General features: G+C 31.6%; 1 protein-coding gene, 2 long non-coding RNA genes and 1 pseudogene across 6 annotated transcripts; 1 reads left to right on the top strand and 3 right to left on the bottom strand.

The window, feature by feature from the left end:
• The first annotated feature begins 8004 nt into the window (after nucleotides 1-8004).
• On the top strand, nucleotides 8005-12054 carry LOC125870899 (LRR receptor-like serine/threonine-protein kinase RGI1). Its single transcript, XM_049551448.1, has 2 exons — nucleotides 8005-11001; nucleotides 11347-12054. Exons 1-2 carry the CDS (start codon nucleotides 8151-8153, stop codon nucleotides 11880-11882), a joined length of 3387 nt encoding a protein of 1128 aa, XP_049407405.1. The 5' UTR covers nucleotides 8005-8150; the 3' UTR covers nucleotides 11883-12054.
• Nucleotides 12055-16126: 4072 nt separating this feature from the next.
• Nucleotides 16127-21780, bottom strand: LOC125870902 (uncharacterized; annotated as a pseudogene). The gene is made up of 10 exons (XR_007446952.1): nucleotides 21622-21780; nucleotides 21248-21532; nucleotides 21064-21154; nucleotides 18537-18670; nucleotides 18382-18460; nucleotides 18165-18300; nucleotides 17917-18074; nucleotides 17708-17831; nucleotides 17291-17581; nucleotides 16127-16394 (listed from the first exon to the last, which is right to left on the bottom strand). The product of XR_007446952.1 is annotated as an uncharacterized LOC125870902 (transcript).
• A 1598-nt stretch (nucleotides 21781-23378) lies between these two features.
• Nucleotides 23379-27299, bottom strand: LOC125870915 (uncharacterized). 3 transcript variants are annotated; one of them, XR_007446955.1, is made up of 5 exons: nucleotides 26975-27299; nucleotides 26758-26835; nucleotides 26084-26215; nucleotides 24001-24865; nucleotides 23379-23766 (listed from the first exon to the last, which is right to left on the bottom strand). It is a non-coding gene; the product is annotated as an uncharacterized LOC125870915 (long non-coding RNA). The 3 variants fall into 3 exon arrangements; XR_007446953.1 differs by having other exon boundaries at nucleotides 24001-24849; XR_007446954.1 differs by having other exon boundaries at nucleotides 23379-23760; nucleotides 24001-24849.
• A 278-nt stretch (nucleotides 27300-27577) lies between these two features.
• Nucleotides 27578-34459, bottom strand: LOC125870917 (uncharacterized). Its single transcript, XR_007446956.1, has 3 exons — nucleotides 34393-34459; nucleotides 29740-29836; nucleotides 27578-27694 (listed from the first exon to the last, which is right to left on the bottom strand). It is a non-coding gene; the product is annotated as an uncharacterized LOC125870917 (long non-coding RNA).
• Between the last annotated feature and the right edge of the window lie 20145 nt (nucleotides 34460-54604).

The raw sequence follows: 54604 nt of genomic DNA, 5'->3' as shown, positions 1-54604 counted from the left end.
GAATTTTAAGGGTCCAATTCGCCCAGAATTTTAAGAGTTGGGCTCAAGATAATTTGAATTGGGTTCAATCTCAACCTATTCAAGCCTAACTCATTTTAAGAGAATCCTCCCAATTGAGCCCAATTCAATCTCTAATTTCAACCCGTTTTAAAACTATTTATTAAGATATGTTCCTATATTAAAGGTAAAATTATTACATATTTAACATCTTTTAGGATTTATCTATCCATTTGTTACTTTTTTTTAAAAAAAAATCTTGAGCTGAAATTCGAATGGTGATTATAAAAGTTAAATATCACTATGTTAAAATTATTGAGATTAATCGGGTCAAATTGGGTGGATCAAGACCCAACCAATTTTTAGCCCATTTAAGCCCAATGTAAACTTGGGCGGGTCAAGACCCAACCCGATTTCTATTTCAACCTAACCCGCCCATTTTGACACCCCTAGAAGCAACCCATCAGGTTCTTGTTGGGTTTGGTCGGTATCGCCCCGTTATCCTTCCACTTGGGTTTGGTCGGTATCGCCCCGTTATCCTTCCACTGCACAGAGCGGAAACTATTCGTTGCTCAGTGAAATCAGCGAGTAATCACAATTCACAACATTATGTTAGTCCTTTTGTGAACATCATATTAAACTATATAATTTGAAATTATTCAAGTGTTAAATAGTTGATTTAATTAGAATATCATTTTATGCGCTTCTTTAACAAAAAAAAAAAAAGTGGTGGTTTAATTGAAGCAACCCATTAGGCTCTTGTTGGGTTTGGCCGGTATCGACATGTTATCCTTTCACTGCACAGAGCGGAAACTATTTGTTGCTCGTGTAACCAGCGAGTAATCACAATTCACAACATTATGTTAGTCCTTTTGTGAACATCATATTAAAACTATATAATTTGAAATTACCCAAGTGTCAAATAGTTGATTTAATTCAAATATCATTTTATGTGCTTCTTTAACCTAAAAAATAACAAAAAATGGTGGTTTAATCGAAGCAACCCATCAGGCTTTTGTTGGGTTTGGCCGGCACCGGCCCGTTATCCTTCCACTGCACAGAGCGGAAACTATTCGTTGCTCTGTGAAACCAGCCTCACTCAGTCTGCTCCACTTTAAGAGCCTAGCAGTCCATTCCTTCGATTGGACCTTCTGTGGAAACTATTCGTTGCTCTGTGAAACCAGCCTCACGCAGTCTGCTCCACTTTAAGAGCCCAGCAGCCCATTCCTTCGATTGGACCACAAGGCCCAACTCTGTACTTGGACAGGGCAGGTCAGATATAAGCCCACCAGGCCCAACCTTTCTGGAATAGCCCAATATTCCACCACATTATTGCCCCCACTTGGGTTACAAGCCTAAGTTACTTAGCTCGGCGATTAATATTGTCTCATTGTTCTTTAATATATGAATGAAAATAGATGTTCCTTGACGATGTGGTAAAAAAAAATCATGAATTATTTACTCATGAGAAATAGAAAATAAATAATAAACTTCAAATTGTTGATAGAACATATATATTTAATGATGTTATGAATATCATTTATAACGAGAGGATTTTTGATCAATTTCATTAAGGAGAATTTTTATCGTCTGGAACAAACATGAAGCACGATAAAATTTTAAAAATATTCATGTAATAACTTACAAAAGTTTAGACCATTATTTAACATTTTCTCATATGACTTTCGATTTGTTCAAAATAGATCTTTCAGACATGAACGAGAAATTTCATAAATTGTAAAAGAAATAAAAAGAAAATCTTATACTAAATCGAACAATTTTTATTTTTATTTTTGAAGAAAATGAGAAATGTTTTTTTTTTCGTAGGATTAATTCGTGGCCCATTCTTTGTTTAGATTATATAATAAGGTCCAAAAATTAGCCCAAATATGTAGTTGACTGGATGATTATTCTCAAATAAAGTGTTAAAAAGAAAAAAGAAAAATGGAAGTCACATGATTTGTCATAATAATCATGTGACTTACCCCTAATCCATATATAATACTATAATTTTATTTTATTTAAAATATGCCTTTCTTTTGTTTTCCTAATAATTGAAGAAAAGAATCAATACCGCAGACCAATGTTCAAAGTGTTTTTTTTTAACAATATCTATATGAAGACTTGAGTCGAAAAAATAAAATTAATTAATTAATACTTAGCTAATTTAGTTTAGTCTAATATTTTTTATTAATGTCTATGAGTCTATCTACCTTGCACATGACAACAATTATTTTTACCCAATAGGTTTCATCACCTCTTGTTATTTTTCTCACATTCTAAAGTCTCTTCTACCCTTCTTTTGGTTAATTATTGTTAATGTTGATCATACTTTATATGAAATTTAAATTTCTAAATATTTAAGTCTTACGATTAGAAAAAATCTCTTATTTTTATCTATTAATAAGATAAGTATATATATATACGAGCCCTCTCTCTATATATCATGCCCAATCCAATTTACTTGAGTTTTACACTTATATTGACCTCCAAACCCATAAATAAAAGGGAGGAGAATCTCATTTTATGAACAATACAATTTATGAAAAATATAATGTGAGAATTGTTATAAATATATTATATTATGAATATCTCTTTTAAGTACTCTTATAGCTTTCTGAAGAAGCTTGCAAATCAAACAAACAACTTACAAGAGTTTACGGGGGCTTCATAAGTCTTAACTATATCTTTATTGCCTGGTACAATATTAACTTACAATGCTATCCTTCTAAATAAACTTTACTTTTGTGCAATAGTCCACAAAGTTCAATCGAAAAATGCATGCAAATAATATCAAACTCAAGATGCTTTATTTGAAATATGTTCTCTTATTCAACCAAGTATCAACTCAACGACCATCGAAGATAATATCAAACTCAAGATGCCCCCATTTGGAAAATGTCTAATTCAACCAACTCAGTGACCATCGAATTGATTGGTGTCTTATATTTTTATTATTATATAATAACAAAGAATATATAATACTCATTGTCCCTTTTTTATAAGCCAAAGTGTGAATGTGTATAGGGGTTTTAGTTGACACTTAGACATAGCAAAACGTGTAAAGATTCCAATAGGGAGAGTTTTAGTTTTCCAAGGCCACAAATACCCTTATTTTAGGGAAGTAGGTTCTTCTTTGCAGCGCCGTTTATCTTTATCTTTTTTGGACCTTATTGTCCAAAACCATTTCTTTATGGACCAAGAATACTATATAGTAGAAAAAATAAATCATGATAAGAATTATTTAAAAAAAAATAATACTACCTAAAAGTTATTATTTGTGAAATTTATCCTTTTCCCCTTTAGGCATACTATGTTTATGTTTGAAATACATCATTCGATTAATTCAAATTTTCATCGATAGATCAGCTAAAAGAGGTCAAGTTTATGTATGTTGAAAAAGGGTTTATTACAATGGGGAAATGAGCGGAGGTGGTCGAGGGGAGTGGTGAAAATATAATTTATACCTTTTGTGTGTAAAACTCGCATAATTAGATTTACTAAAGGAATCGAGCGTTATATATGATAAGATTATTAACAATCTCTGATAGTTATTGAATTATATAGTTTGAGGTTTAGACTTATACACGATCAGAATAATTATTTTGTACGTTTCAATTTATTATGTGAAAAAAAAATTATACACTTTTTAATTCGAAAACACTAAATCCAATACTTCTCATTTTACACGAAATTTTTTATTAACTGTATAATTATTACAAGTTCAAAAAACTTTTAGCATACAAAAGCTATGGAATAATTAAGTCCACAAACTTTTAAGTTTTATTTATTTATTTCTTAAATTGCCTATAAATTCAAATTATAACNCCCCCCCCCCCCCCCCCCCCACCCCAATTAAATAAGAAAAGACAAGTCAAATACTTATAGACAAGTTTCTAATATGAAATAAATAAACGAAAAAAGAAGAAGCATTTCATATATACTATACTTTTTAAAATAAAATATATAGTCCAACTCTAACCAATAAAATAACAAGAAAATTGCAAGGGGGGTTTGGTATGTTGAAGCAATTAGTGGACATAAAATAAAATTGGTGAGATTGTTAAGCTCACGTGAAGTACCCTCAAAATCTGGAATTTTGTTTGCCAAAAGCTATCATTATTCCTACTAAATTCCACTTACTTACAATTTTATATTTGTTCTCTTTCTATTTTTATATTTCACTAGTGATAAGTGATAACAACTCTATGCTCAGGGGATCTAGAAGGGGCGAGGATGTTCACTTGATAAAAAATTAGTATATTATATATATATATATGAGGTATTTTTTAAAATTTTAGTTATATATATAGAGAGATATTTTAAATCCGTTGAACATAAGATTAAAAGTTGACTTTGTTATTTATAGGGTTCAAAATTCAGTTTGAGCTTCCAAATTTAAATTTCAAGTACTATATTTTTATTTCCTGAATCTCCTTATTGAAAATCTGATTTCGCCATTGTCTATGACCACCTTTTTAAATTAAAAAAAACCCTAGGAAAAGTACTCGGGAAATCAATATTCTTTTTCAGGTGTGCATTTGATAAATTCACTTATGTATATAGCGTAAAACACATTAAATAAATATGGTGCAATGAACTCAATTTATAAAATATTAAAAGATAAAAATTGATCTCTAGCTTTTCTTATAAAATATCTCATGTTACATCAACTCGATCATTTTCATTCTACTTTTGTTTTTACTCTTCTCCATTTATTTTTTTCAAACGTTTTTTTTTAAAAAAAATTTCTACTTTTGATGTTCATTTTAGGAGGCTAATGGACCCTACATATATAGGTCCCACTCTTTAGATTTGATTTTCACTTTGGTCTACGTAATCACAATCAACATGTACGTGTGGGTGGATCTTATAAATTCTCTATGTCCTTTACCTAAATTTCATCTTTTTTTGGATAATCATTGTTAGCTAAATTTGAGGAAAGTATTACCAGTATTGATTGTTTTGCTCCGAGCGATAAAATTAACCTATAAAAATATGATATATTGAATCCATTAATTATTAAATTAGTTTATTCCGATAGGTTCAAATTAGCTTATCGAAGTGTTAAGAACTTAAGATAGTTTGAACTAAATGTGTTACTCAAATTAATTTTATAAAAAATATATATTGACTTTTTTTTCCTTGATAAAGTTATATTGCCAAGATGGAGAAACTTTTTGTTAGTTTTGTTTGATAATAAATAAATTAGTAGAAATTAAGTAAAATAAATTGAAACGGATGAAACATTAAATTCTAATTTGTGACTTTTGACTTATAAGTCATAAGTCAAAAGTCAATTTCAGTCGACTCTAAAAAGAAAAGTAAGCAAATAAATTAAAATAGAGGAAACATTAAAGTCTATATGGGGAGAAATGACAAGGGAAGGAAAAATAAGAAGAAAATCATTGTCAGGTGGAAAATGAAACTACCATTAATAAAATGAAAATGAAGATAGTCAATTAATTAAATTATTAAGGTTCCTTTATATTCACACATTTTTTGCTTAAAACCGAAATTAAACATAATTTTGCCAGTTTTTTTTAAAATAAATTAAAACCATAACCCAAATCAAACAAAAGAAATGTTGATTTTTTCTTTCAATATCATTTGGTTTTGATGTATGGTGAACACCAATATTGTACAATCCTTGGGAGCAACAAAATAAAATGGAATTAATTAATGGAGAATATAGTAAAAAAGAAAGATACAATAATTAGTGTCAAATAACTTTATTAAATATTCCATCCTTGTGACTCCCATAATTTAGTTTTTTTCTAACTATATATACTAATAATTTAATTGATATGACACTGCAGACTTTTAACCATAAACAATAAATAAACAAATAGGATTCCCTAATATTAATTAAACATAATTTTGAAATAGTTATGGCAAGATTTTGTTTCCTAATACATAATTAAAACACAAATTACATTGGATCTTGAAGCAAAATTTTGCTAATATCGATATATGCTCCAACGTTATGTGTGGTAAAATAAACTTAGGAATAGTACTTATTACCCCAATAACTTACAAACACATCCATGATTTTACGCGCTAATTAAGGTTTAATAAATAATTTAAATACGAGTTAGGGTAAACAAATCTTAATTTTTAATTAATTATTAGTTGATGTAATAACTTGAGAAAATAATGTATGTTATCCAAAGATGTCACGCTTATATACGCATGGTATTACATGTTTATGATTAGTTCTCATGTTCATTAAATTAAATTACGTAAACAATGGAAAAATATGAAGGAAAAAAAGTGATAATTTGTGAATTTATACAAATGCGCTATGATAAAAATAATTTTTAGCCGTAATAAATATACACAACATTAATTAATTGTCATCGAATCTAATGTCGCTATTGACTTTATAAACTTCTTTTAAATAAATTCGTAACTTATTTAAATTCAACTTAACCCATCCATTTCACTCCTCGATCTGCTATTGAATATGTAGTACGTCATAGTTCAGAAGCATGCTGACCATTTCACTAACATGTAAAAAAAATACATTATGATTAGAACATGGCATAGGTTCTTGAGTCCTAGTAATATTTTCCCACCCATTGCTTCAATTTTAAGATATTTAATCCAATAATGTTATTTTTTTACGTAAATAAAACAATAAAATTACAATGTTTTTTGTTTTTGCTCAGCAATGACATAAAGTTAATTAAATTGAAGATTTATTATAAAAATAAAATGACGAAATCAAAATTTTGAGATGACAAGAAATAATTGGGAACATGTGAAAAGCCAAGTATACACCATAATAGTGAGGGGATCGTGATAATATCAACTATCAAGCCTAGAATATCAATATAAATTATCGTGAGATGATCGAAATTTCTTCATTCTTTATTAGATATTTTTGATTCAAGATTTGATTATAAAAATGTTAAGTATGTTGAAAGCGTTACTTCAAAACATGCGTAAGACCCTATAACACACGAATACAAGTTAGTTCAACTTTAATATGAACATCGAACTCACTACTTTATCATATATAAATAAATAATGTAAAATATTACATACAAACACTTACCTGGTTTTGGAGCTAACTGCTCTCTCACTCTCGTGTTTTACTATCAAACTCCAGCTGTGTTGCCTCTTTCCCCTCTAAGCATGACTTTATTTATATGTTCACGTAAATTTAATAATTTTTGTATAGTATTTTAATAGCAATTATGAATTTAACTATTATTATCTATTAACTCATTATCATAAAATAAAGATAAGTTTTTGAGATAATTTTTTTCTTTCTTTTTTATTATTTAATATTTATAATATTGCATCCTTATATACACTTTATAATTGTTGGACTATAATGATATTTTTTTAAATTAGATTACAATTACATAATTAACATTAAAAAAACAATTTACCATCATATTTACTTCATTAATTATAATTTCCTTTTCAATTTCATAGTACTCTAAACTCTTTGTCTAAATTCTAAATCTGCGGCAGAAAGTAAAGTTATATTAAACACAAATGTATACTTATATAAAAGGAAAGATTTTCATCCAAATGGTTAAACCATAGTTAAAATCAAACAAGTAAAACGTGACGGCGTAAACAGGACCAGAGTCAGCTTATGGTCAAGTAAAATGATTTTTATCTATATATACTACATATCAAACCCTTTTTGACTTATTCATGAAAATTCTGACTCCGCCGCTAAGCGCCGCTGAGTATCCTTTTCGATTTGTTCATGAAAGTTTTGACTCCGCCACTGAACCCGCTGAGTGAGTGCTAATATATCAAGGAGGGTGGTGGGAGTTGTAGGGATCCTAGGGGAAGATGGTGGAGGTGCATAAGAGAATTGCCAATCTCAATGTATTCCTTGCTTGGTTTATTTGTTAACCATTTTTTTTGCCTTTCTTTGTTTAATTAATCTTCTCTCTTTTCACCTTTAACATGTTATTTTAATGTTATTTTAATGTTGTTGTTTTGCACTATCACCAATAGAAAAACTTCAAGTTTTTAAAACTTTGAGTTTGAGTAGAAACCAAGAAAATACACACAGAGAAAAAAAACAGAGCAAAACCCAAGAAACAAAAAAGAAGGGATTTTTACTTAGTTTTTTGATATGCAATTGCAAACCCAAGAAGAAATTTTTGGAATTTGAGGCAAAGATGTCTTCTTCTTCTTCAAATCCCAACAAAAAATACCATTTTTTTCTTTTCTTGGTTACCCTTTTCTTCACTTCTTCTTCTTCTTCTTCTTCTTCTGCTGTTACTGATGTTGTTGCACCATTTTCTAATTGGGACATTCTTGATGATACCCCATGTAAATGGTCTTTCATAAAATGCAACTTTCAAGGTTTTATTACAGAAATCAATATTCAGTCTATTCATCTTGAACTTCCTTTGCCTACAAATCTTTCTTCATATAAGTACCTGAAGAAGCTTGTTATTTCTGATGCTAACATCACTGGTACAATACCCTTTAACATTGGTGACTGTTCTTCACTTGTTACTATTGATTTGAGCTCAAATGGTCTTGTGGGTACCATTCCTTTAAGCATTGGAACCCTTGTAAACCTTCAAGATTTGATTTTGAACTCAAATCAGCTTACTGGGAGAATCCCAGTTGAGATTGGGAACTGTAGAAACTTGAAAAATCTTGTTCTTTTTGATAACAGGCTTAGTGGTGGTTTACCAAGTGAAATAGGGTTGTTGTCAAATCTTGAAGTGTTAAGAGCTGGTGGGAATAAAGATGTTACTGGTAAAATCCCAAATGAGTTTGGGGATTGTGGGAATTTGACTGTTTTAGGCTTAGCTGATACAAGAATATCTGGTTCTTTGCCTGTTTCTTTGGGTAAGCTTAAGAATCTTGAAACTTTGTCTATTTATACTACAATGTTGTCTGGTGAGATACCTTCTGATTTAGGTAACTGTACTGAGCTTGTGAACTTGTATTTGTATGAAAATAGTCTTTCTGGTTCAATCCCATCTGAGCTAGGGAACCTTAGAAAGTTAGAAAAGTTGCTTCTTTGGCAGAATAATCTTGTTGGTGTTATACCAGAAGAGATTGGGAATTGTACTAAGCTGACTATGATTGATTTGTCTTTGAACTATTTGTCTGGGAGTATACCATTATCTTTTGGTGGTCTTGTTGTGTTACAAGAACTTATGCTTAGTAACAACAATGTTTCTGGTTCAATCCCTTCTGTTCTTTCACAATGTACTAGTCTTGTGCAGTTGCAGTTTGACACAAATCAGATATCAGGTTTGATTCCTTCTGAGTTGGGGAATTTGACTAGTCTTGTTGTGTTTTTTGCTTGGGATAATCAACTTGAAGGAAGTGTGCCTTTAACTTTGGGTAGTTGTAGTAACCTTCAGGCATTGGACTTGTCACATAACTCACTTACTGGTAGCATTCCTCCAGGCTTGTTTCAGTTGAAAAACCTGACTAAGCTACTGTTGATTTCTAACGATATTTCGGGTACTATACCTCGAGAAATTGGATATTGTAGCTCATTAGTGAGGTTAAGACTTGGAAACAACCGGATTGCTGGTGGAATTCCTAAAGAAATTGGAGGTCTTAAGAGCTTAAACTTTCTTGATTTGTCCGGAAATCGCCTTTCTGGACCAGTTCCTGATGAAATAAGTAGCTGTACTGAGCTACAAATGGTAGACCTCAGCAGCAATACACTGGAAGGTCCCCTGCCTAACACTCTGTCTTCACTATCAGGGATTCAAGTCTTGGACGTTTCGAATAACCGGTTTGGAGGGCCTATACCGGCTAGTTTTGGGCGTCTTGTGTCATTGAACAAGCTGATTCTCAGTAAGAACTCGTTCTCAGGGTCTATACCTCCATCTATTGGCCTGTGTTCGAGTCTTCAATTGCTAGATCTTAGCAGCAATGAGCTCTCGGGAGGCATACCGATGCAGTTAGGAAAGATTGAGTCCCTTGAAATCACTCTCAACCTTAGTTTCAATGAACTAACAGGTCCAATTCCTGCTGAAATTTCTTCACTAAGCAAGCTGTCGATACTTGACCTTTCGCACAACAAGCTTGAAGGGAACTTGAATCCACTAGCGAGGCTCGATAATCTTGTCTCACTGAATGTCTCATACAACAACTTCACTGGTTATCTTCCGGACAATAAGCTCTTTCGACAGTTGCCATCATCAGACCTAGATGGAAATGAAGGTCTATGTTCATTCGGAAGGCCTTCGTGTTTTCTCAGCAATATTGATGGAGTAGGAGTAGCTAAAAATGGAAATGATGAGGGAAGGTCAAAGAAGCTCAAATTAGCCATTGCATTGCTAGTCATCATGACAATAGCAATGGTGATCATGGGAACTATTGCTATCATACGCGCACGAAGGGCGATGAGAAGGGATGATGATTCAGAGATGGGAGATTCTTGGGCTTGGCAGTTTACTCCATTCCAGAAGCTCAATTTTTCAGTGGACGAAATACTCAGATGCCTTGTGGATACTAATGTCATTGGAAAAGGGTGCTCGGGGATGGTCTATCGTGCAGATATGAACAATGGGGATGTCATAGCAGTGAAGAAACTTTGGCCAATAACCATGACTACAACTAATGGAGGCAATGATGAGAAATGTGGGGTACGTGATTCGTTCTCTGCAGAAGTTAAGACGCTTGGTTCAATTCGACACAAGAACATTGTCCGATTCTTAGGGTGTTGTTGGAACAGAAGCACAAGATTGCTCATGTATGATTACATGCCTAATGGGAGCTTAGGAAGTCTTCTTCATGAGAGGAGTGGTAACCCTTTGGAATGGGAATTGAGATACCAAATATTGCTCGGGGCAGCGCAAGGGCTCGCCTACTTGCACCATGACTGTGCTCCTCCAATTGTTCACAGAGACATCAAGGCCAACAACATTCTCATTGGTCTTGAGTTTGAGCCTTACATTGCAGACTTTGGCCTCGCAAAACTAGTCGATGATGGTGATTTTGGTCGTTCCTCCAATACAGTTGCTGGTTCTTATGGCTACATTGCTCCAGGTAAAAATTTTTTTTATTTCATGTCATCATTTTCCTTACACCTAGCATATTATTCTGAGTATACATTTTGCTTAGTTATAGTATAAGCATTGATTGCGTATTGCAACCACAACAACATACCCAGTGTAGTCCCACAGAAAAAGAAGTAACGGATGTGAAAGCATAACAAAGCATGCTGAACACTAACTTCATCAAAATAATATGATAATCGAAGTACAAGAAACAAACAGTAGTAACAAAAATCGAAGGACAATGATTGCACATTGCATTTATCTACAAAGAATATTAGTAGTTCTTGATGATCATTGATCCAAGTGTACCAATATTGTTCATTTTTCATTACAGAATATGGCTATATGATGAAGATAACTGCAAAGAGCGATGTCTACAGCTACGGAGTGGTTGTATTAGAAGTCTTGACAGGTAAGCAGCCAATCGATCCAACAATTCCCGAAGGAGTTCATCTAGTTGATTGGGTAAGACGGAAAAGAGGAGGAATTGAAGTCCTCGATCCAAGTCTCCACTCGAGACCAGAATCAGAAATCGAGGAAATGTTACAAGCATTAGGAGTAGCCCTGTTATGTGTCAACTCCACTCCTGATGAAAGGCCTACAATGAAAGATGTAGCAGCAATGCTAAAGGAAATCAAACATGAAAGGGAAGAATACGCCAAAGTCGATGTTTTACTCAAAGGCTCTCCAACAACAACAACAACTACTGATCATAATCAAGAAAACAACAACTCATCAAAGGGTGTTTTAGCAACATCTTCATCAGGACAGAAAGCAAGAAGTATGTATACAATGAGCAATAGCACAAGCTTCTCTGCTTCATCATTGCTTTATTCATCATCATCATCAAATGCCAAAAGTGGTGTTTAAGTGATTCAACAAAACTTATTACATTTGCATTAAATTGAAGTTTGTCATATTAGTTACTATTAGTTTTAAGTTTCAATAATCCTATGTTTGTTTGTTTGGAATTTTCTGTAAAGAGAATTAGAAAGGTAGATATGTGTGACAAGTTGAAACAAAACAAGCCAACTTATGCTAATTTGGCTTTTTGAGCATTTTTAAGCTTTCATGTAGCTACTAAAGTCAACTTTATTCCTCCTTGTTTTAAGGTTCATTTTTGAAGCTTTCAAACAAATATTTGGGACCTACATAAAAATGAGTATATAACAAAACAAAGTGCATGAAACACTAGTGATTATTGTACATCTTTTGTCCTTGATGTAGGTATTTGAATAATGATACTCTAAGACCTTATAAATAGGGCAGAGTCTACATACATCCATTATTTTCTGACTTCACTTGTGGATCACCAGATTTGTTACTGTTGTTGTATACTATAAGGGGTTCATTTGGTGCGTGGAATAAGGTAGGATATGCCAAGATTAAGTTTGGAATTAAATTTATACTAAATGTCTCACCTTATCTCATTCCAACTTTCAAGTGGGATAAATTAGTTCAAAAATTATAATTTCAAAACTATAATCCTTAAATAATTTAGTTTCCGAATCAAATGACCCCTAAGACTACTTTGCTTTATCTTTTGCTCCTCCCAAACTCCTCTTTTTCTTGAAAAATTGACTAATAATTTATATAATAAACTCCTAAAGAATCATGAAAAAAACTTAATCAACTTTGTGGATTTGTACTTTTGTAGTGGGAAAGAAAATTTGGGAGAGACTTTTAGGGGCAAAGCATTCCCCACATGCCTTTTTTTAAGGGTGGGTTTGGTATGTTGGAAATTATTTCAAGAGAAAAACATTTTCCACTAAAAGGGGTGTAATCATACTAACTTTTAATTTGTATCAATACAAATCTTTTTTCTTATATTATATTATCTTGCTATTTAATTCAATCTTTAATAGTCAATTTTTTTAGCAAAACACTATGTAGTTTGCTATTTATAATAGTTTTGTTAATTTATTTGAAAAATAATTCACTCATCAACCAAAATTGAAACTATTTTTCATGAAAAATGTCTATTGATCGTATTCTAATCTAAATATTTTTCAAACAATAACATGTGTCCTAATTTAATGATTTTCAAGAGATAACAATAGACGAATATTTGTCATAGTTTCAAATTTTACCAGATGTGGTGCAACATATGAGTTGTAATTTAAATTTTGTTTTGTACTACTTGGGGAAAAGTATCCTCCATTTATCTGAAATAATAATATGGGACTAAGCTTTATTGTTATGAAAAAATGATTCCCTTACCTAATTTGGACAATAATGTGGTCAAATATGAGTACTGAAACCCAAAGCAATCAATCATGAAAAATTCTCAATACTGAAAAAGTGTAACAAAAGCTAATTAATGCCTTAACTTTGAATGAGTTTTCCAAAGTTGAAAGAGGCATGCATGCATGTGACTAATTTGACATATGTAGTTAGTAATGTAGGAATCAAGTACTATTAGGCTCTTTGCCAAATTGTCATGCATGTGTGCCTAAACAATGTAAGCCCTCCTTTAGCTCTCACCTTTTTTTTTTAATAACAATGTAGTGAAACAATATGAAAGTAGCAATGTCTAGTTTGTCAGATAAAAAAATGATTTCTTATGATTATTTATAAATTGAATCGTATGTAATGAAACAATATGAAAATAACAATTCCTAATTTGTCGGATAAAAAAGATGATCTTATGATCATTTATAAATTGAATGGTATGTAATCTTAGTTTGACAGATAAACATGATATTTAATTTTATCAATCATTTACAAATTAAATGGTATGTAATGAAATTATATGAAAGTAGCAATCGCTAAATTACCAGATAAAAAAATGATCTCTTATGATCATTTGCGAATTGAATGATATTGTAATGAAAAATATATGAAAATAGCAATTCCTGGTTTGTCACATAAAAAATGATCTCCCATTTACAAAATGATGTATAATGAAACAATATGAAGTAACAATTTTGTGTTTGCTAGATAAAAAAATTGCCACCATTTATAAATTGAATAAAAGAAAATAATATGATTATATCTCTTATATATAAAAATAATTACCTTTCATTATAAAAATTAAGATCTCTTATAAAAATAGACGGAACAATACACTTTCGTAATTGCAGTGACTAATATCATGATCCGTCACTTTGCCATTCAAATAAGAGATAAATATAAGGGGGAGAAACTATCCAAGTCTGTGACACTAGGCCCTTAGTTACAGCAAGAATCCTTTTGTATCTTTACCAAACAAAAAATAATGTAATATTTGGGGTGGAGCAAGATAGTAGATATTGAACCCTCTTAGACTTTTTCGTGTGTTCGAGTTTTTATATTTTGAAACTCTTTAGAGAAAATCTTGCTTCTGCCGCAGATAACGATGTATCATTCTATAATAAAAGACGCCTAAAACCAATGGACCTGAAGAAAACATATTAACGCGATTAAAATTTAACCCCAATTAATAGACATTATATATATAAATCTTTCGAGATAAATTTTTTTTATGTGATTTTAGGCCGTCTATCATGCTTTCTCTTTCGTACAACACCTTCATCACCAAAGGGTGGCCAAGTTATTGGGCCCGAGGCTAAACCACAAAGAAACCCAAGAACTAAACAACCCGATAGTAGATTTGTATTAGGTTGAGTACAATCCAAGTAATTGTCATCTGCATTTTTGGGAAATTCAAGGAAAAGGGAATTATATCATTCAAATTCAATAAACAAAAAAAATAATACTTATTGTGAGTAAAGTAAAATAAAAACAAATCTCCATTTTTATAATTACAGGTTGTTTATAAAGTACTTAAGAGTAAGAAATTAATGATAATGGTACTATATAATCTATATAGATGATAAAATACTGAGTTTTAATTTCAGTTAAAATGGTACTTCAAAGTCTAACCCTTGGATTAACATGATCATTTAGAATATTATTTTTTAAAAAAAATATTATTTTTTATAATTTATATTATATAGTTTATTAGATAAGTTTGCCATTGAATAAGCTTGAATTAAAAAGATAGCTTACAACATATAATAACTTTTAATATATTTAAAAGTCAAATATTAAATCCAATAAAACCATAAAATTTAATTTTAAGGTTCACAACAACAGAATTGCCCAAAAGGTGGAACACATTGGCCAGACTTAAATCCAATTCTTTTGCAAAATTCATTACAATCTGGATAGTTCTCACATTTTCCTTGGCACACTGGTGATTTTTCTTCACCAACACTTCCTCTTGCCACCGTCACTTTGACAATAAAAAAAAAATGAAATGAGAAACATAAGTGCAATAAATGTTGAAATTAACGAGTCGTGGCTGAATCAAAATTTTCAGTAAGAAGAATTAAACTATAAAGAATAAACACAAGGAAAAGATTGACAAGTGGTTTAATTAACATCTACTATAAAGTGTAATTTTCTATCAAAGAGTACTCAAAATTTGAATGAGCCCCTTCTGTCCCCTATAGCTATATCTCTAAAAACAAGTATTTAATTTAAATATAAAAAAATAAATACACGAAGTAGATGAGAGGATTCAATGTGGTAGAACCCTCATTCCATCTCCCTAGCTTCGCCCTTGAAAACAAGTAATTTGATCTACGAACATTCGATGTAAAAATGTTTATTCTAAAATAATTTTTTGTATTTTTTTTGGATTTGATGTATATCGCATGAACCTGACCAACACAAAAAGGCGTGATAAAATTCAAAACGAGCACGATCGTAAATAGATTTTTGTGTTCATGAAATAACTGATATAATCAAATGAATAGAAAAAACAAATCAAATTAATTACATTTACTTACCAACTGAGAGAATGAAGAGAATCAGTATTGCACTCCTTGAGATTTTTTCAGCCATAATAGGGAGGAATGTGATTTTGATTTCTCTAATTTAGGGTTTATAAATGACTTTAGAGTGGTACCATATAATAATATATATAGGTGGTAACAACTAATAATTGACTTTATTTTTTTGCTAAATTAATATTTATGTGTAACTATTCAATTAATGCGGTCATGTTTATGTTAAATACTAGGGTAGGGAGGCCCGTGGCAAGCACGGGCCCAATAGTCAAAGTATTATGCTTCTGAAAGTGTTGTAATATTAATGAATCAAGGGTCAGGGCATTTGTAGAAGATAGATAATATCATATATTTGAATATGTACTATTAGAAATATTTAGAATATGTACAATAGACATCAGTATGATGTCGAGTTGAACGATTTGCACATACTAACTAATGGAATATAACAAAAACAATATACATGTTGCAGTATCATATGTAGAGGATACTGCAGTTTGCCTGGCCACAGTTAACCTTCCTCATGAAATAAACCAGAGCATAGGGAGAGTCCTTATTATATTGTCCCTATCATAAGCAAAAGTGAAAAAATGGTGTGAGGGAGTTCCTGCAATTACAAAGTTTAAAGTATGTTAGAAAGTGCAATTATGGCAAGAGATAGGGAAGTTATTTTAATATAGGGATAAAGTAGAAAGAAATGCATGGAATAATCATAAAAGTGTTAGATTTGCTGATAGACAGAAACCTCGTTCCTATTCTTCCTACTGATAAGTTTGTATTAATGTGTAGGACACCATAAGGAAGTAGAATAAGAAAAATGTAGAATGTATGCAGTGCAAGTTATGCAGCAGAACATGTAGATAGGCTTATATTGGAGTGTGAATTGATAAACACTAAGGAAAGAGCAAAAGGAGCCTAGAGTTTTCTGCTATCACTAACATAGAGGAGACATAAGGATTTGTTTGACTGTGATTATGTTTTTTAGTGTTCAAAGGCAGTTTGCCTGCATGTGAGTTGAGCTGTTGGTAGGAGTAGAAATAGGAAGGAGTAATAAATTGTTGTGGCTGTGCACAACAGCTGCTGCTAAATGCGAAGTAATGCAGTGTGTGAATTGTTGTAACTAAAATAACCTATTTCAACAGTGAACATGAGATGAAGAAGTAAAAAGAAACTGTTTACAAATTCATTTTAGCATGGATATGAAGATGATTAGAGAGTTTGTAGCCCTGAATTAATGTGAGCCCTTGCAATGTTAAGTCAGATATAAACACGAAAAAATTGTGATATTTGAAAGGAGGTAAGAGCAAGTGAGAAAGCAGTGCTATAACATAAGTATGACACTTACAATGTTTTACAGCAACTATATGGATACGTGTATAAAAGTAAGTAAACTACAGCCAAAAGTAGAGGTTTTTAGCAGGAATTTTTGTATTAATTGTAAGTATGTGGAAATGGTAAGCATTCTGAGGTATAGTTTGGTGTGAAAGGGAGATGTAGACTGACCTTTTAGACCTTTTTGCTTGGTGTGGGTGGTTCAAATTTTGGCGGGCCATCTGAAGAACCAGCTGCAGTAGTTGTTGCCATCACTTCTACCTCACTTATTTCCAAAGGTTTAATCTTTTTAGAAGTCCTATCAGTGGTGATCTGTGGAGTATGTTCTTTTTCCGTGTAGGAAAGAATGGACAAAGTTGCATGCGTGGTATTTGAGCTGGCCCAAGATGACTTCCTTAGCTGAATTGCGAATACTTTGTTTGACAGCATCTCATGGACATGAGTAAGAGACAGTGATTGTCGCTGTAAATATAGCAAGTTAGATTAAATAGCTTAGAACAAAGCATATGTGGTACATTGTTTGTGCTGAAAATGTATGGTATTATCAATATAAGTGTGTTCAAGTAGTCAGTGGGAATGAGAGATAACCTTAGTGCAAGTTATGTCAAATATGTCTTCTGTTGTCATGGACAGTATTTTTTCCCCTAATTCAGCAGAGATAGATGCTGTGGTTGTAGCAGTATTGTCAATAAGATCAATTTGGAAGCTACAGCTGAAATGAAGTGAAGTTTCAAATATGTGTATAGTATATGCAATATTTTGTAGAAAGTGTAATTTAGAATTCAAAAGTATAGTACCGAGGCACTAAGGCTGTTTTCCGATTGCATTTTGGACAGTCAAAATCCTTTCTATCCTTTGTGCACTTCTTCTGTTTGCAGCCTGAGCATTCAAGCACACAGAAGTCTTGGAATTCATCTAATATGGCCATCTCTGCTTCAACATAGAACACTCCCATCTGTGCGCAGTTTTGATTATTTAAGCAAAGCTACAGAATGAAAAACTGAATAAGGAAACTCTCAAATGAGCAACGTGAAGTATTACTTACAGAAGGCGTTGATGAGATTTGTGCAATAGAGAGAAGTTGTTGGCCAGCAGTAGTGACTATCATGGGAGCGGTAGATGAGCTTGTGGAGGTTTTATCTGATGGACAACTTAACAACATTGTTTTGTTTTCTTTTGCCCTATTGTTACAACAGATAATATGTTTAGTAGGTTGTTTAGATGCAATTTAAATGTATAGAATAAATACGAAATGGCAGTACCAGTTCATGAGTGCGACTGCTTGTGGGTAATTAGGATTCACACGTAGCGTGGAATTGTACCTAGTCTGCAGTGACAACCCTGTATAACATATAGGTTGTATATTGTTTTGTTAGTGTATAACATTATGTTGGCAAGAAGTTGACTGTATATGTACTTTGATAAGTAGAGATTCCTATACTTCTTCCGAGGATTACAAGCAGATCTGCCTCTGTTGCCATTTTAGAGGCAATTTCATGTCCTTCTATTTCTCCAAAATCCTCCCATAGAGTGAACAGAAACTGAGTTATCCTGACAGTGTGAGAACATAAGGACAAAAGAGTAAGTACTATGATAATGGTTAGACGATAATTGATGGTGGGAACAGAGAAAGGGGATGTAATGACCCGGACCTGGAAAATCATTTTTTTTGATAATTTTGAATAGTCATTTAACTATAGTTAATTAATTTACAGGTAATTTAATTATTTTTAATAATAATGGGTCAAATATGAAATATTAAAATATGTTAGTAGGGTTTAACATTTTAGTCCACAATTTGAGAGAGGAAAAGAAAAGAATTGTACGAGAGAGGCGCAGAGGCGCAGTTGGCGTCGCAAGAAAAATAGTTCGTGCTTCAGGTAAACCTAAAGTCTAATTCTTATTGTAAGTAGTTTTCTAAGATAGGGGTATACATTAGTATAATAATATCCTCCTTGTTGGAATGTCGTTTAGTGATTGTTGTTTGGAAAGATTGTGGCCAAAGATAATGGCAATTATATTATATTTAATAAGTATTTAATGATTCAATTTAAACTTTTTTTAATAAGTTTTTGGTTAATATAAGCAAGTTACTGCTTATTGACTCATTAATGAGTTACTGTGTTCATGATCCTTTTAATAATATAATGTTTATTGCATTAGACATTAAATAATCCATCTCACATGATAGTTTTAGTTTTCTGTCAAATTAAGTTGGGACAAGTTAGTGATATATATATATATATATATGAAGGGTTGATGATGACGTGATCATTGGAAAGGAGTATGTTTTTTTTTACGAAGTTAGTTAATGGCTGCATATTTCTTCGTAGACTTGAATAATACTGGTTCATTGTTAAAGGACACTGGTTATATATTAAATTTTTGTTTAAGAATTATTTTTGAGGTTATCATAATAAGACTCAAGTTTGATATATTGAGATATGTTATTAAATATTGGGTGTAGTATATTATATGAAAGCTATTAGGGTTGTAGTGTTTGGAGAAATTATGACTTAACCGTAGACTTGAAATTTGAAAATATGAGAGTTGACATGTTAATTGGCACCAAGATATAAGAACTTGATTTTAGGTTTGGGTGAGCTCTTGGGTCTAGTTGGACATAGAGTAATATGAATATTGTTAATTTCGAAATCTTATTGTGGTTATTTATTTGAATAGATTGTATTGATTTGGAAGCTCAACGAAAAGGGAAGGCTCAAGTCTAGGAGTGATTGTTCGGTTATTTGAGGCAAGTGAATTTCTAAACCCTTGTTAAGCGTATGGAATTCGTGTATTCCCTTGTGGTATATGTTTGGGAGTAATGTGATCAATTGTGTTGTTGTGAATTGTGCAATGTTATGAAAATGGTCATCTCCTAATTATTTGTGTGAACATGTCATTTGCATTGTTCTGAGACATGGTTGTGATAAGTGTTATGTGCATTGAGAAAGAATAAGAAATTAAAGAGGATGTACCATTTCAAGGGACGTATCGCGCGCCGCGAGATACTATATTTCGAGGGACGTGTCGCGCGCCGCGACGGATATTATATTTCGAGGGACGTATCGCGCGCCGCGATGGATGCATGGACAGATATGTCCCCCATGGGTCCCGGACTGAGAGACAGCGGGTGTGTATCATTAGGTCAGACATGCATCACTATTCTTGACATTGCATTTCATTACATTGCATTATTTTTATTATTGATGAACTTGATCTTGTGTGTTGCTGATCTTGTGAGTGCCTCTTTGTGAAACTTGTTATCAACGAATATTGAGTTGTTATTGAGAATATATAATCTGTTAGAGTGTTTTTGTTGAGCTGTATGATTTGTAAACTGTGAATTGTTAGGTTGGGTTGGTTTTATGCAGGTTGTAGCTATGGAGGTTAGGATGGGGTGTAAGGAGTACCCGTATTCTGTACCCTTAGCTTGTGTTTAGAGGTTTGCTTGTTGAGTACCGTGTGGTTTGGTACTCACCCCTTGCTACTACAATCTTTTGTAGGTTACGAGCCCGGATCTTCGTGATACCTTCCATTCTCTTCGTTTTCGAGGTTTTCTGTGGAGATCTGAGAGGTAGCTGTTTGTCATCTCAGCGAACCTTCTTACTCCTGTTTATGATTTTGTTTTTACTTGAAAGACAACGTCATTTGAGACTTGCATATTTCATTTCAATTCTAGTATTTACATTAGAGGCTTATGCACGTGACAACCAGGTTTTGGGGATTGAATTAAGTTGACTTGTTTTCGTAATAGTAATTGTTATTGAACTTTGCTTTATTTCCGCACTTTATAGAAATGATTGGGTTTTAGGCTGACTTGTCTTGGTGGGATACGACGAGTGACATCACATCCATTTTTGGGTCGTGACAGGGGAAAAGTTGTTACTGAGTCAAAAAATTTGCAGAGAAGGGGTAAAGAGAATGTGAAATGTTGTACTTACTGATTGTCACAAAGGGTAATTTCTCGACACTTATGATGACTGCGACCGGCATTTTTTTGAGGACCACAACGAATAACAATTGCCAGTATATCTGCGTATGTAATATATAAAGAATTGTTGCAAGTCTTCTGCAGCAGCGCAGATGTATATTTTAGTCTGATAATAGCTAGTACAGTGGATATACCTATTTCAGCAGCAGAATCAACCATCAAATGAGGAATGCGGTCAAAGGTTGTGATATTCAGCTTTGTTGGGGTGGAAGTGGTTTTTCAACTTCATGAGATGGTTTGATTTGTTCAATAACTGTTTCTTTGTCAAGAATCCAGTAGAATTTATGTATGGGCTTGCTGTATGAAGCTGGGGGGACTTTCACTTTTGCAGTAGAGATCAGGTAGGTATGGAAGAGTTTTAGTGTAGCTGCATACTGCTCAATTTCGTCAGCGTACATAACAGCCTTAATTTGGCATTCCTGAAGGTAAGAGTTATACAAAGTTGAGATTAAGTAAGTTGAGAGGGAAAGAGCAATAGTGGTAACATAAAATATACTAATGAACTGACCTCTTCATCTTCCAAAATCAAATTTTGGAATGTACATTTCTTGTCAAGGCTTTCTCGTGGGCGTCCTATTTCGACAATTTGAACTTTGCAAATCCAATCTCATGTTGCAGGTTCTATTTGGGCGATGTTCACTCTTAGTACCATGTTTGTAGAAAATATAGTTAACCAAATAGAAGTAGCTGCAGGATAAGATGAATATTAAGTCAAAGTACTTGGTTAGTTGAATTTTTATGAATAGGCCTGATTGAATGAGGGACTTGCAACATTGTTTCAGCAGTTTAGACAAAAAGGGAAAATGAATCAAACGAAAGCAGCACTGTGGAGTAAAATGCCCCTTTCAACTGCGTAAATGAGCTTTTGTTGTCGAAACAAAGCATTAAGAAACTGTTGTAAGAGGAAGTTAGGACAAAGACTGAATGTAGAGCACAAACTTATAAACAGTTGAACCATAATAAAGTTTGTATTTTCCAAACTAAAACAAAAGGAAGAACAAATGAAAAGAAAAACAACAGTCTTGTGATAGTAGAAGTAGAGTCATGTGTAAATCTGGGAGAGCCCTTTAGTAGAGCTCAATGAAGACATAAAATGAGTTAGCAGGCATTATTAATGTGCAGAGTACAGTTGGACAATTGCTTTTTCACAGAAAAGCTTTTACAGGGACAGAAAATGTTGCAGAATATTAAAACAGCAACAATTATCTGTGAAATTTGAGTGAAATCACTATAGATTTAGGAAAAACAATATGAAAAACTTTATTCACAGAAACTAAACTTTGATGTTTCTATTTAGAATTTCCAAAAGAACAAACCAAAAAAATACACAAAAGAAAACATGTATTGTGCCGATGTTTTGATGATGTCGGGGATTAAGGTAAAAGCATACTCGTGGGCTCATGTTGTATCTATGAAAGATTGAATACTATTGAAAGCATTAAATATGAGGCATGAAACAGGAAACTCATAAGGGAGGCTGTTACCTTAGGTTTTACATTTGCAATATGAGTAAAAATGTAATACCATAGTAATTCATGTCCAAGTAATAAATATAATTTTGATCTATTTTTTTTTTCTATTTTGGTGATGAGCAGAATGTGGAGGAAAAATTGAAACTGGGAAGAGGGAAAACATGAAAAGGGAAGAAATATTACCTGACAAAGGGAGCAAAATTTGTTCTTCAATCAAACGCTATTAAATTTCTGTTGTATGAGTAATATATATACAAGGGTAATATTATATAAAAATACCAAAAAAAAAAAAATATTAAAAAATAAAAAACATATATATATATATAAATATGTACTACTTTACTCTTATCTAATTTGTTATTTGTATTTAATTTTTTATTACATTACAAATATATATATATATATATATATAGAAATTATAAAGGACAAAAAAATTACATGTGTCTTGTTAGAAATTCATGGGGATTTGGTTGCCAATGAAATAGTGCCAAAAAAGGCAGAAAATCAGTACATTTGGCAGTCCAAAAAGAGACAAAATCATTACATTTGACTACCTACTGTAATGATTTTGTCTGTTTTTTGGCAGTATTTCAGTGGCAACCAAAACTGCATGAATTTGTATGAAGACAGTTGTACTTTAATTGTTGTTTCTAAATAAGGATAAAAAAGATTTCTGTATTTATCTATTTGTTTATCTATGTATGTATATATATATATACTCTCTCTCTCTCTCTATATATATATATACACACACAGACAGACAGACACATCAAATCCTGTGTCATGTGGTTAATATGGTAGCCAAAATAGTAAGTTGACAAAGACAGACAGATTACTACTGCTCTATTGGTATAACAAAAATAATATAATTTAGATTTTCTTCATTTGCAATATATGTTGAACAATGGATGTAAAAACATTTAGAAATTGAGTAAATCATTAGTGCTAACTTGAGATGTGGGTTGAATGTGAGAAGTAACAAAGGAAATGTAAGAATAAGCGTGATAAATCATCTGTACCTGGTTGCTCTGAATGGCGCATTTTCTTTTGTATGTTGGAAACATTGGTATTGAGTGAAGCAGAACTACCAGCATAAAGCATGGGATGTAATGTCCGGACATCAGGACAATTAACCAGATTCATTTTTGTACAAATGAAGTCTGTGTTACCTCTGCCTGCAGCTACAGTCAGTGTGTAACACATTTGCAGTTCCACATAAATAGTTAGGAGTTAGGTTTAGGTCCAAAGGCAAGCAAATATTACAAGATGCATGCCTACATAACTAAAGCTTAAGGATAGCACAAAAAGCATCACTGAATAATTGTAAGTTCCTAACCAAAGTTGAAAGCCATACAGAAATTGAGTACATAACTTAAAAACAAAGGTCAACAAGACAGATATAAGCATAATAATACCTTCATGTGTTCATTTATCACTTCCATTTCCATTTCCATTTGCAGTTGAGTGAACCAATAGAGGCCTAGGTGGTGACAATTGGTTTTCTTGAAGATCTCCATGAGCAGCAAAAGCTTTAGTATTCTGTTGTACAATATCATTATCGTCTGCTCGCAAAGCTTGTACCTTTTTTTGGATCAGTCACGCATTCACGGCACCATTTCTAGCAGCTTCTTCCTCCTGAATTGATATTGTACTTTCCCACTCTTTCAAGTTTTCCAAATACATCTTCAGTTTTGCGTGAACTTCAGCTTCTTCATTTTTTAGCTTCTCATTTTTCTTTTGCACATCCTTTAACCAATGGAGAATTGATTGAAGGATATGCAGAAGAAAAATGAGGAGCTAAAAAATGAAAAAGCTGAAGTTGAGGCAAAGTTGAAGTTGTATTTGGAAAAGTTGAAAGAGTTGGAAAGTAGAGTATCAATTCAGGAGGAAGAAGCTGCTACAAATGGTGCCGTGAATGCGTGAGTGATCTAAAAAATGGTACAAGCTTTGGAAGCGGAGGATAATGATATTGTACAACTAAATATTAAAGCTTTTGGTGCTGATGGAGATCTTCATGAAAAGCATCTGCGCTAAATCTCAGGCAGTCTTTACAGAATGAAAATCTCTGTTAAATCTCATCTGTATTGCTACATGTGCATCAGACAGGAAAGCTGAATATAACAGTTGTACATATGGTAACATTTGAAGATTAACTATACCTTCAATTGATTCTTTGAATTTCCGAAGTTGTTTGGCAGTAGTTGAATGCGGAGAATAAGGTTTAATGTAGCGGAGATTCAGATTCAAGGCTTGTTGCAGTCGTTCTGTACTTCGTCAGACCTAGATACAGGCGCATACAAAGAGGTAAGACAGCTTCCAATTTTGAAGTCTTACTTACGTTACTTAAAAGAACAATGAAATGCAGTAAACTTGCATTTTGATTTGAAGATAAGTGATCACTCTATTGGCATAAGACAGTGCAGTTGGTGAAAGTGCAATGCTTGTACGATAGCAATGAATGTGTTTATTGAAGTATTTCTGCCTAAAGTATTCATTACGTTATGAAGCATCATAAAATGCAGATTAACACTTATCATGACGAAGATTTGGATTTTAAAAAAGGCTCAAGTAATTTGAAGGATCTAACCTGGCAGTTCTTTCTCTGAATTGGCATTCATGTTGCTCTTTTGTCATATTAGTTGACTTGTTAGATGGCTAATTGGATTGTAATGTTTAGAAGAATTATATGGCCTAGCTGTAGTTTTCATGGAGGTAGATTTGCCAAGTGGTTGTGTCCCATTAAATTGAGGATTGATAAGAAGTTCAGCAGTACAGTTCCACTGTTATGCCTGTGTAAGATTATTAGGAGAAATGGAGAATGTTTTAGAGAGAAAAAGTTTTACAAATAACTGACACCAACAGTTCACATGGGTGATGTATGTGTGATGTAAGTTGTTGAAGAATGAAGAAAATATAGGTACCAGCTTGACAGTAATGCTGAAACTTGTTGTGTTCTTAGCCACATGGTTCAGAAATGTATAAATGGCTACAGACAGTAAAATGAATAAAATGTGCAGAATTATTCAGATATTGACGAAAAATGTAAAAATAGTCTTGAAGAAAGTTAACTTAACAAGAGCAAATGTTAGAATCATTATCACCAATAAAAGGTGTTTGTTTAAGGCATTACATGTATGAGTGAAAATTGGTTAGAAGTGTGACAGAAACATATACAAGTTGTCTCAGAACATAGGGTAAAGGAAAATGAGATGTGAAAGAAAAGTCAATTTCCAAATTCAATGATGGAGACAGAATTTTCACTAAGGTTATAGAAAGTATAAAACAATATAATCAGGAAAACTCACAAAATTTGAGAAACAAACAAATTAACAGAGAGTAGTTGAAAAGTGGTACAAAATTTTGAAGTACATATGAAGGAAAAAAGGGAAGCTGGAATGTTTGAAGGAGAAAAAACAGAAATTGCACCATTATGACAAACACGAAAGATCATTGATATAATTACATATATTGAGTACAAAAGAAAGACAGAAAACTTACGAATTTTGATGTTGAAACATAAGAGTTTAGGTTGATTGTGCTGAAATGTTCTGATGGTCTCTTCAGCTTTGAAATTGCGATGTTCAAATGCAGATATAAATGTACATTTGCACGTGTTTAACAGTGAATTGACTACATTTAGAAATGAAGTAAATCGTTAGTGCTAATCTGAGATACCATTGTTTCAATTGTTAGTTGATGTGATTGAATTAAAAGTAAATTGTGAATTAGTAATATTGCAAAAATGAGACAATGATATAAAAGTTTCAATATGGATGTAAAATTTGTCAAATGAAAAGATAGAAGCAGCGAAGCAGGAACGTAAAAAGGCTTGCCAGGGTGATGTATTCAGAGTAAGAAGATGAAACAGCAATAGCAGAGGATTGTGTTTTGTACTTAGCAAGTTAAGATGAGAGCTAAACTTGTGGAAGTCTACCAACAACCTTGTTTTGTCCTTCCTGCAACTATGTATGATTCCACACATGCGTTGTGGTTTCTCCACATGAGAGTAAACCACAGTTAGCAAGAAATTCATTCATCAGTTCCTAAATCGAGAAGCTAAGTTTAGGTAGATGAAGTAATTACCTTAACCATCATACAGACCTAGTAGATATTTAGATAATAGTGCAACATGTAATAGTAAAATAATAGTGAAATATGAAATGATAATTTACCTCAACAATATACCTCTGGCTGTCTACAGAGTGTAGATGACTTGCACTATGTATAACAATTCTCCCCAAGAGTATGCACTATTACGAACAACAAAGTGCAATTTTCTTTAGCAGAAAGAAATTTGAAGTAGTAATCATTTGCATATTGCCTATACAGTAGTCAACAGCAGAAAGTAAGAAGAACAAAGACAGAAGAGGAAGAATAAAAAGGAATTACAATGTGGGGGTAGCTATCTTGATCAATAGTGAGTGTGTTTTCTATATACTCTGCAGCTATCTGTTTAAAAAAAAAATTAAAAATTTGAGGCTTTGTAATAGGAGAGTACAACAACAACAGAGGTCGTTAACAATATTATAAAAGTTGATAATACTGTGACGGGTTTGGAGGTGACATATAACATAGGTAAAATGTCATTTCTTTAGACTAAATTGCACATAAAGGAATCATATTATTGTTAGCAGGCCTGTAAGTGGTAGAAAATTGAAGAATAAGAATATTTAAGAAACCAAACTGAGGAGGCCAACCTTAATACATTGAATATTTGAAACGAATAATACTTCAAATAATTGGAAACATCCTTTTCTTTCAAAGTATCATCAAAAGGAAATGTGAAGTAAATTTGCCTTGAACCTGGATTTACTATTCCAGCTGCAGCATTTAGTTGAAAATGCTCTCTTTCAAAAGAACTTCTGCCCAACCCATTTTAGCTCCAGAGAAGGTAGATCAGCCGATTTTAACCCTCCCAATTCCAGCCCAACCTGCCCATTTGACACCCTACTTGTGACATACTAATATGTTAACATAATATAGAATTAAGCATTATAAAATGGCTACAGTACTTACCTTGTAGGGATTATGCAAAAACTGCCTAGCCAGTGCTTCAACCTCCTTGGCCCAAGTGGCACTCGAATACAACGTTTGTCTATCTGGTCTAATCTGCAGTAGCATCAGAAAATACGTAAAACTCAGATTTTAAGCTTCTGTCAGCAAAATTTGAAGAATGATATAATAATTGAAAGACAACCACAACAAAACAGAATACCAACAAGACAAATGTACTGTAACAGAACATGAAGATGTACAAAATTAAGCAAGAGATTGCACTTTTGACCTATTTTGAACAAAAAGCATATACAGTTAGGAGGATTTCGGATGCAGCTAAATCATTTTAGTGGCAAATGCAACAAAGCGAGAAGAAACAACACATGCAATGTCCGTGTTTCAAATATAGCCACAGAATATGCAGAAGGTTAGACTGTGAAACCTGTGACATATATGGTTAAATACTTAAATCATGCATTCGGCTACATGAGAAGAAGCAGAAGTCATTTGAGAGCAGCCGAATGACAAGGTAATATTGAAAAAGGCAAAGCTAACATTATTTACTAAAGTTCAAAGTCAACTGCTGACTATTGTCATGAAAAAACGTAAAGTACAATGAATTGATAAATATATTGTTCAAACCTCTTTGAAGAGAAAATTCAGATGAATGTGTTGCGTCTCCTTTACCCATTTAACAAAAGAACAGAATCTCCGTTATCCTTATTAACTTTTCTAACATTTGAAGAGTCCAAATCTAGCAAGTGACCAAAATTTGGATATTTAAGGTGCAAAATCAACCAAGCAAATCATTCAAGATAACTTCTTTCCCTCACATTTTAGTTATGGTCCTAGTAAAATGTACAAGCTGAAGAGCGATTATATGAAGTCAGCAAAACATTATATTTTTTTGCTGATATAATGGCTGAAAAGGTTAATATACAACCCCAGGAAAAAGCCTAAATCACTGCAACTTGCAAGATAAAAATGAAACTTAAAAATTTGTAAACAGCATAAAGGCAGTAAGAAAAGGAAGGGGGAGCAGGTTGAAAGTTGGGATTCTCAGTAGACTGCAACTGTAATTTAATGTAATTTAAGTTGTACTATGGGGCCCATTTAATTGAAGAAGTATTGTATTACCATATATTGGATTAAATGGAGATCAAATTGTTAGGAAAGTTATATCAAATATGCATGTTCATATAGGAAAATTAATTAAGAAGAATTATCTTAAACAATGGTATTTAGCTTATTTCTATTATTTCATATGATCATTCTGTTTTAAATATTTCTCTGTTAAAAGTCATGTTCAGTGAAACAACAAAATAAGAATGATGCTGAATTCCCTATATCTACTCAATATCGTAAAGCAAAAAGAATGGCAAGAGAGTGAGAGAAAGTTACAATAGTTTTCATTGAAGTTATAATAAATGACTGAGCTAATAGAATGCAGAAGCTGTAATTGTAAAGAACATTATGGGTTTTCCTGGCATACAATTATAGAAGACTGTCCGATGTGTATGACACCTGTCTTTGGTAAAACAATTTTGAATGAAATTTAGAGTGGATAAACTTATTAAAGCATTCTTAAGTATTACAATTATTAGACTTCTGAAAGAGCAGCAAATGAAAATAATAAAGATATGTTGTACTATTTTATAACATAAGTATATCAAAACTGTAAGCAAATAAGCAAGTGTAAGTCGTATTATAGTAAAAAATCAGAGGAAAAAACCAAATAGTTGCAAACAGCAGAAATCTTAGATAGCTATATATGCAAGGGTCATGACCACCCTCCTTTTTTTTAGAGTCTTGTAAAGCTGTGACATAATGGCTGTTTAATGCATATCGTAGAAAATAAAGCAGCTCAAATCGTTTGGATAAACAGAAAAATACTCTATGCAGGAAATTGCAGGAAAAAAAAAATAGCTCAAGTAAAGCAAATTGAAAATGGTTTGTTAAAATATCGTAAGATTAGTGGCAATGTAAAACTGAAGACATTTTTGAGAAGATGAACATACTATAATAAGCTGAATATGATAATGTCAGAAGTTAAATAACAAATAAACAGAGAAGATAAAAACGAAGAAATCATTGAAAGTACAGCGAACAAAGTTAGGACCATTAATTGGTATAACAGTATGACTATAAATTTTGTGTACCTCATGATCTTTTATTTGCCTTTTTAGGTAGGTCATGTTTGTCATTTCCTTCAGCTAGAACTATATAAACAGTTACCCTTGATTGAATCAGTTGTTCCTGCAATGGTAGGATTTAGGTTAGTGAAAATGAAAATTTGAAATTTAAGTAATTGGCCAAGCACAATCTGAATTGAAAGCAGAAATTTTAAATTGAAAATCTTGAAATATGATTGCAAGTTAACTCTTATTTATCTTTCAAAAAACAAGTAAAGTCAAATAATGGGGAATTTAAGAATGTGTAACATCAAGGTGCGTAGTTGTTACATTTGTTGGTTTTAAAAGTACTGTGAGAATGCTTTTCAAATGATTTCGTCATAAACTACATTATATGTAGAATGATCATTTGTGTTCTCTGCTATAGGCGGACGTATTAATACTTTTACATTGTCTGAACATTTTGCTCGAGATAAAGCAACATAAAGTTGTCCATGTGAAAAAACTGGTTCACGCAAATATATTCCAACAAAATCTAATGTTTGACCTTGAGCTTTGTTTATAGTCATAGCAAAACATAACCTTATTGGAAATTGTGTTCTTTTGAAGGGAACTGGTAACTTTTCATCTTGCGATGCCAGTAATGGTATCTTTGGAATAAAAACATGTTTATTTTTAAAATCACCACTGGAAATAGTAGCACTGATAACATGTGACTTAAAATCATGACATATCAATCGTGTACCATTGCATAAACCTTCAGTAGGATTTAAGTTTCTTAATAATATAACTGGACAATTTTTTTTCAAAGTTAATTTATAAGGTGGTAAGTTAGCAGGATGTAAGGTATGTAAAAAATCTTCAAATTGGCACTGATCATTTGGTTCTATTGTTTCATCAATAGTTGTATAGACTGTAGCATCATCGGGAAATCTATGTATAAGCATGTCATTTATTTCATCAACAAAATCATTTTTTGTTGTCAAAATAATCTGGGAAGTTATAAAAGATGGATTAGAATAGAATGTACGGAAATCAGGATAAGTTACATTAAACAAAAGATTCAAAGATTCTATTTCATTTGTAAAGGGAATGACAAAATTATTGGGAATTTCAATTTTGTTGCAGTTGTTAGTTTTTTCTTCTCCATTTCCAATTCTCATTAAATATGCACAAAATGCTGGATCATTTTTTGCGCACATGTTTTCAGATAAGCACAATTTTTCAAGTTGATTCCAAATGTGAGAGTATAATAAACTTTGACTAATAAAGTCTTCCTTTTTTCCATTACGAATAACAGGAAGTGTTTGTCTAAAGTCTCCCCCAAAAATTACAACTTTTCCACCAAAAAGTGTTTTTGTATTCATAAGATCTTTTAAAAGTGTATCAAGAGCTTCAACTGTGTTTTTTTTGGCCATTGAGACTTCATCCCAAACAATTAACTTTGAATCTCGAATTAGAGTTGCCAATGAACTTTGTTTACTAATATTGCAAGTGAAATTCTCATCGATGTCAATCGGAATTTTGAAACGTGAATGAGCTGTGCGTCCTCCTGGAAGTATTGAAGCTGCTACACCAGAACTTGCAGTTGCCAAAGCTATGCATCCTTTTGTTCTTATAGCAGCCAACAAAGCTCGATAAAGAAAAGTTTTTCCAGTTCCACCCGGACCATCAATGAAAAAAGCTCCTGATTTATTGGAATATACCCTTTCAAGAATTATGTCATATCCCCTTTTTTGGTGAACATTTAATTTGGTTTGTAGAAGTATATCTTCTTCAGACACTATTATATTTCTTTCGAAATATATTTCTTTGGCCTCATTAGTTGTTTTAGAAGAGTTAACATTTCCAAATATATCTTTGAATTCATTTATGTTACGTCCCATTGAAAGTAGAACTTCATTGATATGATTTAAAACTAACTGTTGGATATATTTTTTGGTAACATTTGAAATTCTTTGAAAATCTTCTGACATAGATTTTTCATATTTTTCCCAAAGATCTTTTGGGTTACCAGGATTACAATAAACTAATAGTGTTGCAAATAGTCTTCTCAAACTATAAGACATTTGATAGCTTACAGCTTCAGACATACAGGCAATTAAGTTGTTATCAGAATATAGTAAGCCTCTTTTTTCTGCAGCTTCTCTAAATGTAGTGTAGCATGTTCCATCCATTGTACGTAGATGTTCGTATGATTTTGGTCCTCTTACGTTCATTAGAAACAACCTAAGATAATATATTTCTCCTTCAGTTGGATGACATGTGAAAATACGTCCAATAGTAAGGCGTTGTTTTCGACGCGACCATATTTTGTATGATGATGACCATACAAAGTGTTGGGGAAACTCTTTATATAGTAAATTGAGATTTATAGCATCGTTATTGATTTTGTTCATAAGAAAAAATTCTGTTAACATCGTTTTCCTTATCATTGGATTGTTTATTATTTGTTCGACAGTTTGGTTATTTTTGAATGAAACAAATTGTTGTCCATCAAGATGCAATTGCAATTGGCAAACGCTTGGAGTCATTTCACTTATTGAAAAAGCAAAGAGACGCCATGCAGCTTCTGGTGGAGAAACCCATCTAGCAGATTGGTATTCTTTGATTTCATCTATTTCTACAGTAGTATCATTATTATGTACAGAAAATGCAATTTTGTCATGTCCTTTGCAAATATATTTGTAAATGTATTTGATGACCTTAATGTCAGAACATATTTCAACATTAATATGACAGTTGAATTTCTTAAGTAAATATGGATTGTATGGAACAGTCCAAGAATTGTCAATGTTGTGTCCTCTAACTTTGATTGGCGTGATCATTTTTGGTCTTTTGTAAAGAGGATACGAATTTTTTCCTTTGGTTGTTTGTTCAACAAGTTGTTTTGGATATTTAAACTTACATTTGCCTTCTTTTTGCATACAAGAATTTGAAGGATTTAGATAGCCACAAGGACCATGGATCATGTGCTTGGTCACAAGTTTGTATAGATGATGATCAATATAGGGATCAGGTAATTCAGCACATACAATTTTATCATATGATTGTGGTGTTAGCAATTTATATCCATCCATAAGTATAATGAGAAAATGCGCATGTGGAAGACCTCATTTTTGAAACTCAATTGTATACATAAAAGCTGCAACTTTTCCAAATATGCTGGTTTTTTTAATATCTACTTTAAGTTGTTCGACTTTTGCTCTGAATACTCTACTAACTAAATCAGGTCTATTTTGAACTTCTTCCATTGGCTGTAAATGTTCTTGTATTTCAGGCCAACAAGGATTACAAGTCATTGTTAGAAATATGTCTGGTTTTCCAAAATGTTATACCAAAGCAATGACATCCATATATCTTCGACGCATATCTCTTGGGCCTCCTATAAAACTACCAGGAAGGAACTTTTGTCTCCCAATATTGGAAGCATCTCTTTCTCCTTGCCTTAATAAATCAATAATTCCTTGAAAGGCTTCAACTCTAAATAGATCTTGATTAAATGAAACAAAGTCTAATCTTTGTGTCTCAAGTTTGATATATTGGTCAACTATATATTGTTGAAAAACCCTTCCAGAATGTAAAGTGTCATTTGGTTGTTCATCTCTTATTTGAATTTTATAACAATAATATTCACGACAAGAAACAGTCTCTCTTTTGCCTAATCCTTTTGATAAAAGTTTAGATTCAATGTGAAGGAGTCTATCAATAGAAGTCATATTCATTATACTTGGTAGCTGGTCATATTCAGAAGGAATTTGTGTGTTGGAATAAATGCATGGCTTGTTGAATTTTTTAATACCACAATGCCAACCATTTTGACCATAAGGAAACAATAGTGGATATTGTAATGGGTCATAACATCCATAATAGTAATTGACCAATTGGCTTTTGTTACTATGAGTGTAAATTCGAATATGTGGTGTATGAATTTTATCAGTTAAGTGATCTTCAATCCAAATTGCCCCAACTTCGGATGAAGTTGGTAAGTTATGTGTTCTTTGGTCTAAATTGGAACTTGAGTTTAGAGCAATGTAAAATTTGAATAAATTTGGAATAACTGTTAACGATCTTAGAAAAGTAGAATAAGGATTAAGTTTTAGTATATCCATAAGCTTTGCAACAATCAGCTCATTAAGATTATCTGATAATGTCATTCGATTTGTTAGCTCATTTTGGTTATCATAGAAATATAATTGTAAATTTTTTGGTTTTCCTGCTGACGGTATCAAATCATCAATGAAGTGATATATTTGTCCTTGGACCTTAAATGTATAGATGCCACGATTTCTCTTTGCTAATTCTCTATGATAATGCACTCCAAGCGAAGTGAAGGCAAACATATTATTGTAGGCTCTACTGTAAGTGCGAAAATATTGACATTCTTTGGAATCACCCAAGAACAAATTTCGCAATTCAGTAGGCATAGTATAAGAAGATAGTCTAATTGATCCATTATCACAACAGAAACCTGGTGATTCATATTGAAACCTTTTTGCTGCACAAAATTTGCAATTTGGAACTTTCGTTAAAAGCAAGTAATCTTTTGTCAATAAATTATCATTTTGTAGATTAACTTCTAACTTATTTCTACCTGTGCATGGTACAAAGCAATTATTTGTTACATATAAAGTAAGAAGAATACACGTATTTTTATTAATTAGGCAGAAAGAAGGATACCTTTGTTTGCAGTACATGTGGAAGTTAATTTGGTTGCAACATGAGATGCAATTGATGGCGATCCTAGCACGATAATTTGTGATTTTGAAAACAAAATCTCATGAAATCTCGCAAAATAAATGATGACTTCGAAAATATCTTTATCAATTGAGAGATTTCTTGAATTAATTGATAGATCTGAACAAATTGGTATGAACTTGAATAATTAGTTCTTCTTCAACAATGAGGGAGAGAATAATGGTGAAAATTTAATGAAAGAGAAAAAAATGAGAAAATATGAATGATGGGGACAATGGTGAAAACTGAAAAGTTGATGAAAGAGAAAAAAAATTGAAAACGTGAAAGATGGAAAATAAATTTAATGGTATTAAAGCCTAGGAAGAAGTGTAAATGGGTAGTGAATGTATTTCATGTTGGACTGGTTTGAGAAATAAAAGGAAAGACAAATAGTAGTATTTGAATACAAATTATTTTCTAAAATATTGGCATTTTGACATTTTAAATAATTATTTGAAAGTGTAAATGTTTTTACTAATTAAGTTAGGGATTGTGAGTAGTTTGCTAATTTTTCCTACTTTTAACCAGAGCCGTCAAAATGGGCTTAGCCAATGGGGCCGGCCCAACCCAACCCATTATTGGGGTAGGGCCGGGATAGGATTTTTCAAGCTCTTTTAAAACTAGGGCTTATAAGCCCGGCCCATATAAGTCATTGGCCCTTGAGGCTTGATCGGGGTCGGCCCATGGGCCAAATTTTTTTATTAGGGTAACTTACAATAATCTAACTAGTATATAATCTAATTACTTAAATACACGCTATGTTGTAATATTATGAATTTTACCAGATTTTGGTACGTCCAGATACATATATCTCAGAATATATGAACTCAAAATTAGGTTAATATGTTCTAGATACACTCTATCAAAGTAGATTCACATGTATCTAGGATGCATAGACAAAATCTCGCACCCTCGCCTCCCTCCAATCTTGCTTATCACTTATTTATCTCGCTCGCGTATTTGGTATGTGAGATGCATGCTAATTACACTAGACTTTTTGCTAGTGTTATTAAAACAACACAATTGTTTGTCATATTTGATTTGAAAATCTTCACATTTTCTTGATGTTATAGAATTATAAGTTTGAAAAGAAAAAAATGAAAAAAAAAAAAAAAAAGGGCTAGCCCACCCCAGCCCTCTGCCCTTCTAGGGTTGGATTGGGTTGAGCATATTCAGGCCCTTCCGAATGAAGGGCCATCCCACCCCAGCCCTTCAAATTCCTTGGCTCGCGAGACTTGGGCCGGTCTTTTTTGACAGCTCTACTTTTAACAAAGATTATCCTTCAAATCTTTGTAATTTGAGCAATTTTGATTGGTTTGTCACCTCACGTGTTAGATTAACGTAATCTTCCTTAGAATATTACTTTTAAGAAAAATTATCCTTCAAATGTTTCTAATTTAAGCATTTTTAACGATTTGTCACCTCAAAAGTCACGTGTTAAATTAATCTGGTCATCGTTAAAATATTACTTTTAACAAAGATTATTGTTCTGATGCTCCTAATTTGAGCACTTTCGACGACTTATCACCTCACATGTTAGAACAATTTGATCATCCTTAAAATATTACTTTTTAACAAAAATTATCCTTTAAATATTTTTAATTTAAGCACTTTTAACGATTTGTCACTTCACGTGTTAGAGAATGTTATGTGTATCATCATATTCATATGAAAGTTTGTCACTTCACCTGTTATAAAGTTTGTATTGGATGTTTGGATTCATTTACATATGGTATTAGTTAGGAAAAATCACTCCACATACATATTTAAGAGATAATATTACGGGTTTTAAATCTACTTTTAAAAAATTCTTGCTTATAATAGTTTAATTACGGGTTATAACATATCACTATTTATTTATAAATCAATTAAATTTTACTTTATTAAATAATTAATATTTTAATATTTTAATATTTTAATATTATTATTAGATTATTTAAATAAAGAATACACCATAATTATCTCTTACACAATTATAGGGATTTACATTGACTCCTGATACTTTTTTACAGTTACACGTCGGATTTATATTGATTCATCTTTCCCTTTTACATTGTCATTATCTCTTATACCATTTTAGGGATAACATTAATATTAGAGAATCAATTGTCATTATCTCTCACTTCATTTTAGGGATTTTTTTTCCAGTTTTCACACGGCAACCCCCCACCCACACCCCCACCTTCCTCTTTTACCCATACGCAAACCCCACACACCCACCCCCACATTCCTCTTTTACAGAGAACTAATTTTTTCTTTCTCACCATATTCAACGTTTGTCTTTTTCATTCAAAAAGAAAATCAACAAACTCTTCCACAGTGATGGGAGGAGATCTACACACGAAAAATGTGGAGAAAGCAGTTAATAAACTTGCCACATTCTGATTCGGATTTCGTAAGTGAGATAAAAAAGAAAAAAACAAAAAAATCAACAAATGTCGATATTGGTCAGTCTTCAAAACCATCAAGAAGAAGAGCAACAACGAAGGAGGACTTAGGAATCCCAATATCCAAAAAAGGCAAAGAAAATGGTTAGGGTAAGTATTATATTTAATTTATTTTCAAATTATTCAAATTAGGGTTTTTTTTTGTTAAAAATATTATATTATGCATATTGTTGGTACGAAACTTGTATTGGTGTGAAACTTGTACGAAATGTGATTAATATTGACATGAATATGACTTTAATATATGATTTATGAATATGGCATTAAATGTGATTTAATATTGGTATGCAACTGGTATGAAATGTGTTTTGACATTGGTATGAAATTCGTTTGATATCAGTAGCCCAATTAGGTGATTTTAGCGCAGTTTGTTAAATTACTCTTTTTTTGTATGAATTATGACTAATATTGCTATGAAATTGATACTTTTTCTAATAGGAAGGTTTATTTTTTAAAATTTCTCTACTAATGTATTTCAATTTTTAACATTGGTATGAAATTGGTATAAATTGATATTAAATGTTGTTTTGAAAATTATTTTGATTGTAGTTGGATAAATTTATGAAAGTAGTTTGTTAAATGCCACAGTGCACATGAATCTGGTATGATGTTTCAATAATATTGGTGTGAATTTTTTTTGTAGTCTGGTATGATGTATTACTAAAATTTATGTATATGAATGTAGAATGAAACATGAATAATATGTGGATGGGAAAATGCATAAGTACCCCCCCAGCCTATACCCGAAATTCCAGAGACACACCTAACCTTTACTAAGGTCCTATTACCCTCCGAACTTATTTTATATGTAATATTCTACCCCTTTTTGGCCTACGTGGCACTATCTTGTGTGCCCAGCGCGTGTTGACCATTTCTTCAAGGATAGTGCCACGTAGGCCGAAAAGGGGTAGAAAATTAATTAAAAAATAAGTTCGGGGGGGGGGGGTAATAGGACCTTAGTAAAGGTTAGGTGTGTCTCAGGGATTTCGAGCATAGGTTGGGGGGTACTTATGCATTTTCCCTATGTGGAATGAAAAGTTAACTCAATTTATTTCTTAAAATTATTTTTTTTTCAATTTTTTTTCAGTGATTGTGATTTGTACACATGTCTATTTGTTGAATACATCAGTAATGAAGTTTTTGATATGCGTTCCATTGATATCGATGCAAAGTACCATCGTCAAAGGTATGCCACAATCATATGACATTATGAAAAAACAAAGAACGATGATGGCGCGATCACTGAGAGTGAAGTAACTGGAAATGTTGCTAGTAAATTTGGTGGACCTCGCATAGCAAAAGAACATGCTCCGGATACCAACAATTATCCTACACCAAGACCACGAAGATCTAATTTGAGATAGTTGATTGAAGCTTAGACTTTTTAGAATTACAAGTTTTTTAAAACTTTTGGACGATATTTTTGTGTTTGATACAGTTTTAAGTATTTGATGATATATAATATCTACTGTTTTCTTCCAGTCAAATACCAACTACATATGAATTACAGATTTGACTATTATAATTTCAAGATACTAGCTATATACAGACTGCATACCAGTTAGATACCTCATTCAAAAGATAAATTACACATTGAGTATAATAATTTTTGGGATAACAATTAAATACAAACTGCATACCAATTGAATTCAACATTTAGAGTTCATGAACTAACTCTATCTTATAATTGGTATCCAAACTGTATACTTTTGGCATCCAAATTCATACATGATTGATTTTTTTTACTTCATATTCTAACACAAAAAATAAAAAAAATAAAAAAATGAATGAAATTGGTATCCAACCTGTATAAATACCTTGAAGAAATGATTGTGCCAATGTAAAATAGTGATCATTGTATTTTGTAACAACCTCAATTACATCTTGTTTTATATTATCAATAAAGTCGGTATACAATCTGTATAAATATTGGAAGAAATGAATCCGACAATTTAAAACAACGATCATTAAATTTTGCACCAACATCAATTACATCTTGTTTTATTTTGTTTAGAGTAGGACACCAGTTGGATACAAAATTAATACTCATGCTAAATTACATTAAATAATATCAGTGGATATTTAGTTGCATACCAAATGGATACCAAATGCATACCATAATTACCTTATATAATGTTCACTAATATGAACAGTACCTTATATATTAAACTGACATGAATTTGATTTTCAGCAGTATGCAATTGGTAAGATTACTGAATGAATCTTGTATAAACTTGAACAGTATATTAACACTTAGCTGGAATGCATTTGATATCAATTATGTATATATTTGATATGCATTGTCAATAAATATTATTGGAAAACAATGAATACATTGTCATAATCAAAACAAAACATGATTCTAAAAAACAAAATAAAATAATTTTTTTGTATAGTTTAAACAAATAAACTATCATTGTTTTGGCGCAGGATAATTTGAACATGTCTTCCTGTTGTGACCCACTTGACGACATAATTGTTTTGACGGAGGATATTTCCCTGTTTCATTATGAAATCACAGTCAGTTTTACATAACACAAAAGTAAAACAACATGTGTTGTATTTATATTCAAATTTCATACCAACCTAATACAAATCATCATACTTCTTACTCATATTTTTTACACAATAGTGAATAATTATTCATACCAATATCATTTCAAATACACTACCAAATTCATTCCAACCTACACATTTTATTTATATATATATATTTTTAAAAACAGTATCCCATAATATAATTTTAAACTGCATACCGAATCCATCTCATTATTATTATCAAATTGACTAAAAAAAATACTAGTTTCATAACAATGTTACAACACATTTCATACATTTTTTTATCACAAATTTCATAACTTTACAACGCTAATACTATTAATATTCCATACACTTATACTCAAATCATTCAGATAGTAATCCAATATCACACAAATCCATGGTATAAACAGTATACAAAATAACCAAAAAAAAAAAAACACAATCGTACCAACATTAACTCAAGTTTCACAAAAATAATTACGTATTATGAACAAAATAATGTTTATACAAAAAACATCACAACTTAAATCTAGTATACATAAATAAAATTTTAAAAATATCATTTATAGTTTCTTTGTTCTTTTTTTTTTTTACGTTTCAGTAAAATACAAATACAAACAATAAATCGTAAAAAATACTAACCAGAAGGATGTCATCTACCACCATATTTAATTAATATAGATAAGAACCTATCCATTACAACAAAATGAAGATTATTCAATCAAAAAAATTTGGATCTACTCATACCTGACGCCAAATTCTGAAAAAAAAACAACGAAGATAGAGAAACATTTGAACAAAATGAATAAAATCTGATTTTTTAATTAATGTTAACAGATTTGAGTGAAATAAGGAAAATAAATATTCCTAATTTGTTTGAATCTCCTAAATTTATGCTAAAAATTATCATCAATGAATTCAAAATTAATTAATACACCTTTATCCATTTTTTATCTTCTTCTTTTTTTTCAAATTTCAATTTTTTATCCTTTTTTATCTTTTTATTTTTTTCAAAACTGATTTTTTACAATTACTTTAAAAACTTTTTTTTTAATAAAATGTTACAACCTGAAATTTTTTATTGTTACAACTTGAAAGTTTTATTCTATTGCTATAACTTGAAAATATTAGTCTAATAAATGTCATTTATAAACTTTTCACTATTAAATATCAATACCAAATTTGATTGTGAGCCCATTTTGTATATGTTTCAGCCCGTCAAGCCGTTAACACTGCTTCAGATCCATTCATTAGTCTGTTGAGCCCAATTTAATTTGTCTTTAAATAGGATGGGAAAATTTTAAAATTGATGATATTTTGGGCTTAATTAGAAATTTATAGTTATAGTTTGTTTAATTACAAATCATATGTATATATTAGGGGGAAGTAGAGGCAAGCGAGACTAGATGAGGATGAGAGAGGCGAGCGAGATTTGAGAGAGAGAGGTTGAATACATGTTGTATTCGTTGTATCAGGTTGTATCACGAATACAATTGATACAAATGATTTGTATCAAAAGGAATACAATTGTATTTGATTACATATTAGGAGGAGAGGGGAGAGCGACATCGAGAGAGGGAGGAGAGAGGATGAATACATGTTATATTCGGTGTACCACGAATATATACAATTGATACAGAATACAAATACAATTGATACAAAATACAAATATAATTGTCTAAATACAATTGATATAATTGATTTGTATCATGTATCGAATATAATTGTACATATGATTTATTTTTAACCTTGATCAAAATTTCAGGTTCGAAGCTTGAGAATGAAAAAAAAATCTTGATCATACAGAACACTTTCTTTCTTTAGTTGCCTTACACAATTAAAGTCAATCAAAACTAATTAATGAAAACCTCAAAATGCATATCAATCAATCAAGAAAAAATGGACAAAAAAGAATAAAAGACCAATACTCGCAAAAGTTTTTTTAACTTTAACATACCAATAATGTAAAAGAATTATTAGTTAACTATGATCTTGCAATCAAACAAACAGTTTGTAAGTAGTTTTACTGTTTTACACATCAACTTTTGATTATATCTCTTGTTGCTTTGATATTTGAGCATTTATTTTAAAACACAACATCCTCGTTTAATCGATTTCAGTAGTTAAATAAAAATCATGGTGGAGTACATGTTGGTCCAATTTGGTGCATATAATAGAAGAAATAACTCTGTAAAATCTTATACGTGTAATAGTAGCGATTTTTTTTTTATGAAAATACATAAACTAAAGTTAAATTTGTGAAAGAATACAAATTCAAAATGAAACCCCAGTATCGGTTTATAACATATTAGAGGGACTCCTGTGTAGTAAGATATAATATAAATAGTTGATGGTTCTTACTACTAGCAAAGAGAAAAATTTAGGAAGACACATTACATGATCTTCAAGAATTACCACCAAATTTGAGTGATTTGTTTTTGAAAAGCTACCAGACATTGTAGTCTTTTGTCACAGACTTAAATTTCAACTAACACTCGGTGCGTCACTGAATAACTTACTCAAGTGGCACTTTGTTCTATTCTACAAGGAAATTATAATGCCAAGTATAAGTTACATAAAAAATGAAATAACAAGAGATCGATGTAGCCATCTTCAAAGCATTTCTTTACTTCCACCATACATGCACGTATCCACCAATGCTGGATTTCAATTACAACAAGAAGAATGCATCAATCCTAATTCGACAACTTTCATTTTCCTTAGACTTGAGCGTTTTCATGTTGAGGATTTAAATATTTTTGTGTTTAATTAAAAATTGAAGGTATTCTAATGCATGTTCATCTCTCTCTGTTATTTGTTTCTGCACTGCCATCAATTGTGTTATCAATTCCTTTTCCCTGTTAACGAGTTTTTCGTATTTAACCTTGAGCAATGACAGAGTTGATATTGATTTTGATTCATCTCTCATTTCTGTAGTCTCTTTCTCCTCCAGCAGGACATCAACTCGGACAAATGATTTGGACTTTGACCTACTATTACATTTCCGTTTGGGATATGGCCACCGGAGAATTCCAAGCTTCCTCAATTTTCGCCTAAACGTAGATTCACAAACTACAACAACAAGAAAATGAAAATGAAAATGAAAATTCCATTAATACAAGAAAAAACCTAATCCACGAATCTTACCATTAAATATAGCTGCAACTTCTTTGCAGTGCTTGCCATAGTACACTTCAATATCTTGTTTAGTAATCCATTTACCACCACACTTTACTCTCTTATTTGGGGAAACTTTAGACATCTTACTAATTCTTCTGCTTTAATTTTTATTTTTTCTTCAATTGCTTTGTTATCACAAGTGGAGTAATATTTAAAGGAACCGGGGGTTGGTAATCCACCACAAACGAAACTTCATTTGACTTTTTTTTTTTTTTTTGACTATGTGAACGTTTTCATCTGTTAATTTTTATTATTTAAAATTATAATAAATTAGTGGGGTAGCTCTTTACACTTTATATAATCAAGAAAATAAAATCAATGTGTGAAAAGGATCGCTACATGATTTTTCCTGGTATTTTCACACTAACAAATGCAAAAAAGAAAAATAGAATAAGAATAAAAAACTCAAATAATGATAATTAAAAAAAAGTAAAAGAAAAATATAATGTGTGAAAAAGGATCATATGTAGTCCTACATCATTTTTTTCTTTTTCAAATTAAAAAGTAAAAAAATAAATTTAAAACTATTTTTTTTCTTTCATTAGATAAAAGGATATATGTAAGCCATTTTTTGTAACGAAAGAGGTATATGTGAGCTACTTTTATAACGATAAGGTATATGCAAGTCATTTTTGTAATGAATTTTATATCAATTCTAAATAACCAAGTTCAAAGATATATCATACCCTTTTATAGGAGGGGTACATCAGCTCTATATTTATTTTCAATGTTTGGCTCTTTTCATTTCCCACTTTTGTTTGGATGGTTGTTACGGATCTAGTGTAACATGTTGTTTCATAATACATGTATAATATTGTATTGTATACTATACTGTATTAATTTATTGAATATAATATTTAAATAAATTATATCAGTTTTCGTCGTTATATAATGTTACACCCATCAACAATTTAAATGATAAACAAATAAGAAAAATGGGATGTGAGATAAAGCCACTAATGAAGAAACAAGGTAAATGATATAACAAGTAAAGACAAATTAAGGAAAGAAAAAAAAGGTAATAACATGATCACACTATTACACAAAATAAGACTCTCATCGTAACTTATCTATATAATAAAATTTAAATAACAGTTAAAATAATATCGTATTTAAACTACCATCTTAATTAATTTAATAGAATAGTCATCAATCATCCAGTCAAGCTTGAACGTTTTCGTGAGTCAATTTTTATATATAATTATAAATTTAAAATTACTACACTTTTTACACATACATCTGACTTCTGAGCTACCTACAAGACATTATTCGTCACCTTTCATTTTCCTTAGACTTGAACGTTTTCATGTTGAGGATTTAAATATTTTTGTGTTTAATTAAAAATTGAAAAAGTAGTATTCTAATGTATGTGGAACCATTCAAATATTTCGCGAGTGAAGCATTTTAATTTATATATATATACTAGATAAAAAGGTGCTCGTGCCGGGCCCAACGTATATTATTTATTCTATCTCAATCTATGTGATATACATAAAAATTTGGAAAATCAGTCAAATTTTTCATATGTTTTTTAACTATATAAATTGTTTTTATAGTACTTTTTACATATTTTTCATGTAATATATATAAATCCACATGTGTCAATTCAAGTGATACAAAAGAAATTTTGAGAGTCAATCAAATTTTTTAAAAATATTTTAAGCAACTAATTATTGTGATTTATAAAAAAATTTAAAAATATAATTTCCATATATATATATAATTGGAAAAATTAATAACACCTTGAAAAATGTTTTTTGTGATACTATAGTAATACCTATCTTACCTTTATAAAATATTAAAATTTGTAATAAAAATCAACATGATGGATTTCATAAGCGGTAAATATATTTATTTAATTTAATTACAAAATTACAATTAGTGATATTACCTAGTTATACTTATTTCTTGAACGATTTTTTATTCCTTTAATTATTAGTTTAAAATTTGATTAGTTGTAACTTTTTTAAATCAATGTAAAAAAGCAGTTTAATCATTTATTTTGATTAGTTGCACCTCAATTAGTTAACTACGGCGGAATGACTTGGGGCCCTCATACTGTCACACCCCAAGCCTACACCCTGAGCGGGACTGGCACTTGAGAACCATTGTTGGTCCCAAGCGAACCCTTGGCCTGATTTACTTACTCAGCGGAAGACTTAAACACAAGAAATAGTCTCAGAAGGATAGCCCATGAAATGTCTTAAAGAAATATCAACTTGGCCAAAATGGCAACTCAAGTCTTAACATAAGAAATAACAATGTAAAGACAACTAAACTACTAATTGTCAGATTTTCTATGAAGCCTCTAAATCAAAGAGGGATGTCGGGACAAGACCCCCGATCATCCTAACAGCTGAAATACTAAAAACAAATGATAACAAGAGTCCTTCGGAATGCAAGGAGGCTCATCAACTGACTCTGAGTGCTCAACTGGATCAACGAGGCGCTGGATGTTGATCCTAGTTACCTGTATCTGCATCATAAGATGATGCAGGCCAACTGACATCGGTACATTGAATGTACGAGTATGCGAGTTGGAATGCTAAACATAACATAGGCTTGAAAAGAATCTGAAAGAAACACTTACCTTGACTTTACTCAACTCATGAATAACTGAACTGAATATAAAGCAATACAACACATGCAATATATAAAAAGTTTTTAAAACAATAAATAGCAACTTAGTTCGTTAAAGAAAATGCGAAAACAAACTCAACTTTACTCATATAATAAAGTAATATAGTTTTTGTAAGAGTTTCTCTAACCGACAACCACCACTATGAGCCTAAGTGGTGATACATTGTCTTACCCACACTGCCAGAACTGTCATATACTTTGCCGTCATATAGAACGACTTAACTAAGTGGATCCACTAGTCTATGCTTAAAAGAACTAAAAAATCATCTAAAAAGTATGATCATTTACTACCCATGATGACTACATGGTTTATGGAGGCTTGAGTTATCTGAACTCGCGTCCCCATATCGGTGCTCAATACTACTCCCAAATTGTACTTAGCTCATATGTTTTTAAAACAAAACTCTCTCTTTGGTTTGAGATAATTACTCAAAACTTAGCTTAAAAGCTCTCTTGGAAATTGGTGTTTCCCTTTCTTGCTCAAATGTTGAAAACATTTTTAACTCTTGGGAATACTTAGTTCCCTTATAACTTTGAAGAAATGAACTATTACTCTTACCCTTTGCTTAACTCAAAACTTAAGTCTTAAAACAAAGTTAAAACGTTTGTGAAAGACTTTTGAAAAACTTTATGAACTTCTCTTGACTTTATTCTTAACTTCTAGACTTGACTCTTAACTTTCCTTGAATTGAATTATGGATTCAAGGATTGTGATTTGTGATAGGAAGGATCTCATGATGTTTAGGAGTGTTTTTAGATAGTTAAACATGAGAAATTATCAAGAAACCACTGTCTGGGAACTAGCCCACGACGCGAAGATGTATTTAAATATTTGATTGCGAAATTAAATTTTGAAACAAAGGAGTCCACATCCTAATCGCGACGCAAAGGTGATTTTTGTACACTGGGGGAGCAAGTCCGCGACGCGGACTTGCGTACCAGACCCTGCTCGACTTTTTCCTTCTTCGTTTTCTCACCCTAATTCGCCTAAATCAGATTCTTTTTCTCAATCCTGTTGACACCCAATTTTGGGCCTCTATAATATAAATTAATCATCGAGCTTCCTGAATTACAAGCGAAATCCGTTGAGAAATCATATTAAACGGACAACAACCTTATCTCTTGGAGGTTTTGAAATAGAGGCAATGTTTACATACCCAGAAAGACCAACGAAATAGATTAGAAAGCTACAGATACTTAAGAGTCTAGTTCTTTTGGTTTTCTTTTTCTTCATTGTTTACAAGAGTTTGTCAGAGTTTGACTTGTGGTGGTGGAATCGTCTTCAAAGTCTCGTTCATCCCAAGTCGCTGCCCCGGGAAAAGTAATCTCCTCCCTTTTAAGTTTCCCTTTATTTCTTCCTTCTGTACTTAGTTATATTTTTTTGAAACCTGATTGTGGTTTTTATTTCTGTGATCTCTTAGATTGAATCTTGTGTTAGCAGTGCTTTATAAATTTTTTGTTTATTATTTGCTTCATTCGTTTGTCTCCTCTTCCCGTGAATCTGCTAACCACACTTTCTTTGTTCTTAATTATCATATCGGTTTTAAAATTTCAATTGATGACTTAGTGTTTAATTATAAGGATTGGTTATTTGTATAGTGCTCAAAGTACCAAGTTTAGCAACTTGATTTGTTTTGATAGATGTTGGCATGCCGTAAATAGATATGGTCATGTTTAAGTTCACCATGATACTTTATTGGATTTAATTTCTTACTTTCCTAATTACTTACCTATTTGAGAAATGATTGGTATTGACATATTGTGTTATTTGAAGAGGTATGTCTCTGTTTAGAGCACCAAAGCTCTTTGGGTAATTTAATTTGATCATTTTATAAAACTAAGGTTTTGGGTTCATGTTCTGTTAACTTTTTTTTTGGTTTCATCTTTAGCCATGACCCTTATTAATCATTAATTGAAGTAGCTTCCCTTTCATGAGTCAGGAACATTTATGATATGGGTTAAATATGTGACACATGTCATTTGATCTTATATTTGTTAGTTCAAATTTTATTTTATTTTGCCTTTACTATTCCATTTAAAAGTGCATGAATATCTACATAATCGTGGTTCATCTCTACCTATTCTTGTTTTACTATTGGAAGTGTTTGACCATTCTTGTTGATCTGAGAGTGATAGCCAATTTAGGTGTTGCATTTATGAAAATATACACAGTGTATTGCTCAAAGCCTGCCTACATATCCCTTTGCTACATGTTGCTTGGCCTGAGTTTATTTGTGTTTGGAGTCACTATTTACAGTGTTACTTGTATAGGCCTTAAATTTTTGTTTTCTTATTTCTTGTTATCGTTAAGTGCTTAATGCTGGTCGGTTGATATATAGCAGTTCATTCTGCTTTGTTTTGAGTCATCTTTTATTGTTATCTAATAGTGGTTTCGATTTTCATTTTGGATCTTAAAATACTTGAGTTACTTTGTTTTCAATTAAGTTATGTCTCATTGTTTTATTTGATTCATATGCTAATTTCGTTTCTTTCTTTTCTTGTGTGAACCTTTTCCGAGTTCGTGGTGGACTCCTACTCTCTTGCATCCTCGAGATGAGCCATGGAGGCTCAATTTTTCCTTCATTGAGTCAGCCTCCATTTTATTTGAATGATTGGAAGCAGAAACACAGGGCTGGAAATAGACAATGCAGATCTTTGGAGCGAAAAGCAAGTCGTATGCATGTTGTATACAACAGTATACACAGTGATACATGAGATATACAGTGATAAACACTCATTGTATACACTACACATACAGCAGAAATGGGCCCAAACAGCCCTCTTAAATTTCAGCCTTGCATTGTATCGTAATTGGGCCAAATACCCATCTTTATTTGGTTATTATTTGTCTTGTTTGTTTAGTACAAGTAAATTGGGCCTAAAGCCCAAAATAAATTCAATTTTTATGATAATCTAGGACAGGTGCAAATGGGCTAAAAGGCTCAAAATGAAATTAGGTTCAAGTACTGGCCCAGGCGGACAGAACCAGACTTGGGGTCAAACCTTTCTTTCTTTTATTTGCTTATTTATTTGCTATTATATGTTTTTTGTGTCTATTTAATTTTAAGGTTCTTCCTAATCAATACCCCAAAAGATAACCATTTTGAATTAACTATTTAAAATTAAGTAAATATTTTTCCACTTGACTTTCAAGAAAATTTGCAAAATGTTGCACCTAAGTAATGTTTCAATATCCCCCTTCCCCTTTAAGATCTTTTAAAATTTTAAAGGGTTTACCCTTCCCCTTTAAGATCTTTTAAAATTTTAAAGGGTTTACTTCTTAAATAGTTTAAGTATGCATGCTTTTATTTTAAAATCAATTACTCAAATAGTTAGTTATCGGATAATCGCATGTTAGCGGATGTTCTAGGTGTTTTAAAACCCTTCCTAGAACACTAATGTGAACCCCGAACCTCCTTTAATATATTTCATTAGACTCTCTGTTTTTAATCTTTTGAAAAAATAGTTTTCTTAATTTTTCTTTAAAAATTAAGTGGCGTTTCTTTAAAACCATAGTCTAGTCTATTTTTAAATAAAACAAATCCCTCTTTAGATTCAAATACCCAGCATATATACGCAAGAATCTAACTCAAAACAACCCTTGAAATCGACACGATTTCATCAAGAACTCCACAATCCCGTCAAATCTCAGGAACTAAAGCAAACTTCAAGAACATAATTCAAGAACATCATACTTTCAACTTTCTAGAAACAAATTTCGTTGAAACAAACATGTTTGGCGCGTGGGTGAACGAACCCAACGCTATGAAAGTCTCACATACCTCGTAGGATTGAATCCTTGGCGAATTCCACAACCAAAATTGCAAGAACTTGACAAATCTTGATCTTCTCTGCTCCTTTCTCCTACTTTGTCTTCTCTCAAAGCCCTAGCGTATTTCTTAATTGCGTAAATTGAACTAACTCAGTTTAGACCCTATATAACTTACTAAAAATGAAATAATTTAATTGGGTAAGGTAAAGACTAAAATACCCTTCCAAAATCCGGTTTTAGACTTTCCTTACTTGAACAGCTCAACTTCGAAAGGTCATAACTCACTCATACGAACTCAAAATTGCGCAAACTCGACGGCGTTGGAAAGATTATTCCAAGATCTTTCGTACGATATCTGGAAACACACCTAAATTATCCTGAGCCAGGAGTTATGATCATTTGAAGTTGACCAAAAACTCAACTTAACATACTCAACAAATTTTCCAGATTTCAATTCTTTCCAAAAATAACTTTTTCCAATTCTTAACTTCTTCCTAGTTCTTTCAATTAGCGAGGTGTTACACATGATTCCATTTGTCAGTTAGATGCTTATACTCACGACTTTGTCAACTTAACTCTTAAACTCATTGAAACATGATATTTTAAGCTTTTTCTCATCTGATGTATGCGTGTAGCACAATTGTTTACACATGGAATGTCATGTCATTTTGTAGGATTCCATGTCATTTTGAATGACATATAAGAAATTAAATATTTTTTAAAAAAAAAAAATCTGTAAATTTTCATTATTATGTTCCTCAATATTTGCTCACAAATCACAATTGAGGACTAAATTCATGCGAAACAGGTGTAAATTCTTCCTATTGACCTGAATTTGTACTCTAAAAAATCACAAACACCAAACCAATAACTTCTATCATAATTTTAAATTAATTTTATAAATTAACAAAATCCATTTAAAATTTGTCTCCAAGTGAAAATTAAGAACCCACCCACAGGCCACAGCAACAACATAAATTGAGCATCCAATTACCTCTGAAACTTAAAATTCATTACGTAAAGAGTTCAAAAATTGAAACCCTTAAAAATTTAACTCGTTTAGCTACAACAAAACCAAAAATGAGGAATAAACACTAATTAATAAATAATTAGAGATGCGTTGGTAAATGACGAAAAAAAAAATCAACATAAAACAAAGGGGTTCTTTTGTAAGGAAAAATGTGTAACCTTTATTGAGTTTTAGCAGCAAAGAAAGATTGGAACCTAGCTCATTTATCAGATAAGTGCTCTATATCCTTTATCTGCTTATATATCTCTGCCTTCTCTTTCTTCACTGCCTCCAATTCTGTTATCAATTCCTTTTTCTTCTTCTCGAGTTCTTCGTATCCCACCCTCAGTTCATTTTCCCTTGAAGTCGCCACAATGTTCTCCTTTTCAGCATACAACTGTTGACTGTCCTCCTGGAATTCAGAATATATTTCTAACAATTGATCACTCTCTCTGTGATTAAACTGATTGGTATTTGACAAGTGAGTTAGTTAAGAGTGTTGCTTATATATAGAGTGATGTGTCCTACAACTTTTTCAAACAACATAAACTGTTAACAACTTCTTGTGCAAAAACACAAGGCAACTCTGCAATGATTGAATACAATCCTACAACTCTAAAACTCGACTTGGTTAAGCCTAGGATCAGAGATTTACATCTTCAATAAAGATTTTTTCTTTCTTTTTTAATTATTTATACAATACAATTTTTAAATACACCTTTGTTTGCATTCAAAATAAATAAGTAATCTCTACTTACATGCAATTCAACAGCTAAAAAGGGACAAAAGTGATTTAACTCCAACTTAATTTTAAATCTATATATATATATATATATATAATCAAATCTGTAGGATGCATGTGTGTTCAATTTATTAATGGGCGGATCAAACTTAAATGGGTTAGGTTTTATTTTGTCACCTAGTTATGGATCAAGAAACATATACAGTTGCTAGATTTGATTTCTATAATGGAATTAAAAAAAAAATATATGTTTTAACAAGCAAAGCAATTCCTTTCATAATAGTCATGAACATATGTGTGTGTGTTCAATTTATGAATGGGCGGGTCTGTTAGATATATGAAAGTGATTAACAAGCTGTACGGTTTGATTAGTTAGCTAATAGGCTGATTTAGTTAGAAATAATGAGCTGGCATATAGTTAGTTACAAGTGAGTTAGTTAAGAGTGTTGCTTATATATAGAGTGATGTGTCCACGTTCAATGTAACTGATTCATTCATTCAATACAATGCTTGCTTCTCTTCTCTGAAATTCTGCCAAAGTCACTCTCCATTCATGCAGTTTACAGGGTCAAACTTAAACGGGTTAGATTTGATTTTGTCACCTAGTTATGGATCAAGAAACACATACAGTTGCTAGATTTGTATTCTATAATGGGATTAAAAAAAAACACAAAGTAAACTTACTTGCAAAAGGGAAGGATCAGAATCTCCAATTTTTAAATACACCTTTGTTTGCTTTCAAAATAAATAAGTAATCTCTACTTACCAACGATTCAACAGCAGTATATTCAAATATTGGAAAATGAACGTCAGAATTCTTTCCGTCGGGGAACAACATCTGTAGTTTTTGTGTAAAATGGGAAAAGAATTTTAAAATATATATAATAAAATTTAAAATACAATACTTAAAAACATATCAACTATAGATGTCTAAACATAAAAAATAAATTGCATCATAATGAAAGACAATAGCTAAAAAGGGCCAAAAATAATTAACTCCAACTTAATTCTAAATCTATATATATATATATATATATATATATATATATATATATATATACTAGTAAATGGGCCCGCGCTTCGCGCGGTTAGAACATTCTTCTTTAAAATTTATTGGAATAGAACTTTTCTTGTATTTTGATGTTATAGTATTTTTATATAAATCTATTTTTAAGAGTATAGAGGTTATTCAATTGTAGTTTACCATTTGTTTTATTAAAAGAAAAGGCAAAATTACAAATCATAACACTATTATTTCCTAGCTTACATAATTTCATTAAAAGTCACAACTCTTCATTAAAGTCGCAATTTTTCATTAAAGTCGCAACTTTTCATGAAAGGGGAAGGCTAGTTTTGTAAATAAATAAATTAAAAGAGAATTTTGTTTTATGGTGGCGCCACGTAAGTGGGCCTAAGGTTATCTTTTTATATTATATATATATATATACACATATATATAATCAAATCCGTAGGATGCATGTGTGTTCAATTTATGAATGGGCGGGTCAAACTTAAACGGGTTAGGCTTGATTTTGTCACCTAGTTATGGATCAAGAAACATATACAGTTGCTAATTTGATTTCTATAATGGAATTACATCTTCAATAAAGATTCTTTCTTTCTTTTTTAATTATTTATACAATACAATTTTTAAATACACCTTTGTTTGCATTCAAAATAAATAAGTAATCTCTACTTACACGCCATTCATCAGCATCATCAAATTTTGGAAAATGATTGCCAGAATTGTTTCCGTTGGACAACATTGCCTGTAGTTTTTGTGTAAAATGGGAAAAGAATTTTAAAATATATATAATAAAATTTAAAACACAATACTTAAAAACATATCAACTATAAATGTCTAAACATAAAAAATAAATTGCGTCATAATGAAAGACAATAGCTAAAAAGGGACAAAAATGATTAACTCCAACTTAATTCTAAATCTATATATATATATATATATATAATCAAATCCGTAGGATGCATGTGTGTTCAATTTATGAATGGGCGGGTCAAACTTAACGGGTTAGGCTTGATTTTGTCACCTAGTTATGGATCAAGAAACATATACAGTTGCTAATTTGATTTCTATAATGGAATTAAAAAAAAAAAAAAAAGTAAACTTAGTACCACGAAAGCATCAATAACTCCTCCACTAGAATTTGCACTGTCCCCAAGTGAGCTACCTCCAACTAATTCTAATTGGATCTGCAATTTTTCTAACTGATCTGTATTCATTTCATTCATAATAACAATAAAATAATAGAAACAAGTAATCTCTACTTACATCAGTTTGTTGATGATCAGCAAACAACACTGCAAACGAATCGAACGGATACATGTCTTTGCAATTTCCTCTCTGTTTTTTCAGAATGGTTAAACACTTCGATTTTTTTTTTGTGAACTCTGATAAGGGAAAGTTGAAGTATATAAAGGACCCAATATCCGACCCAGTGCCCACAAACCTTCCCGGATCCGACCCGTAAAATTAATTTCCTTGTATATTGTGACATGATTCTCAATACGCTATCTAAACTAAGAAAGTCAATAAGGAAAGGTGGGACAAAGAAAGCTCTACTTCGGGTAGCTGGGTAAGCTGGGTTCACACTTAGAACGTTTTCACTTCTTTTCTTTAGGGTTGGGCATAAACACCGAAAAACTGAAATATCGAATCGAACCGAAGAATTTCGATATTTCGGTTTCGATATTTCGGTTTTCGATTCGGTATTCGGTATGTGTTTTAGTATTTTTCAGTAGTTCGGTTCGATTTTCGGTATATAATTTTTGTATTATTCGGTATTTCGATTTACCGAAATATATTATATTAAATAATAAATATTATAATTTAAATTTAAAAGCATAATTAAATTAGGTCAAAAAAGTGCACAAGAATCAAGACCTTTTGTGAGTCTTTTCAAACTTTTCCACTTTTCACAGTACACTACTATTTACTCTCTTTTCCACTTTTGAGTTTTGACTCAAGTGACAAGCAGCAGGCACTAGTAGGGCTGGGCATAAACATCGAAAAACCGAAATATCGAACCGAATCGAAGAATTTCGATATTTCGGTTTTCGATTCGGTATTTGGTATGTGTTTTAGTATTTTTCTGTAGTTCGGTTTGATTTTCGGTATATAATTTTTGTATTATTCGGTATTTCGGTTTACCGAAATATATTATATTAAATAATAAATATTATAATTTAAATTTAAAAGCATAATTATATTAGGTCAAAAAAGTGCACAAGAATCAAGACCTTTTGTGAGTCTTTTCAAACTTTTCCACTTTTCTGTATTTCTTTACACTGTACACTACTATTTACTCTCTTTTCCACTTTTGAGTTTTGACTCAAGTGACAAGCAGCAGGCACTAGGCAGTCTGCAAGTTTTTATTCATATTTTTAAATTAAACAAAAAAAAAAAGTAAATTTATACTCCCTCCGTCCCTTTTTAGTTGTCCACTTTAGAAATGGCACACAGATTAAGGCAACAATGATTAGCACAGTGAAGTTACAATTTTACCCTTATGACAACTTTTCACTTCAAAATTACAACCACTTATTTGAATTAAAGTGAAATAAATTGGAGGGAAACAACATACACTTTTACAATTTTCAAGAAGTGTAAATAAGGGTATAATAGGAAAAAATTTGTTGTTCTTTCTTGATTTGTCAAAATGGACAACTAAATAGGGACAACCAAAAAAGGAAATATGGACAAGTAAATAGGGACGGAGGGAGTATTAATGTTCCTCGTTTTTGAAAAAAAAAAGGAACAATGAGTCAATGACGGATTGACATCGGTGTCAGTCTGCAAGATTGGT

Source organism: Solanum stenotomum, chromosome 7, assembly GCF_019186545.1.
Source record: "Solanum stenotomum isolate F172 chromosome 7, ASM1918654v1, whole genome shotgun sequence".
Taxonomy (NCBI): Eukaryota; Viridiplantae; Streptophyta; class Magnoliopsida; order Solanales; family Solanaceae; genus Solanum; species Solanum stenotomum.
The sequence above is the reverse complement of the archived record's forward strand: the minus strand, read 5'-3'. Positions and strand labels throughout refer to the sequence as shown.

Bases quoted from the DNA above. Each gene is read 5' to 3' on its own strand.
- LOC125870899 (XM_049551448.1), top strand. From the start codon at position 8,151: ATGTCTTCTTCTTCTTCAAATCCCAACAAAAAATACCATTTTTTTCTT. The intron at 11,002-11,346 runs GTAAAAATTTTT...TTTTCATTACAG, and splicing joins TTATGGCTACATTGCTCCAG to AATATGGCTATATGATGAAG.